The sequence below is a fragment of the Lontra canadensis genome, unplaced genomic scaffold (genome assembly GCF_010015895.1).
Source record: "Lontra canadensis isolate GAN:19392208 unplaced genomic scaffold, GSC_riverotter_1.0 scaffold60, whole genome shotgun sequence".
Classification (NCBI taxonomy): Eukaryota; Metazoa; Chordata; class Mammalia; order Carnivora; family Mustelidae; genus Lontra; species Lontra canadensis.
Window position 1 is genome coordinate 6,055,571 of NW_022631054.1, and position 70,270 is coordinate 6,125,840.

At 44.6% G+C, this 70,270-nt stretch overlaps 4 protein-coding genes across 28 annotated transcripts in view; 3 read left to right on the forward strand and 1 right to left on the reverse strand.

Annotated features, from left to right (window-relative positions):
• Positions 1–1,178: 1,178 nt before the first annotated feature.
• AKIRIN1 (akirin 1) lies at positions 1,179–11,676 on the forward strand. The gene is made up of 5 exons (XM_032877329.1): positions 1,179–1,528; positions 6,169–6,309; positions 9,396–9,530; positions 10,803–10,874; positions 11,470–11,676. Exons 1-5 carry the CDS (start codon positions 1,309–1,311, stop codon positions 11,478–11,480), a joined length of 579 nt encoding a protein of 192 aa, XP_032733220.1. The 5' UTR covers positions 1,179–1,308; the 3' UTR covers positions 11,481–11,676.
• Positions 11,677–22,708: 11,032 nt separating this feature from the next.
• On the forward strand, positions 22,709–27,989 carry NDUFS5 (NADH:ubiquinone oxidoreductase subunit S5). Of its 2 annotated transcripts, none has more exons than XM_032877330.1 (3): positions 22,709–22,829; positions 24,304–24,521; positions 27,758–27,989. In XM_032877330.1, the coding sequence occupies exons 2-3, from the start codon at positions 24,306–24,308 to the stop codon at positions 27,860–27,862; spliced, it is 321 nt and encodes a 106-aa protein (XP_032733221.1). In that variant the 5' UTR covers positions 22,709–22,829; positions 24,304–24,305; the 3' UTR covers positions 27,863–27,989. The 2 variants fall into 2 exon arrangements, with proteins under 2 accessions (XP_032733221.1, XP_032733222.1); XM_032877331.1 differs by having other exon boundaries at positions 22,770–22,821.
• A 34,558-nt stretch (positions 27,990–62,547) lies between these two features.
• Positions 62,548–63,546, reverse strand: LOC116879340 (basic proline-rich protein-like). The gene has a single exon (XM_032877523.1). It carries the CDS (start codon positions 63,544–63,546, stop codon positions 62,548–62,550), a length of 999 nt encoding a protein of 332 aa, XP_032733414.1.
• Positions 63,547–65,980: 2,434 nt separating this feature from the next.
• MACF1 (microtubule actin crosslinking factor 1) overlaps positions 65,981–70,270 on the forward strand; it is a 337,353-nt gene continuing 333,063 nt past the window's right edge. For all 24 annotated transcript variants that reach the window (XM_032877332.1, XM_032877340.1, XM_032877337.1 and 21 more), the window contains exon 1: positions 65,981–66,215. In XM_032877332.1, coding sequence (XP_032733223.1) covers positions 65,996–66,215 — 220 coding nt within the window. In that variant the 5' untranslated portion in view covers positions 65,981–65,995. The remainder of the gene's footprint in view (positions 66,216–70,270) is intronic.

Below are 70,270 nucleotides of genomic sequence, written 5' to 3' on the forward strand. Positions count from 1 at the left end.
AAAATAAAATAAACTTAAAAAAAAAAGTTGACCTGTGCTTGGATCATTGTAAAATCCGGAGAAACTGGGGAAGATACAGAAAAAAGCAATAGAAAAGGGACGAAAAGAATAGGATTAAGGTAGTATGACCATTATTTTCCAACTCAACTGTTGGGGCACATTGATCTGGCAAATGGCCTATTAGAAAAGAGTATCTGAAACTTTCACTGTACTGGAAACCTCCAGAGCTTTGCCGAAGCAGTCAGATCCCAGGAGGAATGGCCATTATTCAACATATATGCATAGTTATAGAAAGGTTTTAACTTTTTTGGGTCACAGATGCTTGGGTGATCAGTTGAAAGCATTTGACTTGCTTCCCAGTAATTCGTAAGCACATACAATTTCTGAAAGTGGAACCCTCCTGTAATCTATGTATCTTTCCAGAATTTATCAAAAGTATTTTACCGCTGTCACTGCTGTAAAGAATTCTCACAGACCCAAGGAAGCACTGAGCTGCTAGTCAGATGTGGAGACTGGCAAACCAGCTTAGGTTCTTAACACCTGACACCATTCCAGGATGATTTAAGCCAGTGGGTTTTGTTTTTAACTACCGTTGAGTAGCAGACCGCTTTAATGAGCTTCTGAAGATATGGGTCATCTATCCTAAGATACATACACAATTTCATGGGGTTGGTGAACTTCCTAAAGCCCATACTCAGATCTAAGGTTATGCTTAAGTGAAGACTTCCCTGGACTCAGGAGTGCCCTTGAAGACCTTTTAGAATGCCCCTCTCTTCCATCCAGGGAACTACAGCGGCCTAGATGGAAGGAGGTTTACCGGACCGGAGACACCCGACCCCCGCGCCCTCTCGACCAGCCTCTCTGAGCTCACCCCTCCCCCACGCCCCTGCAGCGCAGGTGCGAAAACCTAAGGGGCCAGCCCGGCGCGACGGCTCGAAAAACTGGGGGACTGGGGTGGGGTGGGGGCAGGGGGATAATGGGACCCCGGGAGGGGAGGAGCGGGGGTGGGGGCCTTCCCGAGGTTGCCTGGCGACCGAGCTCTCCGCCCAGACCGTGCCATTTCCTCAGTGGGGGGCGCGGCGGGCCAGAGTGTAGCTGACGGGCCTCCCAGAGCGGCCTTCTTCCGGCTTCTCCCCCTCTGCCGGGCGGTGGCCAGGGCCCGTGACGTCACAGGAGGCGGGGCCAGCGTCGCTGCCGGGTGCTGGAGGCGCCATTGGAGCCGGCTTGGCTTGCGAGCTCCGCTGAGGAGCCGGAGGTTGGGCCGCAGTTACCTCCGCGTCGGCTCCTGGTTCTTGGCCCGTCAGCGGCATGGCGTGCGGGGCGACGTTGAAGCGGCCCATGGAGTTCGAGGCGGCGCTGCTGAGCCCTGGTTCCCCGAAGCGGCGGCGCTGCGCCCCTCTGCCTGGCCCCACTCCGGGCCTCAGGCCCCCGGACGCTGAGCCGCCGCCGCTTCTCCAGACGCAGACCCCACAGCCGACTCTGCAGCAGCCCGCCCCACCCGGCAGCGAGCGGCGCCTTCCAACACCGGGTAACCTATGCTGCGGGCTTGGCAGGAAGCCAGGCCCAGGCATTTTGGGGGGGGTGGGGGTGGGGCGGCTATGGGCGCTAGGCTGATTCACCCACAGACCCCTTCTTTGCCCTGAGAAATGGGAACTGGGGTGCTGCTGGGCCGTGTCGCTTCCGGGGATGGGAGACATCCGGGAGGGATGGTGGGGCTCCAGTGTCCGTTTTCGATTTTCCTGGAGCTGGAGAGACCGGAGGGGTGGGCAGCAAGAGGAAGATGGGAATATCCCTGGCCGCTCGGGGCCCTTCCCGTGCGTGAAGCCCCTCCTGCCTCCGCTGCCCGGGCCTGCACAGAGCCGCCCAGCAGATCCAGTGGGCCATGGAAAATGGGATTCTACTCACGAACCCGGCCTTGAGGGTGGGGGTTGGGGGCGGGTTCTTGGGAAGGGACCTGAGTGCGTGCTGTTCACTGTACTGTAGCTTGGAGGGGGACCTGCTTTTCAGAAGTCTTTAGGGACCAGAGGCCGTCGCAGAAGTCATAGAATCCGATTTCGACCTATTTCTAAGGGACTGGCCATGTTCTTTTATTGATACTGAATCTTAATATGGTTATTGTCTTGTACCATATATGGCTCGATATCGGTAGCTCGTTAGCTAGAATTTCAGAATCCTTAAACAGACAGAGGTTCCGGAAGCAGGACTTCAACTACCCGTAAGACTCTTTCAGTAAGGATTACATGTTGATCAAGGAAAGGGGAGAGCTAGTGTGACTGTAAAGTTAGGACAAACCGCCCCCCCAACCATTGTGCAGGAATTGAGGGGAAAGTGCATCAGAATTAGTATGTAGCAGTTTTAAAGGGCTCCTGAAGATGGGGGAGGGTCCTCAAAACTGGACTTCGTCAAGTTATTTCTTTGTGTGCGTTTTCCTCTTCCTCAAGTGTAAGTGAAACTTTAGGACTGCCTTAAAATGATTCTTTTCCTCATCCCTTTTCAGTTACCAGTGTCTTTGGGCTTTATTTCCTCTTTCCTCTGCATATCCATAATACAGATTTCAGGCCCTATACTCTCACACCGAAATTCCTGCAGTTGCCAGCCAAGCCCTCACAGACACTCTCCTGTTCACCTCTCTTTATTCTTTTAGTAAAAGGATTTATCAGCTGTAACCATATGACTTACTTAGCCTTTTACACATTTTTTCCCCCAAACAATGCTTTTGCTGCTTTCTCCATACCCACCCGGGTGTGCCTGTTATCCTTGCTTTCCATCATGATGTTTTCCCCTTGTATTTGCTAATCCAAAAACAATCATTTTTGCGAACCTACCATCCATTATGTGACTAACCCTACCCCATAAGGAACTCTGTTCTACTTGAAATTCCCTGACCACTTAATGTTGCAAAGCCTTATGTACTGAATGAGATAATGTTTGCAAAAATTTTTTGTAAAGAGCCCTTCAAAAGCAGGGGACAGCGCCTGGATGGCCCAGTCAGTTAAGCATCAGGGTCTTGATCCCAGGGTCCTGAGTTCAAGTCGCACATTGAGCTCCATATTGGGCATGGAGCCTACTTAGAAAAGAAAAGCGGGGAACAAAATGCCCACTTGAAGTGATATTTTTTTCTTTTGCTGTTACTACAGATAGCAAGGATAGTCATATAATCTTTCCGGATCTCTGTTATGCAAAATAGAATTAATACTTGACTTATCCATCTTGATGGATTTTATGCACGTTTTATTTCTTCCAGTATACCCTGTAGACTAATTCTGTTGTAGTTCACATTACAGCACATGTTTAATAAATGTGTGTTGAATGTATTTGGAAGCCTCAGTATTGCGGAGTGCAATAATGGGAGTCACTGTTTTTTTATTTTAAATTTTTAATTTTCACATAGATCATGCAAACTACCTTCTTGGTCGTTTATATTAAAATATTTTATTTAAAATACTCATTTGTAAAGACTGATCAGTTAACCTCCTTAATGCTTGTTGGAATATGGTTCAAGAAAGAAACAAAGTATGAATGATTGATTATAAAATGCTTTGGCTTAAGTCAAAGATGTCTTCTGGGTTAAAAAGGAAGAATGGGAGAGGAAATGTTAATTGCTTTACAAATAGAAAGAATAAAGCTAACTAATAGAAAAGTGAATTTAAAAATCTGTGACTTCATTTTATAACAATTGTTATCTCAAAGGTTATAAAGGTTTCTCAGAAATGGTCAAGAAACTATGTTTTTACTTTACTTTAAAAAAAAGATAGGTGTCATAGCACTTTTGGGGGGAAAGGCATATAAAATTAAGCCTTTTATTTATTTTTTAAAAAAAGATTTTTTTTTTTTAATTTAATTGACACAGATCACAAGTATGCAGAGGTGGGGCGGGGGGGGGGGGCGTGGGGCTCAATCCCAGGACCCTGAGATCATGACCTGAGCTGAAGGCAGAGGCTTAACCCACTGAGCCACCCAGGTGCCCCAAAATTAAGCCTTTTATTGCTTAAATGAGCTAAGTTGATACCAGGCATAAGAGGGTGTTGCTGACTGAGGAAGATGTTTGTAAACATGTTTTGAGTCCAGGTGCAAAGCAATTAATTGATCATGACTTGAGGCTTGAGGATTAACATCCATATTGAGGTAGCATTTTAGCTAGGTCTTGAATGACGGTGAAGGAATAAAGACAGCCACATTTCAAGCGAAGGAAAACTGTTATGAGCAAAGCCATGAAAATGCCAAGTTAAGGAAAGGATAATGTAATGTATCTGGGCTATAATGGGAGATGGAACTGGAAATAATTTGGGCCAAGCCTTGGAAGGCATGGGATGCCATGTTGAAGAGTTTAAATTTTTTTAAGATTTTATTTATTTATTTGAGAGCGCACAAGCCCAGGAGAGAGGAGAGGGAGAAGCAGATTCCCTGCTGAGCATGCAGCCCAATGCGGGGGCTCAGTCCCAGGACCCTGGAATCATGACTTGAGCAGAAGGCAGACGCTTAACTGACTGAGTCACTGAGGCACCCAGGCCCCCCAAAGAGTTTGAATTTTGGAAGAAAAGAAAAAGTTTGAATTTTGGTCTGTAACAGCTAGGAACCATCATAGAATTTTGAGGACAGGCTTAGTCTGATATAACCCAGAAGCACAGTGTCAAATAAAAATGAGATGCAAAGACTAAAGTTATTATCCACTGTTAAAAAGAAATGTACATTTTTGGTTTTTTGGGTTGTTTTGTTTTATTTTGTTTTTTAAGTGGCCTTCTTGGAGAGAAAATCACATCTACTTCCTTATTTTTCTACTGTGCATGCCATATTTAGATTCTTGGACTTGCTTGTCCTTTAACCAGCCTAAAAGTTGTATCTTTCCATTTGTTCACTTTGCCATACAGGAGGCAGAGGTTTATCAAAGACCTTCTGTTCTCATGAGCGTTGTCCTCATACTTGTCCTTTCTTGTTTAAAATCTTTGCAGTTCTGTACATCCTTATATTGAATCTGGCAAGTATGTCCTTGGAGAATAATACATTTTAAAGATGAAGTGAAGACTTCATAAGTTCAGGGGTCTTAAAATATGAACTTCATAGCATTTTTAAGGGAAAGCTTTGCTAATCCTACATTGTTTGTGTATTTGGGCTGAGTGTTAGAAAATTTAGTTATGTGTGGAGATACTGTGAGTTTGTCATTTCCTAGGCTCTCCTGTCATTTGTTTTCAAAGCTTCATTGGGTAGGCAGTTAACATTTATATTGAAGAAGTAGGCTGAAGATCCTGAATGACTTTCCAAGGTCATAGTCACACAGCTAGGAAGAAGCAAAATGGTATTATTGACACTCAACCCCATAAAAAATTACAATTATAACACAGTATACATTAGAATAATATGAGTGGGGTGGTGATATGGTTTTCTGGGTTTTATTTTTGATAAGGAGGCTTTATCATCTGGAAAGTGGATGCATATTCTCCCACAAAAATGAAAAACTTGAAAACCACATCCTTTCAGACAGTGTTGGCTCTAGGAATGTACTTCAAAGTGAATTTGTGTGTCCTGGACTCCCTTCAATAGCATTAGTAAATTTGGTTTATGACTACTTTGACTCAGAATAGTAATCCGAGTCCTATCAAGTATTGCCTCTCGGTAGGATCAGAAAGTTCTTTTCTAAGCCCTGATCATCGGGTCCAAGCAATAAATCTCAGGTTTTCCCATGGTCCATGTCTAGGAGACGACCATATAGTGGTTTCCTACTGTCCTCTCCCCCAAAGATCTTGAGTCCCAAATGGGACACGAGCTTCATTTTTAGAAGGCCTTGGGTGGTAAGAGAATCACCCCAATACACTAGTTTGCAAAATTGTGCAGCTTAACACAAATCAAAAATAGCTCTTGATTAGGTGAAGGATGGGCTTTTTTGTTTTGCTGTAAATCATACTCATTAATCCTAAAACAGACTGCAGATCTGGTCTTCATTGTCACAGGAAAACAAGCAAAGGGAACTGTCGGAAGGGCTTATGCTAGAACAGCTGTTCTTCCATGTCTTGTTGAAATAGCAATAAGAGAACACTTTGGAGTTACAGGAGGAATGCTTTATTCAGTATGAACATTTTTCTTGCTAATACTAATAATATGGGGGAAGGGACAAGAAGTTTGAAGAAATGGCACAATAAAATGAATGTTCAAATGTGTTTCTTTTTTTATTAGAACAAATTTTTCAGAACATAAAACAAGAATATAGTCGTTATCAGAGGTGGAGACATTTAGAAGTAGTTCTTAACCAGAGTGAAGCTTGTACTTCGGAAAGTCAGCCTCATTCCTCAGCACTCACGGCACCTAGTTCTCCAGGTAAGCAAACATTAGTGTGGACAGACCACCCATTTAAAGTTTGTAAATGGTACACTTGTTGTGATGAACCTTGGCCGTTATATGTAAGTGATTAATCACTAAATTCTACACCTGAAACTAATATTAAAGTGTATGTTAACTAACTGGAATTTAGATAAAAAATTGAAAAAGGAAAAAAGTTTGTAAATGGTTCTTAAAATGATAGTTTCCTAATCCAGAATTGATTTCATCTAAAATGATAAAATTGGTAAAATGTATGCATTGTATTACTACTAATACTTTTTTTTTTTTTTTAAGATTTTTTGTTTGTCTGACAGATCACAAGTAGGCAGAGAGGCAGGCAGAGGCGGGGGGGGGGGGGCAGGCTTCCTGCTGAGCGGAGATTCTCAATGCAGGGCTTGATCCCAGGACCCAGAGACCATGACCTGAGCCAAAGGCAGAGGCTTAACCCACTGAGCCACCCAGACGCCCCTTATAAATACTTTTGAAACCACAGAGTCATGAAATTGGGGGGATGGGGGGACTTAGATTTTTTTTTTTTTTTTTAAGATTTTATTTTTTTGACACAGAGCACAAGTAGGCAGAGGGGGAGGGGAAGCAGGCTCCCTGTTGAGCAGAGAACCCGATGCAGGGTTTGATCCCAGGACCCTGGGATCATGACCTGAGCGGAAGGCAGAGGCTTAACCCACTGAGCCACCTAGACACCTCAGAAAAAGAACCTTAGATTGATTTGATTTGGCTTCCATCCACCCAGTGCAGAAGTACCCTCTGTAACTACAGTGTCTAATATCTTAGCCATTAGATTAGCTACATGTAGCTATTAAAGTTAATTAAAATTTAATGAAATTTTAACATTTTGTTTCTTGGATGCAGTAGCCACATTTCAAGTGCTTAGTAGTCACATGTAGTTCTTATATTAGCATAACTCTAGGACATTTCCATCATTGCATACATTTGTGTGACAGCAGCTCTATAACATTGACAGGTGGTCAGAGGGATGTGCTCAAAAATAGAATCTCAGGGTTGGAGGGAATCTTCATGGTCACATAGTTTAGCCACCAGTCTTGCTTGCGATATCCCTGCAAATAGTCAAGAGTGCAAGTGTGCAAGAGTCAAGTGCGCAAATATCTCCATTGGAGGTGAACTCTGTCCTTTAACAGTAGTTTATTTCCTTACAAACTATTCTACTTTTTAATAGTTCTGAGAGTTAAAAATTACCTTGATTAAAAATTGTCTCCTTACAGAATACAGATTGCGTTGGCAAGGAGCTAAGGAGAAGGGAATGGGGAAAACCGCTTAATAGTAAGGGTGTTAATTTGAAGCGGTGGAAATATTTTGAAATTAGATAAATGTGGTTGTACAACATTGTGGATATACTAAAAGACACTGAGTTGTTCACTTTAAAATGATGCATTTTATGTGAATTTCACCTCATGTTTTTTTTTTTTAAGATTTTATTTATTTATTTGACAGACAGAGATCACAAGTATGCAGAGAGGCAGGCAGAGGGGCGGGGGGCAGCAGGCTCCCCGCTGAGCAGAGAGCCCGATGTGGGGCTCGATCCCAGGACCCTGGGATCATGACCTGAGCTGAAGGCAGAGGCTTTAACCCACTGAGCCACCCAGGCGCCCCCAAGTGATATTTTTTTTAAGACTTTATTTATTTACGTGAGAAGGTGAGTGAGAAAAAGCATAAGCTGGTCTTTCCTTAATATTCTTTTGAGATTTTAGTATTAGAATTTTGAAGAATATGTTATGGATGCAGAGAAACAATACAGTGATTACTGGGTAGAACTTTTGGTTAGGTTAGATTGTAAAGAAGAAATCTAGGTTTAAGTTAAGAATGACTTGTTTCAGAGTGCTAAATGGTTTACAGATTAATCGGGCTGAAGAAACGGAGTCTAGGCTGAGCTTCGAGGAACAGGCTCAGCTTTGAGGAACGACTGGGCTACCGAAGGAGCTGCTGCTATTTTTCTCATGATCAGGAAGCAGATTTCCATGTTTTCTGGCATTCCAGTGAATATTTTGGTTTCTAACTACTATCTTACAAACATTTTACTCTTCTCTTCGTGGATTTGAAAAGGATCAAGGATGAGATATGTAGGGGCACCTGGGTAGCTTAGTCCTTAAGCATCTGCCTTTGGCTCAGGTCATGGTCCCGGGGTCCTGGGATCAAGCCCTGCATTGGGCTCCCTGCTCAGCGGGAGGCCTGTTTCTCTCCCTCTCCCCCTGTTTATATCTCCTCTCTCTATGTCAAATAAATAAATAAACAAAATCTTAAAAAAAAGAGGATGAGATATGTAGGGCCTAATTGTCTCCTTCATTTGTACTTCGGTGACATTATTATTATTATATTATTATTATTATATTATTGCTTATTATTGCTTATTTGTTATATAGGGCGAGTTACTTGATCTCCTAAGCATCAGACTTCTAACCATTTCTTATCAGAATCATCTGTGGAAGTTAAAAGATGGCCAGGCCCTAACCTAGAATTAAATCAGAATGTGTGTCATGTTTTGTGACTTCTACGGATAATTATGACGCATCTCAGTTAAACATAGGGCTAGATAATCACCAAGGATTTGGGTAGCTCTGAATTATTTTCTCTAATCCAGACTAGAGGCTTTATATCAACTTACTTTTTGTTCTTGTTCTTTACCAAATGAGCATTGAGTATGGGTTCACATTGTTATGGCATCAGAACTGTTTTTCTGTATGCGGATCAGCTAGCACACCTGGATACACATTGTTCCTCCTACTTCTCAATTTACCTTTTGCCTGACTTTGTAAAACTAGTGGCAGAAGCTCAGCAATTTTGTGAATAACTCCATGTAGAGTTGTGAAGAATACCATTTTTCTGAACAGTTTTTGTATCCTAGGACTGTTAACATAAAGTTATTAATTCTGAACCTTAGAACTATAATATATTATTTAAACTGGGTTTGTTTTGGGGTTCCTGGCTGGCTCATCAGGTAGAAACATGTGACTTTTAATCTTGGGGCTGTGAGTTTGAGCCTCACATTGGATGTAGAGATAACTTAAAATCTTTTAACAAAAACAAAACTAGATTTGTCTTTTGACTAGGTTCCTCCTGGATGAAGAAGGACCAGCCCACCTTTACCCTCCGACAAGTTGGAATAATATGTGAGCGTCTCTTAAAAGACTATGAAGATAAAATTCGGGAGGAGTATGAGCAAATCCTCAATACCAAACTAGCAGGTAGGTTGAGGCAGTGGTTGTACCATTGTTTGTTCATGAGGTTCAGTAAATAATAAGGTTCAGTCAGATGGTAACTTAGAAAAAGAGCAAGACTTCATGTAGGAAAAGTTTAATGAGTTGTGAATAGTCAAGTTACTCTGTGATTTATATATGGAAAGACATTTCATATACATTTCTGAAACAAGATAAACCAAGCTTTTCTTTTGACATTTTTCCATATGAATAAAGGCAGTGAGTAGTTTATTTGGGCTAACCTCCCAACCCCTGGTTGGGAGTGGGGTGTAGTCAACATGACCAGACTTCCTGGTGGCAGTCACTTTGTAGATGCGGGAAATCTGGCATTCTGTGATTTGAAGGTACATTAGTTTGGAAAGCACAGTTAAGGTTTGAACAAAGGGAGTTGACAGTGATGTCAACAAGTAGAGCCTTTTGTGAAAGGAAGAGATCTGAATCAGGAATAGAAAGTAGTACCCATTTAGTGAAAGGGGACCATGTTGGGATCAGAAAGGTTTTAGATAACAACTTCTTCCCGTAACTGTTATTTCCTAATCTGGTGACCCATACCACATGGCTCCGCAGAAAGTAGGAAAGTCTGCTTTAAATTGAGAACTCTGTGTTTCATAGTAGTTACATGTGTTTCTTTATAGTCGAACTTCTTTCGTCCTTTAATATACTTAATAATGTGTATTAAAACAAGAAGCTCCAGTATATCATTTCCCCTCTCCTAACTCCATTCCCAGAATTGTTCAGTTAGCTCTAAGTCACGTCTCTGTTCATGGATGTCAGACTACCTTCTTTTTTACTGAGTTTCCCTGTGGAAGGTAATTCTCTGGGACTGTTTGCAGTTAGGTAGTATGAAACTTTTTCTTCTTTCTAGCTATCCCACTTCTTTCATTCAACATGTTGAGATTTATAGCAAGGATAGAATGCAGAAAAGAGCTTCAAGCTTTCATGTCTTACAGAGTTCCTGAAGTTTGTTGACTTTGTAGTACTGAGCCAGTCTGTCTGTCTTGAATCCTTTAGGGGATGGAGTTATAGCAGGGGCAGGATTAGGAAAATGTGATATTATAGATGATCAGTGACCAAATCTAGGAGCTAGGGATTTGGCTCTAGGATCTAAAAGGAAGTAACAGATCTCAGAGCAGCTGTTAACAAGGAGAGTCTGAGAGCGGATAATTTAAACAGGGGAGCTAGATGTGATCCTGACACTTGATTCTTGAAAAACTGAGGGAGAGTTCTAGGGATGGTATATACTGTCTTTACCCCTTACAGAACAATATGAATCTTTTGTGAAATTCACACATGATCAGATTATGCGACGATATGGGACAAGGCCAACAAGCTGTAAGTATTGCCAAGTTTTTTTTTTTGAATTTTCCAACTTCCAAGAGCAAGGTGTTGACACTGTCTCCTGAGAGCAAAAAACCCCTGTGAAGTAAAATAATAGCTAACATTTTTTAAAAAAGCATGCCCAGCATTGTGCTAAGCCCATTAAATCCTCATGAAGTTTATTTAATCTACAGTAACCCTATGAGGGAGGAACTGTTGTTAGCCCCATTTTATAGGTAAGGATGGTACTTAAAGAAGTTATATAATTTGTCCAAGCTCATAAAGCTAGGAGTTCAGTCAGGACTGAAACCTAGGTAGTCTGACTGCAATACCAATTTTCTTACCCGGCTTTTCCTCCAGAAAGGTAGTTTCAATTATTAATTTATGAAAGCTGCTTTCTTAAGCTAGCTTATCAAATGTGTGGTCAGAATTTCTTAATTCTGGACATCTTAGAACTACTACTCAAAACATAAAGTAATAACTAGCTGTATATCTAAACTGAAACTGAAAACTTAAGTGTTGAGTTACATTCTCTGTGTTGTTTTACACATATCCCATTGGTTAATATTTTTAGTATTCTTAAACTCTTTTTTTCCCCCCTAATTTATAGATGTGTCCTGAAGCTTTCTTGCATATCTGGTACCAGGTTTGACCTCAAGAGATGGCTGCTGTACACTTTTTGCAACTGGTTTGATATCACATTTCAGCTCCAACTTTGCATCCTGAGAACACTTAAACGTTTCTGCAGGTCCATTTTATACAACTTGAAAGACCTTAAAACTTTCTGGTTGCCACAAGCATATCTTTCTTTTCTGCTCATCCAATAAACAGCTGTGCCCTACTGTGATAGATTTTCCAAACAAAAGTACCTGGAGCAGCAGTTTAGCAAAATATGCCCTCAGTGGCACTCAACAAATGGAGTTTCCCCAAGCACAGTTCTGTAAGAAGTGTGTGTGAGTGTGTGTGTATATGTGTGTGTGTATTTTAAGTTATTATTTGTATTGTGCAAATTTTTTTGATCTTGGGGATTCTGGCTGTGAATTTGATGCACGACAATTATGGTTAAAAACATTTGCTTGATCTACAGAAGATCATTAATGTTTTGTGACCATATAAGTTGTAACGGTGGATTGTTTTATGTTGTAGGTATTATTGTTAAATACAGGGACTGTTTCCAGGCACAGAATATGAATCATAAGTTAGGATGGACATTAGATGTGATTATGATGATATAGCAAAGGTCTGTGGTCCTAGGTCTACAAATGCTTGGTGAGGAATTAGGACAAACTGGAGATGGGCCGTTTGACACATGGACTCTGCCTAGCCGTGTTGAAAAATACTTTGACTCCAAGCCTTAAAATACCCACGTGGAGTCTGCTCACCTCATTCACACAGAGAGCTCCCAGGACACTGAACCTCTAGAAAGAAAAAGTCTCCCCGGAGCAGGAGCATCAGGGTTTGCTCGGGAGCACAACACAGGTGAGCGTGGGGCTGGGCCAGCCCCTGGTGGCACTGCTACTTGGGAGGAGCCACTTCGCCTTTTTTCGGTTATTAAAAACAGAATTTGGATCCTTTGGTCAGGCTCCCCCAAATTCTTTTTAAGAAATGACCATGTTCAACTGCTTGAGCTTTGTTTTGGCAACCCCCTGCCCAAAGTTGCTTACAGACTGTTCTTCACCTTGTTCCAAGGCTGTGGAACAGAAAGTAGCCTCTGTTTTGAGGAGGTGGAAGTTAAGTATACATTTATTTTTTACTGTGACTTGTTCAGGACCACATTTTACAAAATGCCTTGTTTCCTTTATTATTGTTTCTGGAAAGGAAAGTTCTATTAAAATTGTTTTAGTTTGAATATAGAATAGTTTTATTAATTAGGGCTTATTTTGAAAAATTCTGAATTTAATTCAAGTGTATGCCAGTACCTTCCAAAGTAAGGTAATATTCAGAGACAGTTGTTCTGATCAGATGGCTTAGAGAAATTCTGGAATATTCATATTCGAAGATTCCTTATTAATGAATGTCTTTGACTTAAATCTAACCAAAAACTGCAACATTATTCTTTGTACATTTTCATTATATAGTGTTAACAAGCTTAGTTGCAAACAAATAAAATACTTAAGCTATTTGTTTACCTTGCCTTCTTAATACTGTGATAATGTTTATTAATTCAAATAATATATGTGAGGCTGCTATAACCATTTCCCTGGTAAAACATTACATTTAAGATTTATAGACTTTTTAAAAAGCCCATCAGTGATCTTTAAATATTAAAGAATTATTTCACTTCATATTTGAAGGGTAGTTTGTTTCATCTCTCCCTTCTCCAGGGTAGTCACTTGTTCCTGTAAGAGAATCTAGCCGTGGATGTCATGGGAGTGGCCTTAACAATGGGATAGTCACACCAAAACAGGAAGGACTGCTGTGGGGGCTATCAGAAGTCCTGAAGGATGGATCAGGAATGGGGACTGCTGCTGCACTGATGTCTTGTTACAGAATCAGTGTGACGTGGGGCAGGTGTCAGCCCCATTCCTACTAAATGGCTTCTGGCTGGGAGGTAGAGTAGGTTTCTGTAAGGGAAATGATAGACACACTGTTACTGTACCTGGTGTTGTTAGGCTGTTACGATATAGTTGCCCTTTGGGGCCATAGGGTAAATAAGACCACACACACACCACACGGCTAGGTTTTGGAATCTTCCTCAAAAGGGACTAGACATGTTTAGTGTTTTATCTGGAGAAGAGACAGTTCATAGGACAGAAAATGGGGACCTATAATGTAGGCCTTAGACTAACAAAAGGAGTTTTCCCTTAATTTCTAGAGCTTGAACTTAGGGGCATTCCCAGGTTGGGAATTGTCTTTGTTCCATGGAGGTAGGTCAAAACCCAGAGAAGAAGTCAACCTACAGAAACCCATAAGGATAGGCCAGGACCTGTGGTCTTAGAACAGCTATATCTACCATCTTAGTTTTAATTTTTTGTTTTAGTAATATTTGTTATCCTCTTTTGGTAAAATCTTAAGGGGAGTGAAAGGAGTAGGTATTCATGCTTAGGTCAGAGGAGTATAGGGGAGATCAAAGTTCCTGAGGCAGATAATTGTTAAGAGCTCCACAAGAAGAACATCAAGGAATATAAGTATTTGGCCAGCCTCTCACACATGGTCAATCTTCTCTGCCCGCCAGGGAGGATGGGTTGGCGGTGTAGTAGTTAAAGGAATGGCCTTTGGATGTGTGTAGCCCCAGAGTTTAGTTTGCTACGTGAGCCTTGCCAAGCTACTGAAATTTGTGAGCCATAATTTTCTTGTCTGTAAAATGAGGGTTAATTGTATGTACATCACTGGGTTTTGTTTTCAAATGCAAGATTAAGTTAAATAGCCCACATAAAGAAAGTAGCACAGCCTGAGACATAAAGTGTGCATTTGACACTGTTCCATAGCAGGTTTTTTCCGCAGTGGTCTTCATTAGATCTGAAGACCAAAGCGTTCCTTTCTGTAGCAGCATTTCTCAACTTTCCAGTATGAATACCCCTTTGTTAACATCAAAATCTCACGTTCTCTAATTAGAATTTGTACTTTTAAGTGTTCGACTAAGAAAATAATAAAAGATGAATAACCAATGAATTCAGTAATGCCTTTCAGTGAACCTGTATTTTGTTATTCACCTTAGTGGGGGGTCAGCAAATTAAGGCCTGGTTTTGTAAATAAAGTTATATTGAAACACTGCCACAGCTCTTTGTTTGCGTCTGTGGCTGCTTCACAGTTGGCAACTCCAGAAACAGGTAGTATGGGCCACTGAGTTGAAAATACTCTGGCCCTTCCCACAAAAGTTTGTGCGCCCTGGCCCTGTAGCATTGATAAACATACAAAAACTCACAGGCAAACTCAGTACATTGTGGACTGGTGGACAAGAATGTTAATTTGTCATTTCTAGGGGAGTTACACGTTGGGTAACACATGATTAAAAAAAAATGCTTACAAATGAAAACCAATTGATTGTCAAAGAGTGTTTTACAGAAAAAGCCAATGAAGTTTTCAGAGCAATGATTCTCAAGGAGAGGGACAGGGAACATGCTATTGGGAGATGGGTGGTTAGAATGACTTTTATTTTTGGTACATTTAATTTTGAAAATTTAAATACAAAAGTGGGTGTAAGGATTTTATGTTTATCAGAAAAACGTTAAGTATTGTTCTTAAGGAACAGTGATCTGACTGCTTCCTGGGTGATTGTTTTCCTTAAAAATGGCTTTAGAGAGTGGTATAGTCCACAGCTACAGTTTAATTTGAATAATGTTGATACTTTCAGGAAGAAAAAAGCAAGTTTAGGGGAAAATCTAGCTACTCAACCCCAAATGATACTATAAGATAATTAACACTTCATTGTGAAGATTTGTTTAAAATTTAAGCACCTTAAGTCTTCATGGGTCTCTTGATTTTACTGATTGTTGCTTATAGTCTGTTGTCTCTTTATGTGCCAGGGTATCTGTGAGCTGGATACTACATTTGAACAATTAATTGTAGGAATAAACAGGACAGGGATGAAGCATCTACCTCTAGAAGGATTTCTGGTTGCCTGTGCTGGGGATATTACTAACCCGTAATTCATATTAAAGGCTGGAGTTTGCCTAGATCTTCCAGATGGCACACAACCAGGTCTCAAGTCTGTGTGAAGACTGGCTTAATTGTGTTTCACCCGTATCTTAAAAGTGTAATACTTAGGAATCCCAGTTTAAGGAGCCCAGTTTAAAAGTTCCCACCTTTAGCTGGCCTTAGGTTTTGATTTTTGTCCTCTTCAGTCCATGAGGCTTCTGAAACCTTCGCTGCAGGTATCCAGGGGCTTCCAAACTGGCAAATGCCTTAACAGCACAGCTTTGAGTTCTAGGCGTCTGGATTCTCAGATTTTATCTCAGTAATTCCTTATTACCCAGTTAGCCTTTTTATTAAGAAAGTAATTTTATATTTCAACTACTTTTTAGTTGACTTTAGCAACAGGGTGATCCAAACCTCCTCATGCTCAATTTTTAAGAGGTGCACATTCCAGTGTGTTTTTGGTCTCATCAGCTTCAGTGAAAGTGCTTTACCTGGTGGTGTACCCAACATACCTTCATGTTAGTAGGAGATAAGTAGAGAAAGTCCTGTTTATGTTGGATTTGAATGTTTTTCCAATTATTTGGCAAGCTTTTTACTGGTGTCTTCTGAGTTCTTTATTTGTGGAGGGCAGATATTTGAGTTTATAAAGCCTGACAAGCTTTTTTTAAACATTATTTTAGAGTGAGTGGGAGGAGTGGCAGGGGCGAGAAGCTCTAGCAGACTCCGCACTGAGCTGGAGCTTGACACAAGGTTGGATCACGACCTGAGCTAAAATCAAGAGTCAGAGACTTAACCAACCCAGGCACCCCTAGCCTGATAAGTTTTGTAAGTAGCCCTAGTCCGTCTTACATCCCCAGTACCTACCTGACTTGGAATTAACATACATAAATATATTTGGGCATTTGGATCTTTAGCCCTGAAAAGGAGGCTCAGTCTAGCAAGGAACATGAGCAGGTCAGGTCAAAGTTGCTGAGTTACGTGAATGGTACAGATAATGGCCTAAGGAAAAGAAGAAATGGCTCTTAGTAGCAGTGACCAGGAAGTTTTCGTTTGGGGAGACAGAGTTGGAGCAAGGTTTCAAAGAATAAGTAAGATTCAGGCAACAGTAGGAATTGGTGGGGCACCTTGGTGGCTTAGTTGCTTAAGTGTCTGCCTTTGGCTCAGGTCCTGATTCCAGCCAGGGTTCTGGGATTGAGCTCTGTGACCCGAGCTCTCTTTCAAATAAAATCTTCAAAAAAAAAAAAAAAAAAAGAATTGGAGCTTGAAATGACCAAAGGCTGGGTGGTGGAAAATCACGATGGTATGTAGTGAGGACATTCTTGTTTAGCCAGAGTATGAAATCTTGTAGATCCTGGGAGAAGCTTGAAGTTAGGTGGTAGGAGCTAGATAATGAAGGTTTTGACTATTACACATGTAGCTATTAATCTGTGGAAATCTGGGGAATTGGGGGGAAACTAATTCAGGGTAAGTACCAGACAGAAGGGCTAATACCAAACTAGACAACAGGTTGACCAGTTAAGGAGTCTCCTTTTGGTCCCATCAGAGATAACAAAGGCCTGTACATTGATTGGGAAGGATGACTAAACCTGGCTCTGGCTTTGCCTGGCTAAGAAGATCCTTGAGGATCTCTCTGGGTTCATCTTCCCTCTTTATATAGACACACTTGAAAAAGACCCTTTTTCTTTTGGTTTGGTTTGTCTTTGCCCTTCACTTAACTAACCTAGCCCAGTTCCACAGCTGCTGCTGCTCTGAGTTTTGTTTGCATAGATTCTCTAAAGTCTACCTAATCTTAGCACTGGTTAGTTCTTGTATGAATTATTGAGAAATTGTCCTCAAACTGTCCTCACCACCAACTCAGTCTGTCATTTTTAATGGTGCTCCTGTTGTTGTTTGGCCTGGAATTAAAGCTCTTTGTTGTCTGCTCAAGTGGCAGTGATCTTTCTGCTCCTTTGCCCCCTCCCTGCTCTCTAACAGGCAGGGTTACCTGTCCATTTGATACATGTATTTTTTTAAAGACTTACTTATTTGAGAAAGAAAGCGAGCATGAGCAGAGGGAAAAGGCAGAGGGAGTAGCAGACTCCCCGATGAGCAGGGAGCCCGATGCGGGACTTGATCCCAGTATCCCAGGATCATGACCCGAACCAAAGGCAGACACTTAAGCGACCGAGCCACCCAGGCACCCCTCATTTGATAAATATTAATTGAGCACCTATATATTTGCTAAGCACTGTTCTGGGCACCAGAATGTATCACTGAGTTGGACAGAAAAGAACCCTGCTCTTACGCTTCCTTTCTTAGGAGGCAAGACAGGTAAACTAGTAAACAAGTTAAATCCAAGATTTAAAGGTGTTTAAAGAAAAAAAAATGGAAGAGTAACTAGATGCCTTAATTGGACTGTGAGAAAGACCTAAGGAGGCATACTCTTACACAGTACTTCATTTTATCTAATGCGTTTATGTGTTACATGACTCTTCCATTATACTGAGCAATTAGTAGCACCTTGGCTTTTTTTTTCTCTTTTTTTTAGGTTTTTAAAAATTTTTATGTAATTTTCACCTAACGTGGGTCTTGAACTCACAATCCCGAGATCATGCTCTGTCCACTGAGCCAGTCAGGTCTCTCTCTATTCTAGCCTCTTAAATGATGAATGACTAAATGAATTATGTGGCTACTCCTTCCCTTTTCCAGTCAGTGCACTACCTGAAACTCTCCCTTAACTTCTAGATAAAATAATTTTAAGCTTTCCACAGGTTGTCTCTCTGTAGCTAGGGTTAAGGGAAATGTGGTCCTTACCCTAGAAAAGCTCACAGTCTATGGGCAGAAATGGATAAAACTTCCTTTGGTAAGTGTTCTGTGCATCTGAATAGGGAGACCAGGGTGTTTACTGGGAAAGGCTACTCAGCTGCCCTGGCAGTTTCCCCCCAGGTAGTTTAATCACCCTGATCTGTACAAAGGCTGATTCACTAATACAGCTAAAATGGTCTATAAAACCAGACTCCAGTGCGTTATTTTTCCTCATTTCTAAGTAGGCTCTATGCCCAGGAGAGGCTTGAACTCATGACCCTGAGATTAAGAGTCCTATGCTCTCCTGAACCAGCCAGGCACCCCTCCAGTGCATAAATTTACAATGAGAAATATGTCAAGTGCGTTAGTCTACCCCATTGGCCTTAACTGTTTTCTCTTCATATAATCATACATACCACTTCATAGGCCTAATTAAAGTCAGAATGGGGGGAGTTAATTCTAGGGATGGAATGTTTACCAGCACCAAGTTAACCCCTACCACCATGAACCTGGCACAGGTTCCCACTTGAGTTATGCTGCTTTAGTTCCTGGTTCTGTTGCATCTTAAACTTGGTATCTTCACCCCAGTCGGCATTCTTTCCTAGTTTAAGTGATCATCCCGACTTCCAATATATTCCAGGCGTTTGCACCCATTTTTTTTTTTAATTTTATAGTAATCTCTACATTCAACATGGGGCTCAAACTCAGGACCCCCATCAACAGTCACATGCTCTATCGACTGAGCCCACCAGGTGCCTTGGCCTTGGGCCCCATTACTATCTCTTTAAGATTACTTTGCTTATTGGCTTTTTTTTTTTTTTTTTTTTGTATGTATCCTGTATCTGGGGGCTTGGGTGTGAGGGCGGGGTAAGTTTCCAAACTGTCTTCCCAAAATATGCTAGGACCCTCAGGCTACCCAGTTGTTTGCTCAACTTTGTAGCCTTGGTAGGATACAGGGCTGCAAAGTCCCCCATGTGTTAAACTATACAGACAGCCTATCTGCTGAAGGGTAGTGTTAAAGCTTTACCTCGGGTTATAACTGAGTAAGGTCTGTAAACATGAGGGGACCTTCAGGTCAAGGACAGAAGTCCCGTGAAGGGAGACCGAGGGTGTTTCTAGAAGGCCGGACACCGTCCACAGCCTTTGCTCACACAGAAAGTCTGAGGCTAGTTTCCAGGGGGTAGGAATGTGGGGCTTAAATTAAGTCATCAGGCCATCCTCACACGCTGAAGCTGGGAGCAAGGCTCTGCTTGCTTAGAACAAATCGCGGCGAACGCATCGTCGACTTCCACTCGGTCTCGGCGCCTCGCATTCCCGCATACAAAATGGAGAACACGGCAGCTCGGGCTTGCTTCTGCGCGTAAAGTCCTCCGAGGTCGTAAAATCATACGTCCCCGAAGCAGAGAATCTGCAGAGCAAGGTAAACGGAAGGTAAACTAAGGGCGTTTAATGGAGCAGGGTAACACACCCTTAAGATCTGGAACCAGTCACTTGTAAGTAAACTGCAAGAATCCAAGAGGGCGCGCCTGCTCACTATGGCAACGGCGCAGACTCAGGTCTGGCGTGGGAATTCTGGGAGTTGTAGTTTTCCAATAGTTGCAGTACTGGAAGACGGGTCACCGACATTCCTTCATACCATGAGGACACAGGGTTGTCTGCACCTTCCGGTGGAGGGGACCGGTGTGTCAACAGTGAACACAATTTACAATAGAAGTCTACAAGGCTGGCTGGGATTTCAAGAAAGGCGTAGTAAATGCCTAAGGAATTTGGGAAGCTTTCACCAGAAAACAGTCCATATATGTTCTGGACGGATTAGGCATTCGCTTGGGAGACAGTAGGAAGGTGGCGGCAAGCAGGTTGGGACATGATAGGGAAAAGAAACTATTCCTCCAAAGTTTGGAAGAGCAATTCTACATGGCCGAGAACACGAGGAGGCTCAGTAAGCAATTATATCCGAGGATTTAGAAATAGGAAGAAATCAGATCATGAGGGGTCTTGAATGCCAAACCCGAAAATTTAACCTTTTCGTGAATACACTGACACCTGAAACACAACCGAAGCAGTTATGAATAACCTTGTCCTTTGTGTTCTCCCTTGTTTTTTTCATATTTCTGCTATCACTTGCTATACAGCATTCTGTTTCCTAGTCCAAAGGGCTCAACAAGGGCCATGACATATGGTAAGAGCTCAGGAAGTATTTTGGTGTTTTTTTTTTAATTTTTTTTTTTAGTTAAGTATTTTTTGAATGATCAGTTTTGAGTTTTAGAAAAGCAACAGGCAGCAGTGAGAAGAGTGGGTAAGAAGGGAGCAACGCTGGACGTAAAAAGCCATCAGAGTACATTCCTTTCCCTACCTTCAGATTTCCCTCTATCCAAGGGTTGAAATCTGGCACATCAAAATACATTTCCAATGTGGGTTTTGTTGGGCCAGCACTTGGGAAAAAAAAAAAATTAGTCACCCTGCATTTTAAAAAGTGGCAGGTTTCACATTTAAACAGTAACAAAAGATTTCTGGCTTCTCTTGAAAAACTTAGGTGATTTGACAATTTGAGGGCCCTGATTTTCTCAACAACTACAGGATGCAGCCGAGTAGCTGCCGCTGCCTTCAGACAGGACATATTCTCTCCTGTTTGTCACATTCCACATGACTCCTTCCGTCAGTCAAACTGAGGCCAAATACCAGCTGCCATTTATTATGCTGCACGTTTTCATTTCCTTATAGTGAACTCTTGATTGGCTTTTGAGTCACCTGTCTTTGTACTAATCTATCCTGCTTGGTATCTGAGGAGTGATACAATGAAATTAGTATTTTAGAAACATTATTCAGTGAAAAACAGAATAAAGTGAGGAGCTTGTGAGGCAGAGTGGAAGAAATGAATTAGAAACCTGTTTAAATAATATTTGAGAGAACATGGCCAGAAATTAAAGAATGGATGAAAGATGAGGAAAAGGCAAAACACAACATCAGAGTTTCCTGCCTGAATGACTGGGTAGATGATATCACCAATTTAAACAGGAAAGTAGAAGAAGTCAGAAAGGAGTTGGCATTCAATACCTTGCTACCTCTACTATTTTGTGGGCAAGACCCATGAATTACCAATTCCATAAACTTCCAGTACTCTGCTGAACATGCATTAGGTGTTCAGGAAATTCTAGCGGAATTGAAACTCTGATTCCAGTCGGGAGTTATAGATCTGATGGGCTGGGGGGAGCAGAGGAAGAATTGGAATGCTTAAAAGAAACCAGTTAAGCTGTGGGACCTTAGGAATTCTCTCCAGAATTGGTGATCCTAGGGCTTGGATGCCTCCAAGCATCCAAGGGAAAAACTTATACAAAAGTCCTGCAGCAGAGCAAGAATCTGACAAATAGAAATGGAGATAGGGTGGAAATGGTGTCTTTCTAGGGGAAAGGGGAAAAAAAAAATCAGAGACTGGCTGGCAGGACTTTTCCAAGAATAAAACGGAACAGCAAGCTCTTGGATGGTGAAGATGTAGGCAGAGAATTTTGGACAATGAGGCTGGGAAGGCTAGAAGACTTGACTTCTATAAACGTTTCTGAGAGCACATCATTTAAAAGAATAATTTTTAAGCCCAAACCTCACATATTTTTAATAAATTACTTATATGTACAATTGCAATAACATTACATATTTCATAAACATTCACACCAAAAGATAGAAATTAAAGGGGCATCTGGGTGCCTCAGTAACTGCAGCATTGCAACTCTTGATCTCACGGTCGTGAGTTTGAATCCTATGTTGGGTGCAAAGTTTACTAAATAAAAAGGATATTTAAAAATAGAAATTTTAAAAAAGATTAGATTTAAAAATATAAGTATTTGAGTATTTTCTTCCCTCACTCCCCGTGTATATCACAGATGCCACGTCGGAGGCCCTGCTGTGGTCTCTTAAAGAGAGCCCGTGGATGTTCTGAAACAGGAGCGGCATGGTCTCTGTTGACTTTCTCGAATCTGAAAAGTTTAGAAGTTGAAGCATCAACGAACTGTGGTTGCCTTGGGGAGCTTTCCACGTGCCAGGAACCGCCTCGGTGTTTTACACTTACCTCATTTAATCCCCAAAGCAACCCTACACTGCAGGTACTTAAGACGAGAAAACTGAGGCATAGTGAGGTTAAAACACATTCTCAGGGTCACACCGAAGTGGCGGAGCCAGAATTTGAACCCACCCAGCGTTAGGTCCACAGCCCATGAACTCAACTACTATTGGCAGGGGTGGAGATGGGGAAGGCACTACTTTTTCTCTCTTGTGGCCTGGCTCAAGTCCCTCACCAATTCGAACTGTGGTGAGAGTGGTAGGCACCAAGCGAGCAGATAGTAGGAACTACCCCCGGGCCCCGTCTAACCGAGTCACCTAAAAATCAGTTTATTTACAAGCCCGTACCGTAAGTAGCCGCCGCTGACGACTGCGCAGGCGCAGACCAAAGGGCTTGGTTTCTATGGTTTCCGGGCGCGACCGCGGAGGGAAGGTCTGGACTCGACGTCGCGCTGCAAGCGTCGCGCTGCGGGCGTCCTTTGCGGCAGGCCTCTGCGTCGCTCGCAGATCATCCGGTAGCGGCAGCCAGCGAAGAGACAAGGGCACACCGGTGCGACGGTAGGGGCTGCGTTTGTCTGCGGGCAGTCTAGCTTAAGAAGCTTCCTTCCAAGATTTCTTTAACGAATTTTCTCTTGTTTTCCTGGGTGTCCGAATTTCCAGGCCCGAACTCTGGGCATGTTTTCTGCATTCCCAGGCCTTGTGCGCTACAGCCAGTGCCACTGAAGCCTGTAGACCGCGCCTCTCTCGGCTCTCTGTCCAGATTAATTTAGCTTTCTGCCGGAGTAATGCTTTGGCCGTCTGTTTCTTAATCTGAGGTCCACCCACCTGATCCATCAAGGCGCTGAGTGATTGCGGCGCCGCCAACCTCCAGCTCCTTTCGTTCTTCTTCACGACATGCGCTGTACGCTCCAGCCCCAGTACCGCCGGTTGTAATTTGTGCTGTGCTTTAGTGGAGTACTCTTCTCACTGACCTTAACATGGCAAACTCAACCCATCTTAAAGGCATTTTCAAGTCTCCTGGGGAGAGTTGGTGCTTACTTCTTCGAGCCATACCCTCTTGTCCTTTGGGTTCCCGTTTCCTTGCGTGTGTGTGTCCCCATTCTAGTGCTTACGTTGCAGCTGCTGCTTTCCTCTCATTCCATTGCCTGGAACGTTATTACTCAGTAAAAGAAAGAATGGATAGAAAATATAAAAATTAAGTTCACCTGTAAATCTACGGCTCATACATGACTTTATTGACATTTTTTGTGCTTCCTTCCAGTCTCTTCTTTGACACTGTGGGCCCCCTTTTTTTCCGTTTAACATTAAAATGCACGTACTATATATATTATTTGTTTTTCCTAATGTCTGTCGTATTCTACTAGGCGGGTACCTAAAGTATCCATTTCCTTATTGTTGCACACTTAAGTTGTTTGAAATTTTTTTTCTCCTAACAATTACTGAGCCCCTACCTGCCGTGCCCCCACTGCAGTCATTGTTTAATAAGGGAGACATTCAGGTTAATAATCCATGCAGAGTACTTCTGTGAGAAGTTCAGATGCTGTGGGAACACAGAGGAGGGACACCAGATTCAGGATAGTTTCACAGCAGAAATGTCATCTGAATTGATACAAATAGAAAAATGTAAAGAAATGTTTTTGTGCTTGTGCTTTTTTGTTCTTTTCAATTATTTCTTCAGATCTATCTCAAAGAATTGGGATTATTGAGTCAAAACATAAAGACTGACTTTTGATTAAAATGACCTTATTAAAAAAAATGACCTTATTAATACAGAGATGTTTTTTACGCATTGTTTTTTAGTTCTCATGGGTTCTCCCCCCCCCCCCGCCCCCGGGGTTGTGAAAACACAGATATTGCTAATCTACCAGAAACTGGAGGAACCTGTCAAATGAAAAAATGAGAATATATTGGGAGAATAGCATAAAATATCTTTTTAGAGGGATACTTAAAATTAACTATCTCATTTTTCTTAGAAGTTTCTCATTTGATTGCACTTTTATGGCATTATTTCTTTTTTTATTTTCCATTTCAGCCATGCCTTTCTTTGATGTGCAGAAAAGGCTGGGCGTTGACTTAGATCCGTGGATGACCATCCAGAGTGCTGAGCAGCCTCACAAGATTCCAGCTCGATGCCATGCTTTTGAAAAAGAATGGATAGAGTGTGCGCATGGAATCGGTGCTACCCGTGCCGCGAAAGAGTGCAAGATAGAATTGGATGATTTCGTAGAATGTCTGCTTCGGCAGAAAACGGTGAGGAGTGATGGAGACTGGAGCCAAATAATTTTCTTGTTTCTTTAGGGCTGCTTTTAAGTATTTTTAATTGGTTATTGGCAGAGGCTTGCCAAATGCAAATTGGCAAAATTTTTGTGGTGAAACATTTTCTCTACATAGGTAGCAAGCATGCCGAGGAAGTTAAATGCCTTCAGAACTGAGGAGGGTCTATTGTTCCTCAGTGTTCTTTCTCATCTTCTGACATATTTTCCTTAGCATTGTACACTGCTCTAGCCACCAAATTAGAAATCGCATGTGTGTGTATTCCCTTTTTAGCAGTAGGCTGTAAAGCAGAAGTTACCAACCAGCTTTGGATGTTGGTCTTGAACATCTCTGCATGAAAATGTTCCAAATTCCTTGAACCCTTAGTGGAAAAGAGGTTAAAACCCTGCAGATATATTACATTGAACCTGGTATAACAATCTCTGGATTAATTTCTACTCTGGGAAAGATGGAGGTATTAATGAGATTGCTTTAGGTGAGCCTGACCAAAGTGGCAGGGGGAGAAAGGATATTAAGGGGGTGATGTCTCTCCTCAAGAGTTGAATGAGTTGTATAACATGTGGGCTGTATTCTCCCTTAGAGAAGAAACCTTTGGGTGTGGGCTGTTATTTTGCCTATTTCTCTGCTCCAGGTATAACAAATAGAAATGTTTTTATTACTCCCAACTCCTTGAAGTTCAGGAAGGCAATTTAGATTTTTAGTTAAATTTATCACAGTTCTTTGTATCAAAAATTTTTAATTTCCTGGGGTACCTGGGTGGCTCAGTGAGTTAAGCCTCTGCCTTTGGCTCAGGTCATGATCTCAGGGTCCTGGGATCGAGCCCCACTTCAGGCTCTCTGCTCAGCAAGGAGCCTGCTTCCCCCTCTTTCTCTGCCTGCCTCTCTGCCTACTTGTGATCTCTCTTAATAAATAAATAAAATCTTAAAAAAATTTTTTTTGTAAATTTCCTATCTTTTAACATTTGCTATTGGCATTTGGGTAAAGTGAAACCAAACTTGGAAGAAGTTAGAGGGTATCAGGTGATAATTTTGTATTGATCTCTGCAGGAACATTGATCTTTAAGTGAGTAATATTGAAGTATTACTGAGGGACAGTAAGTGGGTAATAGTTAGCCACCTACCAGTTATTTAGTTTACAGTATGTCTTAATTTGTCTTCTTGAGGGCCCCGGTTACTTATTACTCAGATTAAGACTACTCTTCCTGGAAAATTTACACCAAAAGGAGGCAGTGTGGAGAGGTAGAAAGAACATTGGATTGGGAGTTAGGAGGGCTGGTTTTGTTGTTGGGTGGGTTTGTTTGTTTGTTTGTTTGTTTGTTTTTAATTTTTTTAAGATTTTATTTTTAAGTAATTTCTACCCAATATGGGGCTCGAACCCACAACCTGGAGATAAAGAGCCACACGCTCCATCTACTGAGCCAGCCAGGTGCTCTCAGAGAGCTGGGTTTTGTTGCTGGTTCTGCCACCACTGGTTTTGTGACTTTGGGGAAGTCACTTCCCTTTTTTGGTCTCAGTTTCCTTATCTGGAGATATCCAAGAGTTGCTCTCAAGTCACTTTCTCATCTTGTGAATTTGTAAATAGGTCTGTTTCTGTTTTGGCCATCACACTGAATGACTAGCTAGCTAGTGAATCAGGGAATTAGAATCAAGCACTGTTCTAAGTTCTTAGCTTGTAATAGTGGAATTATTTCACACAATCCTGGGAGATGCTTTCCTAGAATTTTTCCACTAAACAATTAAAAACTTGGGGCAAGACTAGAACATGGGATATTTTACTGAATATACTAACTTTTCATGCCTCTGTGGAAACTTATTCATTTAAAAAAATGTATTTATTGAAGCACCTGTTATGTCAGGAGCTATTGTAGGTGCTAGGAATATACAGTAAGAAAACAGCAAAATGTCTCTACCCTAATGGAGCTTATATTTGGGTAAGGGGTGTCAGAATTAACAAACAAGTTAAAATAGTGTGTTAGGTGTTGGTAAGTGCAGCAGAGAAGATAAAGATAGAAAGCACTGCATGTGGGAGCTAAGTGGGTGCTCTTTTTCTCTCTCTTTTAAATAGAGTGGTCAGAGAAGAGCTCAGCACTAGAAGGTGTTTGAGCAGAGACTTAAAGTGTGCCATGTGGATGTGAGGGAAGAATGTTCTGGTTAGAGGAAAGAGCAAGTGCAAAGGTCCCCAAGCTAGAAGAGAGAAAATGAGGGAAAGTATTAAGATGGAAGGCCAGAGTGCAGGCGGGGTGGGTGGGGGGACAAGATGTAAAGTCAGAGGTAGGACTAGTAAGTTGTTACAAAGAGGGATTCAGCTTTTTCTCAGTAAGATGGGAAGCCATTGGGTGTGCGGCAGAGGAAGGATGCAGTCAGAATTAAGGGGTATATTATCTGTGTCGCAGAATCCATGGGAATTACAGCTTTCCTACAATCTCATACAGCATGGCTTTCATTGGTTGGGAGAGGGGAAGAGGCAGAACTCAGGGCTCCGTAGTGGCTAGTAGCTGACCACATACCAGGTCTTTATTTCGGTGTGATAAAGGGAAACCTCATATTGGTTATTTCTGCCTGCTTCATACCCAGTGAACAGTCACCAACAGCAGTGCCAGTTACACATAGAGAGGTCAGGATTGTATCAGCTGTGAGACCATCTCAATATTGTATAAAGATTTTAAGTATGCACAACTATGCCTCTTAAATGTTTTTGATCTGTGTTTTGTTACTGTTTTTGTAAATACCTATATATAACAGGTATATTCCTATATAACAAATATTCCTATATATAACAGGAACATTTTAGTTACTATTTTTAAAGGAGGTATTATTATGCATACCAGAAATTTGTTAAGAAGTGTGGGAAGTGATTTCAAGTTACTTCTTTAAAGAAAGATTTCATCTCAGAGAACCTCTAGGATGACAAGCTTCCATAGTTTAAAAATGAAACCAATTTTCTTTTTTTTTTTAAGATTTTATTTATTTATTTGACAGACAGAGATCACAAGTAGGCAGAGAAAGAGGAGGAAGCAGGCTCTCCGCTGAGCAGAGAGCCCGATGCGGGGCTCGATCCCAGGACCCTGGGATCATGACCTGAGCCGAAGGCAGAGGCTTTAACCCATTGAGCCACCCAGGTGCCCCATGAAACCAATTTTCATTCTGTTTCTCTAGGCCTCAACTTTATGATACATATTTCCCCCTAGTTTAAATACTTCTTTCCTTTGACAGATGAAACGTCTGAGTGAGATCAGAAGGCAGCGGAATAAACTAATAAAGGAAGGGAAGTACACACCTCCACCTCACCACTTGGGCAAGGAGGACCCTAGGCCCTGAGCAGAGCTGCTGCTGATGGCTGGAGGCTGATTTTCATGTTCTCTCTTCTCCACTGGAAGTTCATTTACTGAAAACCTCTTTGTGAAAGTGTCTAAAAATAAAGGATTGCTCTGTCCTATTTATTCTATTTTCTCTTGGATCATACTTTTCTATAATGAGATTGCAACCTTTTTTTAAAATTTGGAAAAATGCCTTTACCTGTGTCTTAAAAATTAGCATGTAGGTAATAGTAAGCCGCATGTAATGACACTTAGTATATATAGGTACTTTAAGTATGTTAACTTGTTTAAGAAGTTGCAGGATTCTTTACTGCTTTCATTCTGGTTTATCTTCCATAAAACATCGACTCAGGCTGGGATAGGGGAGGCAGTAGAGAGAATGGTTGTGCATGCTCAGATAACTTAATTTTGTTTTTATTTCATTTAATTAATAAATTCCCCAGATAATTTTGAAGAAGCAATCCCATAGTTTCAGTTTGCTATTTTATATCAGTGGCATATTAGTACTTCTAATGGACATATTCAGGAATTTTGCTTGTTTGTTTTTTAAGATTTTATTCATTTGTCAGAGAGAGAGAGAACACAAACAGGGGGAGTGGCAGGCAGAGGGAGAAGCAGGCTCCCCACTGAGCAAGGAGCCCTATGTGGGACTCGATCCCAGGACCCTGGGATTATGACCTGAGCTGAAGGCAGATGCTTCACTGACTGAGCCACCTAGGTGTCCCTAGGAACTTTTTGTTGTTGTTGTTTTTAAGATTTTATTTATTTATTTGAAACAGAGAGAACATAAGTAGTGGGGCAGAGGGGAGGGATAAGCAGACTCCCTGCTGAGCAGGGAGCTCAATGCGGAACCCAATCCCAGGTGCCCCTTTTAAAAGAAAAGTCCAGTTGTAGAAGGGAGGTATGAACCTTAAAAAATTAACATAAGTTTTGAGAATACAATTAAGACCTCAGATATCTTTTAGAATTTTTTTTTCTTTTTTCTTTTTTTCAAAGACTCCACCCATCCATCTGACAGAGATCACAAGTAGGCAGAGAGGCAGGCAGAGAGAGAGGAGGAAGCAGGCTCCCTGCTGAGCAGAGAGCCCGATGTGGGGCTCGATCCCAGGACCACCTGAGCCGAAGGCAGAGGCTTTAATCCACTGAGCCACCCAGGCGCCCCTAGAATTTTATTTTTTTAAGATTTTATTTATTCATTTGACAGAGATCACAAGTAGGCAGAGGCAGGCAGAGAGAGAGGAGGAAGCAGACTCCCCAGGGAGCAGAGAGCCTGATGCGGGGCTCAATCCCAGCACCCTGGGATCATGACCTGAGCCGAAGGCAGAGGCTTTAACCCACTGAGCCACCCAGGCGCCCCATCTTTTAGAATTTTTGCCAGTGCTTTTTTGTGCTTGTGGTAAAATACACATAACACAAGGTTTACCATTTTAACTACTTTTTTCCCTGTATTAACTCCTTTTAAGTATACAGTTACTGATACTAAGTATATTCACATTGTTGTACAACCATCACCATCATCCATCTTGAGAACACTTCTCATCTTGCAAAACAGAAGCTCTTAATTCCCCCTACAGAAACTCTCTAATCCTCCTTCCCCACAGCCCCTGGAAACCACTATTCTACTTTCTATGATTTAATTATTCCACTTCACCTAAGTGGAATAATACAGTATTTTGTCTTTTTGTGACTGGTTTATTTCACTTAGCATACTATTCTCAGGTTCTTATTGCATATTGCAGAATTTCTTTCCTTTTTAAGGCTGAATAATATTCCATTGTGTGTACACCAATTTTGCTTATTTATCTATTGGTGAACATGCCAGTTGCTTCCATGTTTTAGCTTTTGTGAATAATACTGCTATGAATATGGGTATACAGATAATTTATTTAAGAACCTGTTTTCAGTTTCTTTGAGTATATACCCAGAAATGGAATAGCTTTTATTTTAATATAAAATTGGAACTGCCATGCCATTTTCCACAGTGGCTGCATCATTTTTTACATTCCCACCAACAGCACACAAGTGTTCCAGTCTCCATATCCTCACCAACACTTGTTATTTTCTGGGTTTTTTGTTGTTGTGTTGTTAGTAGCTATCTAATAGATACGAGGTGGTATCTCACTGTAGTTTTTTTTTTTTTTTTTTAAGATTATATTTATTTGAGAGAGAGCACGAGTGGGGGTTGGGAGGGAGAGGGAGAAGCAAACTCCCCACAGAGCAAGTTACCCAACTCGGGTCTAGATCCCAAGTCCCTTGGATCATGACCTTAGCCAAAGGCAGACACTTTACCAGCTAAGCCACCCAGGTGCCCCTCATTGTAGTTTTGATTTTGCATTTTGTAATGATTAGCGATATTGAATCTTTTCATGTGCTTATTGGTCATTTGTGTATCTTCTTTGGATAAATGTCTATTCAAGTCCTTTGCCCACTTTTTAATTGAGTTTTTGTTGTTGAGTTTTAGGAGTTCTCTATATATTTGGGATATTGATTCCTTATCAGATAGGTAATTTGCAAATATTTTCATTTTGTAAGTTTACTCTGCTGATAATGCTTTCTGATGCACCAAGTTTTAAATTTTTCATGAAGTCGAATTTGTTTTTCTATGTTGCTCTTGATGTTGTATCCAAGTAATCATTTCAGATACAGTGTTGGGAAGCTTTTGTCCTGTTTTCTTTTCAATTTTGTAGTTTTAGGTCTTACACTTAGGGCCTGGATCCACTTCGAGTTAATTTTTGTATATGGTGTTACATAAGTGTCCAACTTCGTTCTTTTTTATGTAGATATCCAACTTTTCCAGCATTTGTTGGAGATTCTTTTCCCTAGTGAATGGTCCTGATACCTTTCTCGGAATTCATTTGGTTATACATGCAAGGGTTTATTTCTAGATTCTGCTCAATTCTGTCTGTGTGTTTGTCTTTCTCCCACTACCACACTGTTTTGATTGCTGTAGCGTTTTAGTAAGTTTTAAGTAAGGAGGAGTGAGTCTTCCAGCTTTGTTCTTGTTTTTCAGGATTATTTTGGCTCTTCAGGGTCTTTTGAGATTCTGTGTGAATTTTAGGATGGGTTTTTCTCTTTTGCAAACAATACTGGGATTTTGATAGGGATTGTATTAAATCCATAGCTTGCTTTGGGTAATATTGACAATGACACTAAATCTTTTAATCCATGAACACAGGATATCTTTTTGTGTTTATGTCTTCTTTAGTTTCTTTTAGCAATATTTTGTAATTTTCACTGTACAAGTCTTTCACCTCCTTGGTTAATTCCCAAGTTGGTGGTTTTTGTTTTTTAATACATGCAGCTGTCTGTTTCTAATTTTTTTTTAAAAAGTTTATTTATTTATTATTTTTTAGTATTCTCTACACCCAGTGTGGGTTTTGAACTAACAACCCCAAGATGAAGAGACACATGCTCTACCATGTGAGCTAGCCAGTGCCCCTGGGTTTTTTTTTTTAAATGCTACTTTAAGTAGAATTGGTATTGTAATCTCCTTTTTGTATTGTGCACTATTAGTCTTGCAGCATTTTGAGTTAAAAATACCAGCTGTAGGGCTCGAATATAAGATTCTCCTCAAAAGAGAAAGTACATTGGCTTGTACCCTCAAAATTGGAAGGAAGGGATTTGGCATTTGAGCAAGATCCTTCTTATTCTTTGTGTTAAAGGGCAAATCTTTATCCAAGCAGCATTTTCTTAAACTACTTACTCACCAGTCACAATGGAAAAACAACCTGGAGTCCTTCCAGCAAGATCCCATGCTGTGCGTGTCCTGTGTCAGGTTGTTTCATTGTGCACACAAGCTTTTCTGAGTTTAAGTCCAAAACGGAATTCCTTGCATATATATTTTTTTGAGAATCAGAGAGGGCAATTGGAAATGCCAGAGAAGAAAACAGATTACTAATCAAGGCTTAAAGTAGGTACATGCCCTTTCATTCAAAGATCTTTTATTTGAATGAAAACATTCAAAGATGTTTTATTTCTGAGCTTTTGGTTGTAGGATGATAGGAAACCAAATTCCATTAGATTGTATTTACCTGAAGGTAAAAAATGAGTGGCAGAGAATACTTAATTGTGTTTGTTGGAAAACATTAACTTCACATCCTTACAGAATATCAAAAGCCTTCATTTCTATCAAATACCCGTAAATAGCTTTGGGGCAAGCAACCTTGCCTTTTGCCTTTGTCTGCTTGGTCAATATTCTCCCTGTATTGCTTTTTAGAGAATTTTTTTTTTTTTTTAAATGAACTGTTGAAAGCAAGGAGCCAGCTCCAAGACCCCTGTTCTTTAAGCAGTTCGAATAAGCACAAATAGGACTGTATCTTTTTTTTATTATTATTTTTAAGATTTTATTTATTTGAGAGACAGACCGAGCATGAGGAGGGGATCAAGGGAGAGGGACAAGCAGACTCCCTGCTGAGTGGGGAGCCAGGTGGGCACAGGGCTTGATCCCAGGACTCTGAGATCATGATCTGAGTCAAATCAGACGCTTAACCAGTTGAACCATCCGGGCGCCCCAGGACTGCATCTTTTGGGCCAACTAGGTTGGTGCAGAACTGAGTTTGGGAGGCAGGAGGGACAAAGCTGTGAGGTTCTTTGCGGCTGATGATTAAACAGAGGGCAAGTTACTTGCTTCCTCAAAACAGCATTATTTGTTCCCCTTGCCCCTTCCTTTCCTATACTCTAGTAAGTGGGGCTACTAACCCCTTTGCCTGTGCTTCTTGACCCTGAGTGCTTAACTCAGCACAAAAGGGAAACCACTGAGTGCTTTGGCAGCTGCGTTTTTCATTTAATGTTTTTGAATAGGTAATTGCTGTTGTTCAGAATTCAAAAGGTATGAAAGATACATAATGAAAAATCTTCCCCAGTCATATAGTACCCCTACCCAAAGGCAACCAGTATTTTGAATATCCTAGAGATAACTCTGTACCCATTCACACATTTTCTTTGTGCTTTTTAAAAAAAAAATTTTAAATTTTATTTATTTATTTATTTGACAGAGAGAGAGCACAAGTAGGGGGAGTAGGAGGCAGAGGGAGAGGGAGAAGCAGGCTCCCTGCTAAGCAAGGAGCTGGATTTGGATCTCCATCCCAGGATCCTGGGATCATGACCTGAGCTGAAGGCAGATGCTTAACCACCTGAGCCACCCAGGTGCCCCTTGTCCTTTTTTAAACAAATGGTAGCAAGTTATGCACATAATTTCTGCATTTTGCTTTCTTCACTTAACTGTATTTTCAGGAATGTTCCAAATCAAGCACATGACCCAGCTGGAGCCAATGAGTGAGACTTAGAATCCTAGAAGAGAGGGATGATGTTTCCTCTGGTTTTAAGGCAAAGGAGGTTTAAGTTCTATAGGTACTAAAAAAGTGTTTTATTCATTTGATTAAGCAACCATGTTACTAACGTAATATAAAGGTATATATTCAGTAGATGAAAAGGAACAGTCGTTTAGAAAAACTGCTCTCTGGTAACCTGAGCTTCCACATCAACTTTTATAAAACTAGTCCTGTTCTTTGACTTTGAAGTTGTATAAGCCAATAAATTCCCTTTTCCCTAAACCAGTGCCAGTTGGATTTTTGTCACTTCCAATAAAAAGAGGCCCCCCTGAATAGCAAGTACATCAAAGTAGTGTCATTTTACATCTTAGGAAACAAGCTTCGAAGAGTGAAGTAACCTACCTAGGATCAAACATCTAAGTATTAGCAACAGAACTTTTTAAAAAGAGTTTTTATTTATTTATTTGAGAGAGAGTGAGTGAGTGAGAAAGAGATCACAGGCAAGGGGAGGTGCAGAGGGAGTGGAAGAAGCTTAACCACCTGAGTCACCCAGGCACCTCTGGGTCATATTTTCTCAGTTTTTTGCATGTCTTAGAGTTTGATAGTGTATTTCAAATACTGTTTATATAAAAGAATAGTTTCATATTAAAGAAACAATAAAAAGGAAATAAACATAGTAAGAACAAATAAAATATAATACTTGTTTTATAGAAACCCTTTTCTCTAACCATCAGAGGGATACATCATTCAGATTCGTCTTAGAGTAGGGTTAGAGCTGAATTGTGGCTTTAAATTGATTTCACCTGTGATTAACCCAACTCCCAACCTTCCTAGATGTTGTCTTTTTGATCTTGTCAGAATTTGAGCTGGGAAGAATTTGGGTTGGTTGCATTTCTAGATATTCTTGGTTCACCTTTGGCATCAACTCTGACAGAGTCCCAGAATGTAATCGCCCCCAAGAATGTGCACAGCTACATTATTTATATGTAGGGGAAGGCAGCAGCTGACTTCCCTTTAACCCTGCAATATCTCCTTACCAATGGCAGGCCTACCCTACCCACACTAGGAGCCCTGCACCTGCTCCCCAGACTACAAGCTGACCAGTTCTGTTACCTATATATTCTTTTGGAGTTCAGTTCAAGGCTTCCTTGTATATACCATTTTTTAATTAGCACTATGGAAAACCTTGAATTTTTGTCTGCGTTTTTCTTATCACATTAGCAAAAGGTCAACTAGAAGTGGAAACCTAGACTTAGATTCAAATTCTACTTCCAGAGCACCTGGGTGACTCAGTTGGTTAAGTATCTGCCTTCAACTCAGGTCATGATCCCAGGGTCCCAGGATCTAGCCCCACATCAGGCTCCGTATTCCCTGAAAAAAATAAGACACTTAGGAATAAATTTAGCAAAAGTATAAAACTTAACTCTTAAAACATGGGTGAAAGAAATTAAAATCTGTAAAATGGAGAGACAGGTTCATGGATCAGAAGATACTATTGTGAAGATGGCATTACTTCCCGAATTGATCCACAGATGTTAACATAATCCCTATCAGAATCCCAGCTAGCTTCTTTGTAGAAATTGACAAACTGGATCTTAAAATTCTTATGGAATTATAAGGGACCCAGAATAGCCAGAGCAATCTTGAAAATGAAGAACAAAGAGGAGGGCTCTCACTTCCTAATTTCAAAAATACTACAAAGCATTAGTAATGAAGATAGTGTGATACTGACATAAGTGTAAACATACATGGATCAGTGGAACAGAATTGAGAGTCCAGAAGTAAATCCATATATTTATTGGTCAATTGATTTTTGACATTGGATAAAATTAAATTTCCACAGGTCCAAAGAGATCAGCCAGTAATATGGCTACCTGACAGAATAAAATCAACACGGGGTGCCTGGGTGACTCAGTGGGTTAAGCCTCTGCCTTCGGCTCAGGTTGTGATCCCAGGGTCCTGGGATTGAGCCCCACATTGGGCTCTCTGCTCAGCCGGGAGCCTGCTTCCCCTCCTCTCTCTGCCTGCCTCTCTGCCTACTTGTGATCTGTCATCCTCTGTCAAATAAATAAATAAATAAATAAATAAATAAATAAATAAATATCTTAAAAAAAAAAAAAAAGAATAAAATCAACACTCTTGAGAAGATAATAATAGAAGCCAGAGTCTCTACTACTTTTATCACTCACAATATTCAGTATATAGTGGACATGTATACTGTAAACAGGAAATGTGACCCATAGTAAGGGGAAAAAGCAGTCAACAGAAATAGACCCCAAGATGATTCAGGAATTCAGTTAGCAGACAAGGACTTAAAAGCATCTGTTAAAAATATGTTCATGGGGTCCCTGGGTGCTCAGTCAGTTAAGTGATTGACTCTTGATTTCAGTTCAGATCATGATCTCAGGGTCGTGAGATGGAGCTTTGTGTTGGGCTCCACACTCAGCAGGGTCTGCTTGAGATTCTCTCTCCATCTCCTTTAGCCCCTTCCCTTCTTGCTCTCTCTGTCTCTCTCAAGTAAATCTTTAAAAAAAAAAAAAAAGTTCATGTACGTGAAGAAGTATGTGAAGAAATAGGGTATCTTAGAAGAGAAATGAAAACATGGGAAAGCAAATGAAATTTTAGAACAAAACTACCATATCTAAAATGGAAAAATTCATTAGGGGTGCCTGAGTGGCTTAGTCGGTTGAGCCACTGACTTGATTTTGGCTCAGGTCATGATCTCAGGATCATGAGTTCGAGCCCCGCATCAAGCTCTTTGCTCAGGGTGGAGTCTTCTTGAGATTGTCTCCCTCTTCCTCTGCCCCTCCCCTTCCTCCCCCTCCTCACTCTCAATGGATGAGTTTTAAAAATCTTAAAATGAAAAATTTACTAGATGGGCTTAACAACAAATCAGAGACAGAATAAGGTTCAGTGACACTGAAGATCAATCAAAGAGGTTTAATTACAAAGAAAGAGAGCATAAAAGCCAATAGAAGGAATCTCAAAAGCAAGTGTCTGAAGGAAGTCAGACACAAGAGACTGCATATACTGTATGATTCCATTCACAGGAATTTTAAGACCAAAGTAATCGCCGGTAATAGATAACAAAGCAATAAGTGCTTATGAGGGACAATTGGACAGGAATTGAACAGGAGAGAACATGAGGACTTTTGAGGGTGACGGAAAGGTTCTTTTTCTTGATTGTAGTGGTGATTACGTGGATTCATACAGTCATCAGAACTCAGGAAACTGCACTTAAGAGCTGTGTGTTTCATTGTATGTGTAAGATTAACCTACCAGAAGGCAAGAAAAGAGGAACAGGAACAAAAACAGGTAAATTGATAGACAAGTGGCAAAGTGGTATACTTAAACCCAGCCAGATTGATACTTAACAAAATGGTAAATACATGAGTAAATGTAAAAGGTAGCTTTTTTGCTTCTCTGAATGTCTCTGAAAACTGCAAAATGATGATAAAAATTAAAGACAACTGTGGTAGGCTGCTTCTAAAATAATTCCCAGTGATCTCCATCCCCCGATATTCATGTTCTCTGTAATCCCCTTTTATGGTGTTAAGCCTGACTTTGTGACTTGTTTCTAACAGATAGAGTATGTCAAAGGGGACAGGATGCATAGGACTGTTATTTCCACTTTGCTGGCTCGCTCTCTCCCTCCCTCACTCTGCTCACTTGCTCACTTTGAAGAAGCAAGATGCCTTGGACTTTGACAGCTACCCCCACCACCCATCCAACAGCAGTGAAGTAACCCTCATCCATGCAGAGGAGGGTTTTAGAGATGAGGAAACTGATGAAAGAGGTTCTTTTTTTTTTTTTTAAGATTTTATTTATTTATTTGACAGAGACACAATGAGAGAGGGAACACAAGCAGGGGGGTGGGAGAGGGAGAAGCAGGCTTCCCACCGAGCAGAGAGCCTGATGTGGGGCACGATCCCAGGACTCTGGGATCATGACCTGAGCTGAAGGCAGATGCCCAACCGACTGAGGCACCCAGGGGGCCTGAAAGAGTTTCTTTAAAACCTATGTGTGTGGGGCACCTGGGTGGCTCAGTTGGTTAAGCAACTGCCTTTGGCTCAGGTCATGATCCTGGAGTCTGGGGATCAAGCCCCACATCAGGCTCCCTGCTGGGCAGGGAGTCTGGTTCTCCCTCTGACCTCTCCCCTCTCATGCTCTCTCTCTCATTTTCTCTCTCTCTCAAATAAATAAATGAAATCTTTAAAAAAAAAAAAACAAAAAACACCGACCTATATGTGAGGAGCACTTGGGTGGCTCTGTCAGTTGGGTGTTTGCCTTCAGCTCAGGTCATGGTCCCAGGGTCCTGGGATCAAGCCCCACATCAGGCTCCTTGTTCAGTGGGGAACCTGCTTCTCCCTCTTCCTCTGCCACTCCTCCTGCTTGTGTACATGCTCTCTCAAATAAATAAAAATTTTTAAAAACCTATATATGAAGTTCTAGGCAGACCCCAGAATAACCCACAGGTCAAAATGAATATAATTTGTATGGCAAATATTTGGGAACTGACTACAGTGCAAGTTTTCAGATTGGTCTCTGGTAGCACACACAAGAAGCAGACCAGAATAGCACTGCAGGCACTCTGGAAACTAAATCGTCTTGGGAATGACAGCTCTCAAAATTAAACCAGGACCTGGGCACCAAACTAGTGTGACTTCCAGCCAAAATAGATTTAGGTAGGATCCAGAGTCTCATAACCTAATACACAAAATGTCCAGGTTTCAATAAATAATCACTCATCATGCCAAGAACTAGGAACTTGAATGATCTGATGCCAACACAAAGATAATTCAGATGTTGGAATTATCTGACAAAGATTTTAAAGCAGTCATCATAAAAATACTTCAGTGAGCAATTACAAACTCTTGAAATAAAATAAAAATATCAGCAAATAGAAAAACATGGGAACCAATCAGAAATTACTGAGCTGAAAAGTAGAACTCACTGGATGGGCTCAGTATCCAAATGACAGAAGACTCAGTGAATTTACTAGTAGTACAGTTCTAGAAAATGTAAGAGAGTATATATATATGATCTTAGGTTGACAAAGGTATCTTACAAAGAACACAGAAGCCATTGACCATTAAGAGAAATTGATAAATTGGATTTTATTAAATTACAACTTCCGTTCATGAGAAGACAGTATTAAAAATGAATAGGCAGGGCGCCTGGATGGCTCAGTGGGTTAAGCCTCTGACCTGTTGGCTCAGGTCGTGGTCCTGGGGTCCTGGGATCGAGCCCTGCATCGGGCTCTCTGCTCAGTGGGGAGCCTGCCTCCCCTTCTCTCTCTGCCTGCCTCTCTGCCTACGTGTGATCTCTGTCTAATAAATAAATAAAATCTTAAAAAAAAAATAAAAATGAATAGGCAAGCCGGGGCACCTGGGTGGCTCAGTCGGTTAAGAGTCTGCCGTCAGCTTGGGTCATGATTCTGGGGTCCGGGGCTTGAGTCCTGCTTCGGGCTCCCTGCTCAACCAGGAGCCTGCTTCTCCCTCTCCCTCTGCTGCTCCCCCTGCTTGCGCTCGCTCTCACGCTCTCTCTCTCTCTGTGTCAAATAAATAAAATCTTAAAAAAAAAAAATGAAGCGGCAAGCCAAGATTGGGATAAATCTCTAAAATACATAAGTATGATAAAAGTCTTATATCTAGAATATGTGTGTGTGTACACATTTTTGCATCTATAACTTGCATTTCTGCAAATCTGTAGTAAAAAGGCTAACAACCCAATTAAAAATAATTTTTTTTTTTTAATTTGACAGACCAAGATCACAAGTAGGCAGAGAGGCAGGCAGAGGGGAGGGGTGGGGGAAGTAGGCTCCCTGCCAAGCAGAGAGCCAGATGTGGGACTCGATCCCATGACCCTGAGATCATGACCTGAGCTGAAGGCAGAGGCTTAACCCACCAAGCCACCCAGGCACCCCCCACCCAATTTTTTTTTTTAATGGCAAAAGACCTGAATGCATATTTCCACAAATGAAGATACACAAGTGGTCAATGAGCACATAAAAAGATGCTCAAAAAAAGTGCTTGATAATTAGTAATGAGGAAAATGGAAATTTAAAACATAATGAGATACCTCATTATGGCCAACAAGAATGGCCAAAATTTTTTATTTATTATTTATTTTTTTAAAGATTTTATTTATTTATTTGAGAGAGAGAGCATAAACAGGGGCAGTGGGAGAGGGAGAAGCAGGCTTCCTACTGAGCAGGAAGCCCACTGTGGGGCTTGATCCCAGGACCCTGAGATCATGACCTGAGCCAGAGGCAGACACTTAACTGACTGAGCCACCTGGGCACCCCAAGAATGGCCAAAAATTTTTAAAAACTAACAATACCAAATGTTTGTGAGAATGTGGAACATCTGGAACTCTCTTCCACTGCTGATGGGAGTATAAAATGGTATTACCACTTTGGAAAATTATTTTAGTTTCTTTTTATTTTAGAGAGCATGTGCAGGCATGGGGGGAGGGGCAGAGGGAGAGACTCTTCAAGCAGACTCCCCAGTGAGCATGAAGTCCGACATGGGGCTCAGTCCTACAGCCCATGAGATCATGACCTGAGCTGAAACCAAGAGTCACATGCTCACTGGCTGAGCCACCCAGGTGCCCTCCTATTTTGGAATTTCTTAAAGTTAAATATACATTGACCCCATGACCAAGAAGTTTCACTGTGAGATGTTTTCTCAAGATAAGTGAAAATGCACATTTAATCAAAGTTGTATTGAATGTTCATAACAGCTTTATTCATAACAGCAAAAAACCCAGATGATCATCAGTATGATCAATTGTGGTATATCCATATAATGAAATTCTTCCCAGCAAAACAATGAGTAAACTGCAGGAACATGCAAGCACTTGGGTAAATCTTAAAGTCTTTATGTTGAGTGAAAGAAGCCAGACACAGTGTACATTGTATGATTCCATTTATACAACATTCCGATAAAGACAGATGGAACCCATATACAGAGGGCAGCTCAGTGGTTAGGGAAGGGGGCTGACTGGGAAGCAGCACAAGAAAATCTTTTGGGGTAATGGAAACTTCCATATTTTTATTACGGTGGTGGTCACATGAATGTTTCAAAACTTCTAGAATTATACACTTTAAAATGTGTGCATTTTACGTATAAACTGTACCTACATTAAAAAAAAAAATTCTGGTTTATTGAACTCCAAAGCTAACACTCTTGAAAAATATTGAATCTACATCCATCTCTCTGTATCCTCTGGTCAGAGCATTATGATTTATCAATGGCAAGAAAAAGTAAATTCCTCTGAGGGACTCAACAATTTAACCATAATTCAGTGCCCAATACAATAATGCACGATACGATAAATACAACTGGGGGGCGGGATTTAAAAAACCAAAGAGGAACTTGTGTTCTAGATTATCCTCTGCTGAGCTCTATCACCTAAGTCACTTAAGCCTCTCTGAATCACTGTTTCCTGAAGTGGAGGGTTTGGATTAGAGCAATTCTAAGTTTTCTTCCAGCACTCAAGTTCACTCAGCTGTGAACTTCCAGCTAGCTAATCCAGTAGAGGTTGTGTTGAGACCTTGAAAGGTCGGGCAGGGTTCCCACTGGCAAACCTGTGAGCAGGGTGGTTTAGGTAGAGTGCCTCATCAGCAGAGGTGTGGTAGTTGGAAAGCACTGCTCTGCTCAGGGAGGAGCAAGAGCCCGATCTCCACAGTGAAGGTTAAGGATGTATTGGGGAGTCGTGGGGAGAAAACCTAAAAAGGTAGGTGAGGCTAGACTGACTGCCAGACTAGGAATCTCATCTAAGAGTACAGGATTCCAGAAGCATCTGGGAGAAAGGGGACAGCAGAAGGAAGGTGAACAGGTTCTAAATCTAGTCCTTCCCCACATGTATGTCTCTTTTCTTGGTGCTTACATGCAGTAAAAATAGGTCCCAGATCTGAAAGATGTTGCAGTCTTACTCAAGGTCGCTGCCGTATTTGACCTAAAGCAGGTCCTCCTAAATGTTACGCTAGGTCATGTGAGGGAGGACACCAGATTCAAGCTTTCAAAAGGAATTTAGGACAGCATTCCTAGTGTGTGCTGTGCTGTACTTTTATGAGATGGCAGTGTGTATTCTTTGGGGCTGTTGGAAAAGGTTAAATATAATTCGGTAAAGCTGAGTAAACCAAGTTGTTATTTTTAACTGCAGAACTTAGAACTTCTACTATGCTAATAGAGTTTGTGAATCTCCAGAAGAGGACAGACTATACAATGTTACCCAACTGTGTTTCTGTGTTTGGTGCAAGAACCCACTTTTGATGAAGCATGTCATGGGTATGGTGTCCTAGTACTGGACACAAAAGGACCCGGTACCCAGTTTGGAAAATGAAGGATTAGAAGTTTCTTTCTTCCTTTTTTTAGATTTTATTTATTTATTTGACAGAGAAAGAGATTACAAGTAGGCAGAGAGGCAGATGGGGTGGGGGGGAGCAGGCTCCTTGCTGAGCAGAGTCCAAAGTGGGGCTCGGTCCCAGGACCCTGAGATCATGACCTGAGCCAAAGGCAGAGGCTTAACCCACTGAGCCACCCAGGTGCCCTGGATTAGAAGTTTCTTATCTATAAGAATAAAGAAGAAACTGGCCAACCTACTTTCATTTACCTATAACATGGTTTTTATTCAAGCCATGGCATTCGACATGAAACCAAGTACAAGAGGGACACCTGCGTGGCTCAGTTGGTTCAGCATCTGCTTTCAGCTCAGGTGGCCCCACATCGGGCTCCCTGCTCAGTGTGGAGTCTGCTTCCCCCGCTTCCTCTGCCTCCAGTGCCCCCTGATTATGTTCTCTCTCTGTCAAATAAATGAATAAAATCTTTAAAAAAAATAAAAATAAAAGAAACCATGTACAAGATACTCTGTTGGGCCTTGTGGAAGAGTCAAGGGTGATAGAACATGGTCCCTACCCTCATGGAGGTCACAGTACAGTGAGAGACGAAATATGGACACAAATGATCAGTTCATGGTAGAAAGTACTCGCCCTAGGGCGCCTGGGTGGCTCAGTGGTTTAAGCCTCTGCCTTCGGCTCAGGTCATGATCTCAGCGTCCTGGAATCGAGGCCCATATCAGGCTCTTTGCTCAGTGGGGAGTCTGCTTCCCCCTCTCTCTCTCTGCCTGCCTCTCTGCCTACTTGTGAATTCTCTCTCTGTCAAATAAATAAATAAAATCTTTAAAAAAAAAAAAAAAGAAAGTACTCGCCCTATTCCATGAGGCAAACCTCTGTGAATCTGTGTGAACCTGGGGAAGGGAGAAACCCTTGCTCGTATGAGAGTGGATGTTGCGGGCTAGGGGACAGGCAGGGGCTGGAGGCTCTGTGGCACTCTTGTTGAACCTCAAAGGGCAGACAGGATTTGGACATGGAGATGTGCTGCACATTCCAGACAGAGGTTACGTGAGCAAAAGCCTAGAGGTGTTATAGAGCAACTGTGCTCAGAATCACTTGGTTCAAGCACTGGTTTTCTTTCTTTCTTTCTTTCTTTCTTTCTTTCTTTCTTTCTTTCTTTCTTTCTTTCTTTCTTTCTTTTTTTTTTTTTAAGATTTTATCTATTTGTTTGAGACAGAAACAGAGAGAGAGAGGGAGTGCAGGAGCTGGGGAGGAGCAGAGGGAGAGGGAGAAGCAGACACCCTGCTGAGCAGGGAGCCCAGTGTGGGGCTCGATCCCAGGGACCTGGGATCGTGACCTGAGCCGAAGGCAGGTGCTTAACTGACTGAGCCACCCAGGCATCCCCAAGCAATGGTTTTCAAGCAGAAGGGGAGAAGGGATTATTAGTGGGTCCTTCAGTTCCTCCTCAGAGGTCCTCATTAGGAAATGGCTTATGTGTAGCGTTCTGGTGCGACCAAAGAATGTTCAAGAGCCATGGGGCCCAAATGTGGAGTAGCCAAGGGGGAGCAAAGAGAGAGACCTGACTGAAATGATGAGATTGATGTGGAAGAGAAAGGCAGAAGGAAAATTATTAAATTTCCTTACTATCTACAGCTCACTGACAAGTCCTTGGAACAGGCAAAGTGACATTCCTCTAGGGACTCAGCTGCCTCCGATGTTGACACTTTGCTGAGGGCAAAAGGCAATCTTAGCTCAACCCCCAGGATCCTATAAGTCTACTTGAACAAATAAAAATATTTTGGAAACTTACTTCATCTTTATCCCCCAAGATACATGTTGGCAATCATCCCCCAAGCATATGAGCCACCGATATACACCTGAAGGGTCTCATAACTCAGGTTTTATTGGACAGTAATAAATGACCCTTTCCCAACAATAACTCCCTCAAGGTCCTAGAAACCTTGCTTCCAAATTCCTTAGAGACACGCTATCCCTAACCCCTCCCAACTTGAAAGTATATAATGAGCCACTCTCATGACCCTGGTGCAGCTCTTTCTGCCCACAGGTCCTGTCCCTGTGCTTTCATACAATTACCTTTTCGCACCAAAGACGTCTCAAGAATTCTTTCTTTTTTTTTCATATTTTTATTTATTTATTTGACAGAGATCACAAGTAGAGGCAGACACAGAGAGAGGAGGAAGCAGGCTCCCTGCTGAGCAGAAAGCCCGATGCGGGGCTCGATCCCAGGACCCTGGGATCATGACCTGAGCCGAAGGCAGAGGCTTTAACCCACTGAGCCACCCAGGCGCCCCTCAAGAATTCTTTCTTGACCATCAGCTTCGAACCCTAAAGTCTTTCCTACATCAAGATGAACCATGAATGTAAGTGCAGGAGTTTACTGACAGCACTGGGGAGCCCCTATAGGTTTAGGAACAAAGGAGTAACCTGAGCAGAGCTTCGAAAGATTGACCAAGTGCCTCTGAGAGGGCCAGGTGGTGAGGGCGAGGAAGGCTCGATCTGTGTTTTTAGGAGGCACGAGCTGGTCTGCCGTCTCTGTTTGGAGGAAGCAGGGAGAGTGGTGGGGACTGATGCAAGAGCATGGACTCGGCCTAGAGTAGTGGTGGTACGAGAGCATAGGAGGGCATGGAAGGGAGGCAGGCCTGGAGGTAAGGGCCCTACCCTCCTGAGAGGGCAGCCCTGAGGTCCCTGCCTAGAGTCGGTCAGAATGGTGTCCTCTCTCCTGCCCGACTCTCCAGCCTCAGCACCTGGAGGACTCATTTGGTTCCAGTGACAATTCAAAGTGACAGTGGCCCCTGTCTTTTGCACACCATAGAGGTCCCAGCAGAAATGACCCAGGCCACAGGGACTTACTGTTATTAATCTGCGTATCATTTAGAGGCGCTTACCTGTCAGCCCTGGCTGGAGACCACAGCAGCTCTGGACAGCCTGGACATTTTCCTCCTCCTCCTCTTGCTCAATACTTTCACTATTACATTATCTGTGCCCAGCCCTCTCGAGGGGTCTCTGGGGGGTGAGTTTCCTCCTGGTGGGCACCAGTGCTTCTGTTTCCTTATGGCACAGAGGGCCCAGCATATGGCTCTGGCCACAGAGAATGGGAATGTCCCAGGCCAAACACACCCTCAGGATGTACCAAGCTGGCGCCCTTGCTGGCGGCCCAGATTGTTTTGTGTTTGATCTCCCGAAGACTGAGCACATAAGGGAACCCAGGGTCGCTCAGGAAGTTTCTGTCCTCTGTCAGTGGTTGGGCTTTGCTTTATCTCCACAGAGCAGACAGGTTTCTCCTCCTTTCTCTGCTCTGGCTAGAAGCAGCGGGGACTGGACCTGCACACAGGAGGCCAGAGGTGATGCTCTGGGGACAAGAAGTGGGGAGGACTCAGGCACGAAAGACTGGTGGCTTCCTCTTGATAGTTCCCTCGCGGGAAGGAGCTGAAGCACTCTGGAGTGAAGCAACTAGGCCGATCACGAGGCCTCAAGTCTCCGAAAGGAGTCAGTGAACTCAACAACTTGAAAACATCTTCCCCAAGCATGACTCTGCCCCGCAAGCCCCCCAGTTTGTGCATGGAAGTGACCACTGACCAGGCTAACAGAACCACTTGTTTGAACCTGTGATGAGAAAAGGACCACGGTTAGGCCTTTCCGTGGTTCCACGAACACTCCTGCGTGGCCAGGTCAGGCTGGCCGGAGCTTCCAACACAACATCCTTGGCTGTTCGGAACACAAAGCTGCCTCCCCTTGGGGCTTCGCTTTGCAGCCACCAAGAATCCAAGGCTTTGCTGACATAGGTGTTTTTCTGGGCCAGCTGGCTCACTGTGTCATGCTTCCACAAGAGTGGGCTGGGAGCTTAACTCTGGGTCATGTCATGATTAGGGGTTCTCGAGAGGAGGGATGAGTGAGCGGTTTCCTGACATGAGGAGTTTTGGGTTTTTTTGTTTGTTTGTTTGTTTTTTTACTGTAACTGCTTAGAACAGTCTGTGCTAGAGCAGAGTTTTGTTTTGTGCTGGGAGAGAGAGAACATTTCCACAATGATATAGCAGAATCCTGTAAAGATCCCGCCAGTGGCTCCTTTTCTGGTGTCACATTCCATCTTTGTTGTGGCCAGCACTTGCTGGAGACCAAATACAAGTTCATCCATGGGGACAGTGGACGTCCCGCTCCGGCCAAGTATTACCAAGCAGAAGTGCAGGCCAGGATGACTTCTCCTCCAGTGGCTCATGAGAAACCAGAAGTCTACATTTTCATGAGAAATATGTGATGTTTAAATGGGGGTCTTTTTTTTTTTTTTTGAAGATTTTTATTTATTATTTGACAGAGAGAGACACAGCGAGAGAGGGAACACAAGCAGGGGGAGTGGGAGAGGGAGAAGCAGGCTTCCCGCTGAGCAAGGATCCCAATGTGGGACTCAATCCCAGGAACCTGCGATCGTGACCTGAGCCGAAGGCAGAAGCATTAACCCACTGAGCCACCCAGGCGCCCCTTAAATGGGGGTCTTAATGTTTTGTTGTTGTTGTTGTTGTTGTTTTTTAAGATTTTATTTGTTTATTTATTTGTCAGAGAGAGAACACGCACAAGCGGACAGAGTGGCAGGCAGAGGCCGAGAGAGAAGCAGACTCCCTGTCAAGAAAGGAGCCGTATGTGGGACTCGATCCCAGGACTCTGGGATCATGACCCGAGCTGAAGGCAGCGGCTAAACGGACTGAGCCACCCAGGCATCCCGTGGGGATCTTAATGTTTTTAAAGAATGTAGATCAATGTCCACTTCTAGAAAGACGGAACAGACGTGCTTTTCCCTATTCCTCCTGCTAAGTATGGCTAAAAACCCTGGCTGAAGTTAAGAATCTTGAGAGAAGATCATCCTGGATTTTCTCAGTGGGACTTAAATCCAACGACAGGTGTCCTAAGTAAGAGATAGAAGGCAAGACACAGACATTTTGGTGAAGGCCATGTTCAGATAGAGATGGACACTGGATGTATGCAGCCACAAGCCAAGGAATGGGGGGAACCCAAAGAAGCTGGAGGAGACAAGGGAAGAACCTCCTTTCAAGTCTTTGGAGGGAGCACAGCCCTATTGACACCTGGTTTAGGACTTACAGCCTCCAGAGAGGCAAGGACAAATTTCTGTTGGTATAAGCCACCAAGTGTGTGCTAATTTAAATATACTCTGGAATACCACTCCTTCCTGACAAGGACTGAACTCAATTTGGCAACAACTTAGATGGTTCTCAAGGGCTGAGTGAAAAAAGCCATCTCGGGACACCTGGGTAGCTCAGTCGTTAGGGATCTGCCTTCGGCTCAGGTCATGGTCCTGGGGTCCTGGGATCCCTCTCTGGGGTCCCTCTCTAGATGTCTGTCTCCTTAATTAAATAAATAAAATCTTAAAGAAAAAAACCATCTCAAAAGGTCACACACTGTATAACTCCATTATGTAGCATTCCTGAAGAAACAAGGGACCCCACTAGGGGATCTCTGGGATGATGGAACACTTCTGTATCTTGCAGTGGTGGTCACATGAATCTAAAAAGTGACAGAAAGAAACAGAGGCTATTGGGGGTGGCTGAGAAGCTCAGTCCGTTAAGCATCTGACTCATGATTTTGGCTCAGGTCATGAGATCGAGACCTGCATCGAGCCCCCCATCGGGCTCCATACTGAGCAGGGAGCCTGCTAGAGATTCTTTCCTCCTCCCTCTGTTCCTCTTCCACTCACATGTACACACACACTCTCTCTCTCAAATAAATAAATCTTTTTAAAAAATGACAAAGAACTATTTATTCATGTTAACTATTCACATTGTATAGTGTACATTTCTGATCCTGATATTGTACTACAATTCTGTAAGACGTAACCACTGGGGGGCGGGGGCGCTGTGTGGCTCAGTGGGTTAAAGCCTCTGCCTTCGGCTCAGGTCATGATCCCAGGGTCTTGGGATCGAGCCCCACATCGGGGTCTCTGCTCAGCAGGGAACCTGCTTCCCCCTTCTCTCTGCCTGTCTCTCTGCCTACTTGTGATCTCTGTCTGTCAAATAAATAAATAAATAATCTAAAAAAAAAAAGAAAGAAAGAAAAGTAACCACTTCCCGGAAACTGAGTGAAGGGTGCTTGGCACTCTTCGGCCCTATCTTTGCAACTTCCTGTCAGTCTATAATTATTTCTTTTTTTAAAAAAGATTTTATTTATTTAAGTGAGAGAGTGAGAGAGAGCATGAGTGGGAGAGAGAGCCAGATGGAGAAGGAGAGGCAGACTTCCCCACTGAACGGGGAGCCTGATGCAGGGCTCGATTCCAGGACTCTGTGATCATGACCTGAGCTGAAGGTAGGCGCTTAACTAACTGAGCCACCCAGGAGTCCTTATGATTCTTTTCTTTTCTTTTTTTTTTTTTTTAAGATTTTATTTATTTATTTGACAGAGAGACAGCAAGAGAGGGAAAACAAGCAGGAGGAGTGGGAGAAGGAGAAGCAGGCCTCCCGTTGAGCAAGGACCCCTCCAATGCAGGACTCGATCCCAGGACCCTGGGACCACGACCCAAGCCGAAGGCAGACGCTCAACAACTGAGCCACCCAGGCACCCCAATTATTTCAAAATAAAAGGTTTTGGAGTGCCTGGCTGGCTCAGTCAGAGTGGTGAGCAACTCTTGATGTCAGGATCATGAGTTCAAGGCCCATGTTAGGTATACAGATTACTGAAATAAATGAATAAACTTAAAAACAAAATAAAAGTATAATTTCTTTTTTTAAGTTAAATAGCATGAGGGAACTTTGGGGGTGGGAGGAGGGACATCTTCTGTAGGCTTTGTTTGTGGTAGTGGTTACATCAGTGAGGACAGTTCGCAAAACTTACCTAACCATTCTCTTAAAATGTGTGCCTGATGTTGCCTATAAACTTTAGCGCAATAAAGTATTTTAAGTTCAACAACAACAGAATATGGAGTAAACAAAAATACACCAGCTTTCAGCCTGAGTTTTTCTAGTCCAAACATTGGACTACTTTATCTCTTGTCACCCAGTACCTTCCCAATCAACACGTATCCCTAAGAACTTGAGTGCCGGGGTTCCACTGCCCCTCCAGCATCGGACAAGGAATCGAGACAGGTCAATGTTTACCAGATGAAGGTGTGTTGGAAAGGAGATAGAGACCCTGGGACTTCCAGCCTAATGGAATAACTTAGATTCTCTCCTGCTTGCATATCTGGAGCCACTCTCGCCTCATCGTCCAAGGAGCAAGCACCTAAAGCCGGCCCGCCATAGGTTACAGACGGTAAATGCTTCAGGACGTGGAGAAGCAAGTCTGGAAGGGGGCGATTACTCTTTGTATCATTTGGATTGTTATTTCTCTTTCTATATCCCGCTTCTCTGTTAAACTGAGTTGGAAGGCAGAGAACTTTCCATGTTGTTCTAACACTCTCATTCCTTACATTCAACGCAGCAGCCACTCAAGAATCCTTTGCCGTTGATGAACTGTGGTACCATTTGTTCAGGGAAGTCCCCAGCTGTTTATGATATGAATGGGAACAAATTGGAAAGTGGACCTGTTCTCTGTGCTGAAGACAGCAGGTGAAATACTTACATGAAAGCCTTTCCCATCCCAAATCAACCTACTTAGCTTCCAGTTTGTCATCGAAAGCAGCCCAAGACCACTTTGAGGAATAAAGCCTAAAGAAATAACCGCACGTGTAAATAAAAATGCACGCAGAAGAATATTTGTTGCAGTATGATTGGGATTTAACAAATTTGAAAATCAAAATGTCTAAGAAGAAATAGATTATCGTATGCTCCAAATGTCATACTAAGTAGCCTTGAAGAAATGGGAAGCAGACCTTGAAAAAGTTCCATATTAAAACTAAAATGCAGGGGCGCCGGGCTGGCTCAGTCAGTTAAGCCACCAACTCTTGGTTTTGGCTCAGGTCATGATCTCAGGGTTATGAGATTGAGCTGCAAGTTGGGCTCCACGCTCAGCACAGAGTCTGCTTGTAATTCCCTTTCTCCCTCTCCCTCTACCCCTCCCCTCGGAGTCTGTCTGTCTCTCTCTTTCAAAAATAAATCAATCTTTGGGGGCACCTGGGTGTCTCTGTTGGTTGAGCATCTGATTCCTGGTTTCAGCTCAGGTCATGATCTTGGGGTCCTGATATCAAGCCTGGAGTTGGGCTCAGCAGAGTTGGCTTGGGAGGTCTCTCCCTCCATCCCACCCTGTACTCGCTCATGCATGCGCTCTCTCTCCCTTTCTCTGAAATGATTAAATATATCTTTAAAAATAAAATGCAAGGCATCTGGGGTGCCTGGCCACCCCTGTCAGTGGAGCAAGCAACTCTTGATCTCAGGGTAGTGAGTTGGGCGTACAGGTTGCTTAAAAATAAAAATCTTTTAAAATATTAAAATAGGGGTGCCTGGTGGCTTAGTTATTAAGCGTCTGCCTTTAGCTCAGGTCATGATCCCAGGGTCCTGGGATGGAGCCCCACATCGTGTTCTGTGCTCAGAGGGAAGCCTGCTTCTCCCTCTCCCACCCCGCTGCTTATGTTCCCTCTCTCGCTGTGTCTCTGTCAAACAAATAAACAAAATCTTTAAAATTAAATTAAATTAAAATTAAAATTAAATTAAATATTAAAATAAATGGGGCACCTGGCTGGCTCAGTGGAGAATGTGACTCGATCTCAAGGTCATGAGTTCAAGCTCCACGTTGGGCAAGGAGACCACTTAAAATAAATAAATAAAATTAAAATAATAAAGTGAAATGCAAAGCAACTAAAATGAAAACATAATTGGCAAAAGATAAAAAAAAGTAAGAAAATGCAGGTTTCAGAGTCAGGTGTATTACACATGTATGTGTTTACATATATGTAATACATATACACATTTTTACTTTTAAAGTGAAATTATATAAATACATATGAATTTAAGGAAAAGTCCAGAAGTACATAATAACAGTTGAACACTAACTGTTTTTGGAATCTGGGGTTAGAGACAAATTTTTACTTCTTTTTTTTTTTTTAAAGATTTTATTTATTTATTTGATAGAGATCACAAGCAGGCAGAGAGGCAGACAGAGAGAGAGGAGGAAGCAGGCTTCCTGCCGAGCAAAGAGCCCGATGTGGGACTCGATCCCAGGACCCTGAGATCATGACCTGAGCCGAAGGCAGAGGCTTTAACCCACTGAGCCACCCAGGCGTCCCAATTTTTACTTCTTTATTTAATTTTTTTAAGTAGTAGGATTTTTTAAAAAGATTGTATTTATTTAAATTCTTAAAAAGGATTTTATTTTTTTTTATTTGACAGAGAAAGCACAAGCAGGGGAAGCAGAAGAGGGAGAGGGCTGAGCCACCCAGGTGCCCCTATTTATTTATTTTAGAGAGAGCAAGAATGGGAAGGAGCAGAGGGAAAGAATCTCAAGCAGACTCCACATTGAGCGCAGAGCAGGATGTGGGGCTTGATCTCATGACATTGATGAGATCAGGACCTGAGCCAAAACCAAGCCCAAACCAACTGACCCACTAGGGTGCCCCATAGTAGGATTTATTTTTTTTTTTAAGATTTTGTTTGTTTATTTGACAGACAGAGATCACAAGTAGGCAAAGAGGCAGGCAGAGAGAGAGGAGGAAGCAGGCTCCCTGCTAAGCAGAGAGGCTCATGTGGGGCTCGATCCCAGGACCCTGGGACCATGACCTGAGCTGAAGGCAGAGGCTTAACCCACTGAGCCACCCAGGCACCCCCCCATAGTAGGATTTTTTAAAAAACCGTCTTAGATCCATGAAACATCCTGACTGTCATTGATATTAAGAGTAGTGTGAGGGGTGCCTGGGTGTCTCAGTTGTTAAGAGTCTGCCTTCGGCTCAGATCATGATCCCAGGGTCCTGGGATCGAGCCCCACATCGGGCTCCCTGCTCAATGGGAAGCCTGCTTCTCCCTCTCTCACTCCCCCTGCTTGTGTTCCCTCTCCTGCTGTGTCTCTCTCTCTGTCAAATAAATAAAATAAAATAAAATAAAATAAAATAAAATAAAATAAAATAAAATAAAAAGAGTAGTGTGAGTAAGGAGGGCACGTGATGTGATGAGCACTGGATGTTACAGGCAACTGATGAATTACTCAACTCTACATCTGAAACTAATGATGTACTGTACGTTGGCTAATTGAATTTAAATTTAAAAAAAAGAGAGAGAGCAGTGCGAGCTGACATTGTACTAGCATTTCATTTTTTACCTGTCAGACTATCAAGGATAAAACATTTTGGGTGGAATACGGCAAGCAGATCTTCTCCCACATTTCAGGAGGGAGTTTTCATGGGTACAACCTCAGTGGTGGGTAATTTGCAGTATCTATGAAAAGTATAAATGCATACACGTTTCAGCTCAGAGATTTCACTTCTAGAAATTCGTATTTCAGATATGATGTATCTGTGAGAATTGACATTTATATACAGTTCTTCCTGGCAACATTATTTGTATTAGCAAAAGATGAGAAATTGCCTAAAAGCCCATCATCAGGGTACCAGTGAAATTAATTATGAAAATCCATAAAATGAAATTATACACAATTATTTATAAAGATTAAAGCAACTCTTTATGTGTTTTTCTCTGAATTGATTATTGTGGCCAAGAAATGCAATGTCCTGATTGGTTTAGGCTGAATTTATAAGATCCCTCCACGTGGGTTGGGAAAGAAGCCTTGAGGTTGAATCCTCCTGGACCTTTGTCTTTTTCCTGTAACCGAGCTGTACCTTGGCCAATTCCGGGCACTTGCTCCCTGCTTTGTACTGCTTTGTACTCCTGCCTAATTTTGTCTCTGGTTGGGTTTTGACCAGACCTCTCAGCTGCTAGAGCTCATTCATTCATTTACTCATTCATTCATTCAGTAAATATTTATTGCATATAATTTTGTGCCAGATACTCTTCTGGGGACAGGGTTGGGCTGGAGGTGGGGGAGGTACAGCAGTGATCAAACAGGCACAAATCCTTGCCTTCGTAGAACTTATATTCCAAGGCTCTCCCTGGGAACCAGTCTCCCCAGAGCTGAGCCCCACTTTCTTTCTTTCTCTTCTTCTTCTTCTTCTTTTTTTTTTTTTAGGTTTTATTTATTTATTTGACAGCAAGAGAGGGAACACAAGCAGCGGGAGTGGGAAAGGGAGAAGCAGGCTTTCCGCCGAGCAGGGAGCCTGATGCGGGGCTCAATCCCAGGACTCCGGGATCACAACCTGAGCCTAAGGCAGACGCTTAACCAACAGAGAAACCCAGGCACCCCTGAGCCCTACTTTCTGCTGCTTATGCCCATAGCCCATTGCCCAGATGAGATAAGATCTGCAAAGTATCAGCTCCGTTTCTGACACTTGAAAGACAATGTGGCATCACAGAAAGAGGTCAGTTTTTAGAGCTCACAGACACGGGATGGGATCTTCTCTTGCATACTTCCTGGCTATGAGCCCTTGCTGAAGACACTTCTCCATTCTGAGCCCTGATTTCCTCATCTGTAAAATGGGATGCTGACAGCACATACCTTGTAGTGTCGTCGTAAGGACTGAATATAATACACTGTTAATTGTGAAGCAGGGAGCATCATGCCTAAACAGTGAGGGGGTTGCACATGGTAGATGGGTGGGTTTGGGATGTCAGAACCAGGAGACTTGTGCTCAGCTTGGAAGGTAGAGTGAGTCAGCCTCCAGGAACTGGGACAAGAGAATGGAAGAGAGTAAAGGAGAAGCAGGCTCTAGGAGTCCCTAGCCAGAGCACAGGAGCTCAGAATGGAAGGAGGGGCAGATGGTGGGTGTCAGCCCTGCTGAGATCATCTCTGGTCTGGGGGTCTGAGAGTGACTAGCAAAGAGAAGAGTGGGCAGCAGAACGGAGATGGCATGCAGGTCCCTGGAACCCGGATGGCAAGGGGATGGGCACCATGGAAGTCTGGAACAGAGCCTGCCATCACCAAGTCCCCAGGCCTACCTTCCTCACCTCTTAGCCTTCCTCTACTCCCTCAGTCAGTCCCTGCCACCTTTCCGTCCGCCCCCCAGCCCCACTATCTATAACCTATTCTCCCCAGCCTCTCCCTCTCTACTCCTCCTCCTTTCAGATCAATTTTCAATCATGCTCAAATCTTTCCTGCTTCAAAACAAACACGCAAACAAACTTCACATCCCTCCAATCACTACCCTATCATTTCTCCTTTCCTTCCCTGCCAGACTTCTCCATCTCGTTCTCAACGCAGGCCGGCCTGGCTGATACCCTCCAAAGTCCCCTGAGCCCAATCCCCGTTCTTGCCCAATCACCATAACACAGAAAGTCGTGCTGTGCCTCCTGGTGTAGGCGCTCTTCATCTCTGGGCCTGGAGTCTGCAAGGGTGAAAGTGGAGAGAGGGCTGGTTTCCCTGTGCCGCAGAAGAGGGATCCAAGGCCCCCGTGCTGCCTCCCCTATAATTAGAAACAGCATAATGATAAGGAACATGTGTGCTGCATTGCATGTCACAAAGGGACCTCACATGTTCCCTGCTCAGAGGGCTTCAGTGCTTTCCTGATCACATACACAATAATTCTAGACCGCTGTGACCAGGGCCCCCTCCGGGGTCTAGCTCCTGCCCTTTGCTGCAACCAGCCTCATCCAGAATTCCACCCACTCACCCCGCCCCTCCCACGCCTGCTGGCGCTCCCTAAACACACAAAACTTATTCTCGCCTCAGCTCTCTCGCGTTTACTGTTTCCTTTGCCTGAAACATTCCTCCTCTACATTGCCCGATTTGGAAACTTCCAGCCACATGCGCCTGCTCCAAATTGAGACGTGCTGTGAGTGTCAAAGACACACGGGATTTTTGAGGACCTAGTTCACAAGAAAAAGATGTTTAAATATCTAATTTTAGGGGTGCCTGGGTGGCTCAGTGGGTTGGGGCCTCTGCCTTCCACTGGAGTCATGATCCCAGGGTCCTGGGATCGAGCCCCGCATTGGGCTCCCTGCTCAGCGGGGAGCCTGCTTCCTCCTCTTTCTGCCTGCCTCTCCACCTGCTTGTGATACCTGTCTGTCAAATAAATAAATGAAAAAAAAATCTTTAAAAGATATATCTAATTAATTTTTAATGTCAGTTACATTTCAAAATGACAGTATTTTGGATATGTGGGATGCAGAGGATGGTTGGGAGGACTGAAGTATGCTGATATTTGAGATGTATCACCCAAATTAATTTCACCTGTTGCTCTTTACTTTTTTTAAATAGACTTTGTTTTTTCAACTGGATTTAGGTTCACAGCCAAACTGAATGGCAAGCCCAGAGAGTTTCCATATACCTCCTGCCCCATAGACACACAGACACGCCTGTCACCATTGCCCTCCATTATAGTGGTACGTACCCGTGGTGGTACCAGACACAGTGGTTACCATCGATAAACTTCCATGAGCCCGACACATCACCATTGGAAGTCCACAGTTTATATCAAGGTTCACTTTTAATGTTGTACATTCTGTGAGTTTTGACAAATGTGTAATGACATTTATCCACCATTCAGAGTACAGCCCTAAAAACACTCCATGCTCTGCCTATCCATCCCTCCCTCCCTCCCCCATAAACCCTGGCCACCAGTGATGTGTGCTTTTTTATTTTCCTTCTTGTGGCTTCTAGAAAATTTAACATAATTTAGCTTGCACCCCGTTTCCATCAGACAGCACCCTCTAGAAGTTGACAGGTCGGTCTGCTTCTCTTCGGGTCTCTGCTCCAAGATCACCTCCTCAGTGATGCTCTCCCTGACCAGCCCACTCTATCTAAAATAGCAGTCCCACAGCCATATTTTCCTTTCTACTTTATTCTTCTTCCTGTCAGTTTAATTAAAAACTGTATCACACCAAAATGTAGTTATATATTTAATGTCTGTCTTCCCTACTAGGCTTCAAGTTCTGTGGACACAGATACTTCCTCTGTCTTGTTTTTCACTGTGTCCCCAGCTCCTCTAACAGTAGCTGGCACACAATAGGTTCCCAATAAGTACTCGCTTAATTAATTACTTAATTTCAGTATTACTAAAACCAAAAGTGTCTTGAGCCAAGTAACCGAAATGACCATGATGACAACAATGAGAAGAGACAGAAGTCTCCCCTGGCGACTCTCTTGAGAGTAAAGAATCTTCTATACTGATCTTCTGTGTGTGTCTGGTTTGAAGTGGTCCAGGTCCATGCCAAAACCAGTCTCCGGGGCCAGGGGGAAAGCCTATCACCTACTGCCTTAGGCGCTGCCATTTTCATTCCTTTCCATGCTCAACTTTTTTTTTTTTTTTAAGATTTTATTTATTTATTTGACATAGAGAGAGATCACAAGTAGGCAGAGAGGCAGGCAGAGAAAAAGGGAGAAGCAGGCTCCCCACTGAGCAGAGAGCCCCATGTGGGGCTCGAACGCAGGATCCTGAGATCATGACCCCAGCCGAAGGCAGAGGCCTAACCCACTGAGCCACCCAGGCGCCCCACCACACTCAACTTTTCAGCCACTCTCTTCTGACTGAAAACCTCCTTCCCGTTGTCCCATGACACTCTCCTACTTTTCCTCCTACCTCCTGGGGTCCGATGTTGATGCACTCAGGGCTCTGTCCTCCTCCCTCCTCACTCTTCACTTGCCCTCGGTGAGCTCAACATGGATGCTTAACTTTCTGTCCTTGTCCTCATGCAGACACCCACCCCCCTTCACTTGCCAAATCTACTTCTGGCCTTGACCTTTCTTCTGAGCTCCAGGTCTGGATATCTCCACTGAGCAGCGCTAGGGTACTTTGAAGGTAGCATGTCTAAAAATGAACACAGTATCTTTCTCCCCAAACCTCTACCTCCTTCTATATAAACTTAGAAAATGACACTTAACCTGTCTGGTACAGAAATCAGAAAGTTATGTTTGGCTCCTCTTCTCCCTCACCCTCCACATCTAGTTCATCCTTAAGTCCAGCTGATGTCCCTTTTTTAAAGTAAACTCTTAAACTCTGCCCTCAATGTGGGGCTCAAAGTCATGACCCCAAGATCAAGAGCCATATGCTTTATTGAAAGAGCCAGGCACACACCCCTGTTGATGTCCTTTTATTATTTATTTTTTATTTTTTAAAGATTTTACTTTTAAGTAATCTCTGTGCCCAATGTGGGATTCAGACTCACAACCCTGGGATCAAGAGTCATACACTCTACTCACTGAATCACCAGGCACCCCTTTTAAAGGTCTTTGATTCCTTACAATTCTCCCCATCTTCACTATTATCATTCTTGCCCAGTCTTGTCAGGACAAGTTGAAATGTCTTTTCACTGGCACCCATCAGTAGCTTTCTCACACTCAATTTAGCCTCCCTGAAGTCTATTCTGGTCCCAGCACCCAGAGTGATTTTTTTTTCTAGAACGCCTATTGGATTAAGTCCCTGCCCTGTTTGAAATGTCTGAATGGCCATCATCAAAAAGACAAGAGATAACAAGTGTTGGTGAGGATTTGGAGAAAAGGAAACCCTCGTGCACTGTTGGGGATTATGTAAACTGGTGCATGCACTGTGGCAAAAAGTATAGAGGTTTCTCCAAAAATTAAAAGTAGAGCTACCATACGATCTAACAATCCCACTTCTGGGTATTTACCCAATAGAAATGAAAACAGAGGGATGCCTGGGTGGCTCAGTTTGTTAAGCAGCTGCCTTCAGCTCAGGTCATGATCCCAGGGTCCTAGGATAGAGTCCCACATCGGGCTCCTTGCTCAGCAGGGAGTCTACTTCTCCCTCCGTCTGCCTCTCCCCCTCCTTGTGCTCTCTCTCTCTGTCTCGCTCTCTCTGACAAATAAATTAAAATCTGAAAAAAAAAAAGAAATGAAAACAGAATCTCAAAGAGATCTCTGCACTCCTGTGTTCACTGTACATTATTCACAACAGCCAAGATATGGAAACAACCTAAGTGTGCATCAATAGACAAATGGATAAAGAAGATGTGGTGTATGTGTGCAACAGAATATGATTCAGCCATGAGAAAGCAGGAAGTCCTGCCATTTGGACAACATGGATGACTTTGAGGGCATTATGCTAAGTGGAAGAAACCAGACAGAGAAAGACGAAGACCACGTTATATCACTTATATGTGGAGTTGAAAAAAAAAAAAAAGTCAAAGTTATAAAAACAGAGAGAGTAGAAAAGTGGTTACCAGGGGCTGGGAAATAGGGAAATAAGTTGGTTAAAAGTATACACACTTTAAGCTATAAGATGAATAAAGTCTGAAAATCTAATGTAAAAGATGGTGGCTATAGTTGATAAATTGTATTATATAATTGAAATTTGCTAAGAGTAGAACTTAAATGTTCTCACCCCCCCACACAAAATTGTGTGTGTGTGTGTCTGTGTGTGTGTGATGTGTTAGTTCACTAGGTGGAGGGAATGCTTCCATGTGTATTTGTATACCAAATCATCATTGTGTATACTTTAAATGCCTTGTCAGTTGTATCTTAATAAAGCTGAAAAGAAAAAAAAAAAAGGAAGAAAACCCCAACAATCCAACCCTCCAGTGGCTTCACATGGAACTTGGAAGAGAATCTAAAACCCAACATTCTCCATAATTTCCCCTAACTACTTCTCAAGCCTTATTTTGGACAACCCACACCCCCAGAGCTCTTCAAGCCAGTTATTCTGAACTCCTTTCAATTTCTCAAAGATTAGACATTCCCTCTCAACTTTAGGTCGTTGTACATACTGATCTCTCTGCTGGTAAGTCTCTTGCTCTGCTATTCTCACTTCACTGATTCACTCATTCAAGCTCATCCATTCAACAAGTGTCTCTGCGAGCCTCCGGTGTGCCAGCCACTGCAGGGATACAGCAGTAAACATCACAGACAGCTTCCTCACTCTCCTGGAGCATGGTGGTGGTGGTGGGGGGGAGACAGAAAAGAAGCAAGCAAACAAATCAGCAAGATAATGACAGAGTGATAACTGTTACAAGGAAAATAACGATGTTTAACAAATGCGGTTATGTAGATGAGTGGTCAAAAAAGGCCTTTTATAAGGGGTGATTTTTAAGCTGAGTCCTGGATAATGAAAATGACACCAATTATACAATATTTTAGTTTTTTTAAAAAAGATTTTATTTATTCGACAGAGAGGGAGCACACACAAGGGGAACAACAAGCAGAGGGAGAGGGAGAGGGAGAAGCAGGCTCCCCGCTGAGCAAGGAGCCTGATGCGGGGCTTGATCCCAGGACCCTGGGGTCATGACCTGAGCCAAAGGCAGATGCTTAACCGGCTGAGCTGCCCAGGTGCCCCTTAATTTTTTTCTTTTAATTTTAAGTAGGCTCCATGCCCAACATGGGGCTTGAACTCATGACACCGAGAGTAAGAGTCCCATGCTCTGCCCAGCTAGTGCCCCAATTATGCAACACTTTAGAGAAGGGAATTCCAGGCAGTTAAGACACTTTGCAAAGCCCTAAAATGGGAATGAGATTAGCTTGTGAGAGGAACAGAAAGAAGGTCTGATGTGTTGGAATCCAGCGAGCAAGGGAGTCTTGAGATTCGGTCTAAGCAAGGGCCAGCTCATTATTATGGACCATTATAGGGAGTTTATATTTTATTCTAAGTGTAACTTGGAACTGTGTGGGGGGTGACATGACATGATTTAGGTTTTAAAAGGTCTGCTCTTGGCTGCTTTATGGATTGAAGTGGGTGGGAGCAAAAGGGGAAACAGGAAGGCCATTCAGAAGGCTAGTGCAGTTGTCCAGGTAAATGATGGATTAAGGCAGTCATAAAAAGACAGAAGAAGTTGATGAGTTCAGGATACATTATGGAGGTAGTTTGTCAGCCCTCACTGATGTGGAAGAGAATGAGAGAAAGAAAAATCAAGAGTAAATCCTGGATCTTTGACTTGAGTATATGGGTAGGTAGTGGGGCCATTTTTTCTGAGATGGCAGAGATGGGGAAGAACAGGTTTGTGGGTGGTAGGGGCAGACACCAAGAGCGCTGTGGGGGACGTTGTGAGTTTGAGATGCTTATCAGATATCTGGGTGGGGACGGGGATGTCAAGGAGGCAGTTGGATCTGAATCTGGAGCTGGGATGAGACACAGATGAGATACATATCTGGACATCACCAGTGTCTGGATGTGAGGAATCGCTCAGTGAAAGGTGGGCAGGAAATGTTCTAGGCAGAGCTTAGAAATCTTCCAAGTCCCTCCGAGTTTGGGGATCCTGTGCTCTTTCCTCTGGATAGTATTACTTCACGCTCCAGTCTCCACTCAGGTTCATGTTTACTTCCACCTTCCATTGGACACCTGTCTGATTCCAAAGGGTCCAGAGGAATAGGTTGGAATACAGGATAAAGTGGAAGGAAAAGCCAGTATGGAAGACTACATAGGCCACTGGAAGAGTCTTCCTTTATGCAAAGACCAAGAAAGACAAGGATGAAAGTCCTGGTAAAATTATCTGGCCTCTGTGCCGTGCTCCCTCCCAGGGTGTCCTATACTACTCCCCCCGCCATCTCTGCACTGTCGTTCAAGTATAATTGCCCTTTTGCTTGTCTTTCTCCCCACTGAGACTGTGAGCAGCATGAGAACAGGGGCCATGCCTGTGTGATTTGGTTTTGAACCAGCCGCACAACACAAAGCTGGGTGCTTGGCACTGATTCCATGCTTAATTAGTGTTTGCTGAATGGGTGGATTCGAGAGTGAGTGTCATTTTCCTGATGTGGCTGGAAACCTAGGGGCCCAAGCCACAGTCTGGGGCCAAGTTCAGGACTCCAAATAGTTCTGGGTAAGAGGTTGTTTTGGGGCCCCTCCAAGGCAAGAACCTTGCTCAGGTGCTTGGGGTGTGAGGTTCCCTAGTTCCAAGGCCACGGACTTCTGGAGGGAATTAGCAGAGGACTTCAGTTGGTGAAATGGGGGACAGTGAAGGGGAACACTTACCAGACGCAGGGGACATGGTAGAAGGGAATAATTTTTAAGTGTCTGCCCCCTCCACTAGGCCACAAATCCTCAAGGACAAAGACCTGAACAGATTCACTCCCGTGTTCTTGACAGGACACAGAACTGTCCCCGGCACATGGTATTCCTCAATAAAAGATTGGCTGAAATGAATCAAAGCCCAGTAGCCCAAGGTTACTGGCCAGCAGCCAGCTGCAGAAAGCTTGGCAGATCTTACCAGCAGCTCAATTCCAGGGCAGCAGTGCTGGAGCTAAAGTCCTGGGGAGACAAAGCTGAATGTCCTAGGTTCTGAGTCCCGAAACCTCTGGAAGCTCCACCTTCTCTCAGCCCACAGCATGAATAATTCAGGACAGGACTGGTGGTCAGATTTGGGAAGGACAATGAGGTTGAGAAGAGGCAAAACATTCTATGCTCTCCAGTCAGAGAGGCTGGGGTTGCAGGCTTCCTAAGGAATGAGACAGCCCTGCCCCAGGAGATCTCCTCAGCTGGTCCTGTCTCCAGAGCTTGGGGCCACAGGTCCCAGCCCCTGAAGACACTCAGTCTCATACCCAGCCACTGGCACCCTTGTTATGTCTTCCCCTTGGCACCCATGTGACCCTCTCACCAGAGAAGGGTTTTTGCATTTCTGCTTCTGCCTCACGTTTTCTAAGCACATCCCCACGGGAACTTTCGAACCGGTCTGTTGAATTCTCCTGGGCTGAGGCCTCTGCAGGCTTCTGGGGAGAAATGTCCCTATGCTACCAGCCCAGCTACATTTGTGGACCCCTGACCTTTCTCTGGAAGTCCAAAAGGTACCTGTGGCCCACAGTGAAGAACCCTTGGCTGGATCAAAGGACTTGGGTTCTTTGCCTTGGCTTCAGACAGTGAAGAGCAATGGTTATAGCACAAGATTTGCACTTTAACCTGGGCTTTAACCCAAGCCCCAACACTAGCTTGCTTTGTGGGCATCAGCAAGTCATTTAACCTCTCAAAGTCACTGTCTCTTTACTCTAAAATGAGAATCCTAAAGATACCTACTGCACAGGGTTATGAGGAGGATTTAACAAGATAATGTACATAAATGCCTGGAGCATTGCCTAGCACTTACTGAAATTTAATAGTGGTGGTTCCTTTCCTTTATTTAACATGGGAAGATACATGCAGACAGAAACCTAGAAGGTGTCAGTGGGTGGAAATCCCCCCTTCCCGCCTCCACTGCCCCTTCTTGGGATCAGAGCCTCATTACCTTTTGCTGGGACTATTGCAATAGTCTTCTGGCATAGCCATCCACACTCATCTTGTGCCTGTCTTTGGATTGCGTTCACTCTTCTGCTTTCCTTCCTTCCTTGGCTGCTCATAACCACATAATTTAGACCAGATTTCTTAGCTTGAAGTTCAAGGGCCTTTAAGTTGATCCCACCCACTTTTTCCTAACCTTTACAGAGAAAAAGGACCCAGGATATGGAGTCTGAGGACATGGATCCTAGTTCTGAATTGGCTACTTTCTTCCTAGATGACTGAGTAAATTATCTAGTCACAGTTTCTACACCCAGAAATTGATGATCATAATATGGCTTTAAGGGATCCACTGAGGTTTATATCCTGCCTTTACTGCTGAGTCCAGTGGAGCCAGTGGGCAGGACCAGATGCATCTTGCTCACTCTTATATTCTTAGCACAGAGCCCAGGGCCTGGCACATGGTAGATGCTCAGTACATAGATTTGTTGAAAGAATGAATGAACAGGATTGTGAGGATCAGATACAGCACGACCCAGGTAAAGCACCTCGCATGGTTCTTGCATGGTCCCCCAGGAGGCACACCCAAACAGCAGCTGTTGCTATGCAGGTCACTCGAGGAGTGACTTGAGGCAAATACCCTCCCTTCTCTGAAGATACTCCCTTATCTGTACTATGAAAGCACTGAAAGCATTTCTGGCTCTTATTTTCTGTATTACTAGGCGGAGCATGCAGAAACCGCTCAATAAATGTTTTCTCAGGAGATGCAGCACAAGAGTGAGTTGCCTCATGGGGCCTGGTTCCGCTCTGCCCTTTACCCTGTGGGGAAGATGGGGCCTCCTTCTGATCCCTCCTACGTTCAGCTCCAGAAGCCCAGCGGGTATGTGGACCGGCTCGGGCGCTCTCCCGAGCGGAAGCAGAAGCCCCAGGAGCAGGGAAAGAATGTGGGTTTGGGGAAAGCCGGCAATGGAGGGGCAGGCCGGGGAATGGGCCGTTTAAGAACCAGGTCCGGGCTGAGAGACGGCCCGGCAGCCTGGGACAGCGACTCGGGGACCGGCGGTGAGGAGCTTCAAAGGGGCGGGCGGATGAGGCAGGCCCGGGTCAGTGAGTGGCCGCGGGGCCCGGGCGGAGAGGGCGCGGGAGCACAGGGCGGGGAATGTGGGGGTGTGAATTGGCCTGGGAACCCCGCGGCCGCACGGGAGGAGTTGCGGGGGGGGAGGGACCCAGAAGGAGGGCGCTGGGGGCAGTGCGGGGGGGGGGGCGCCGGGCTGCGGCCCGGCAGGGGCGCGCGGGGAGCGAGGCAGCGGCCGCGGGTGGGGTGCGGGGCGGGGGGAGCGCGCATCGAGGGGCGGGGGGCGGCGTCGGCGCCGGGGGTGGGGGAGCGGGTTGGGCGGCTGCGCCGGCTCCGCTTCAGCCGCTGCCGCTAGGGCGCGGGGGGCGGGGGGCTCGGCGCCGCGAGCTCGGCCATTGTGGGAGCCGCTCCCCTCGGCTCCTCTGCGCACCAGCCCGGGGCGCGCCCCGCCGCCGCCGCCGCCTTTGCTGCTGCCGCCGGCCGGTCTCCCCTGCTCCGGCTCCCAAGGTAAGGCGCGGGGCGCGGGGCTGGCTGCAGGCTCCCTGCCTGTCCACCGGGTGCGCGGCGGCGGCGGGGCGCGGTGCTGGATGGCGCGGGGCGGCCGCGCCCGAGCCCGGGCGGCCGGCGGCAGCGGGGAGGCGGCTTGACAGGCGCGGGCATCGCGGCCGCCCGGGCCTCGCACCTGCAGCCCCAGCGGCCCGGGCGGGCGAGCGCCAAGCGCGCGGGGCGGGGGTCTCCCCGCGGCGGGCGCTGCCCGGGCCAGAGGGAGGCGTGTTCTCCGGGAAGATGGTACGCCGAGCCCTCTCGGGACGGGCGAGACAGCTGCGGAGCGGCCAGGGCCCGGCCGGGGAAGGCGCTTCCCGGCCCCAGGTCTCCGCCGCGGGCCTGGGCGCCCGCTCGGCTCCCGGTCGCGCGTCCGCATGGCGCGGCCCCGCTCTTTGTCAGCCGCGCGCGGCAGGCACGCGGACCCACCCGCGGGGCCCCGGGTTCGCGGGCGCGCCCCTCCCCCACTGCGGGGCAGGGGTAGGGGGCCGGGGGCGGGAGGGCCTCAGCGGGCGAGAGCCGGGTGAGGTGCCTGTCGCGCACCGGGCCTACGGCCTTGGGAGTGGGCTGGGGGCGTGGGCGCGCTCTCCGGCGACTCGGGGGCTGATGGAGTGACTCAGGTGAGCGAGGGGTGGGGCGAGAGCCCCGAGGTCAAACAGGTGTTTGCGAGGGGAGGCTGACTGACCCGGGTAGAGCTGGGGAGAGACGGTCTCCCTGGGACGAGGCTGGGGATGTGCCGGCCTTTGTAGTAAATGGGCGTCTTGGGGAGGAATGGGCGGTTCTGGCTTGAAGCAGGTGGTCTGAGAGGAGGGGCGTTTTCCTGGCCGCTGCTGACGCTGGGGAGGGAAGCCTGGCCTGAATTTCCCCCGAGGCGGGGGCAGTCGCTTGGGCACCGGACCTGGCTGTGGGAGGCGGGCACCAGAAGTAATTGCGGGAAGGGGGGAATGCTAGGATAAAAGGCAGAGCTGTGCCAGATCCTGGGTCCTTTCCTTTCTGTGGCTAGATTCCTTCTTGATGTTCCATGGGAAAAGGGCCCGAATGCTTCCCGCACAGGAGGGGCCCTGGAAGGGCTGTTCTATCTGCCCGTGGCTGCTTGGAGGCCTCCTGCAAACGTTTGATGTTTCTTTTGTTATCTTTTCACATTCTGTGCTTCTGGTGGGGATCTACCAATGACCCAGGAGCCCGCCCCTGCCCCTTGCTCCCTCCAGGCTGAGATTCCCAGAATCTGGGAGGAGCTGTACCCAGAGACCTAGGTGCAGGTATTCCCCATAAGGGAAAGCTGACCGTCTCCCCCCAACCTGGACCCTAGAGCCAAAGTGAGAGCTGCTTAGTTGAGCTGGATTTGGGGCCTGCAGGGAGGCTGGTAGCTGAAGGCATGCACCATCCACGCTCTGATGAGGCCGCTGAGGTGGTGGGCCATGTGTAGCAGATGGTTCTGGGAAAGGAGCTTGGCTTGGCTGAGGGACGGCTGCCCAGTCTGGCTGGTGGAGCCCAGCTGGCCCCAGAGTGGTTGTGTTTCCATTCAGATCTCTCCACTAGCTAAAATGACCAGAAAAACTTTCTGTACCACCTCCCCCACCCCCATGCTGTGCCACTTATTCCCACAACAGTCCTTGGAATAAGCAAATGAACATTTTATCTAACACCCATTGTGTGCCCTGTGTGGTTCCAGCCAGTTTTAGATTTGCATTTCACTATGTTCTTAAAACATCCTCTAAGGTGAAATAGTGCCCCCATTTTGCTGATGAGGAAACTGAGTCCCAGAGAGGTGAAGTGACTTGCCCCAGACCACACCAGTTGTAAAGTGGCCAGACCAGAGTTGACACGTAGGTTGGTCTTACTTCAAGTTCAATACTTTTCTCAATAGACTTGGCCAAAGATGGAATGAGACAGATGTAGAATTTCTGTCTTTTCTAGCTCAAGCTTTGTTTCAGGCCTGCCAGTGAGATCGTGCTTTAGCTTTTTGAAAATACTTCCCATCTGCTGCCCCATTTTATCCTTACAACATTCCTGGGAGGTAGGTCGAACAGGAATGGAACAGTAGATGCCGTCCATTAAGTGCTTACTAGACACCGTGCCCTGTTCCGCGCTTTACCTGCAGGATCTCATTTGTGCCTTGCAAACAGCCCTGGGAGGTGTAGGTGCTATCATCATCCCCACTTTACAGATGAGGATGCTGAGGCTCAGAGGTCAAATAGCTTCCTCAGGGCAGAACCTGAATCCACGTCTTATGATCTGTGGGACTTGAAAGGTCCAAATGACCAACTAACAATAGTAGCGCTTATTAGGAATAGGAGCTTAACTTTTACAGAGTATTTTCAGGTTTATTTATTTATTTATCTATTTATTTTAAAGGTTTTATTTATTTCTTTTGAGAGAGAGAGAGTAGGGGGAGGCACGGAGGGAGAGGGAGAGAGAGAATCTCCAGCAGGCTCCCCACTGAGCGCAGAGCCTGATGAGGGACTGGTCCCCACGACCCTGAGATTATGACCTGAGGCGAAACCAACAGTCGGACGTTCAACTAACTGAGCCACCCAGGCTCCCTGAGTACTTTCATATTTATGAACATCTTTACATATTACGTCCTGGGATTTCTGTCAACCCCTGTGAATTCATTTGGCCCTGCATTATCATCACCCCATTTTCCAGATGAAGAAACTGAGATTCAGAGGTCAAGTCAATGGCAGAACTAGGACTAGCACCTGCTTCCCAAGTCCCAGTGTGCCTTATATGACCGACCCCCTCACCTGCTCATGTGCTCTCCTCTCTCCCACAGACCACCTGTCCCTGGGCTCCCAGACCCTCCCACGGCAACCCCTGCCTGGGCGATGTCTTCCTCAGACGAAGAGACGCTCAGTGAGCGGTCCTGCCGGAGTGAGCGGTCCTGCCGGAGTGAGAGATCGTACAGGAGCGAGAGGTCAGGGAGCCTCTCCCCATGTCCCCCCGGGGACACCTTACCCTGGAACCTTCCACTGCATGAGCAGAAGAAGCGGAAGAGCCAGGACTCGGTGCTGGACCCTGCGGAGCGGGCCGTGGTCAGAGTCGCTGGTAAGAGAGGCCCTAGTGAGCAGGGTGGCAGGAGGCAAGGTGACACTGGGCCTGTGTGCACCGGCTGGGGGCAGGTCATGCAGGGGGCCTCCTGGGGCGCTCTGACAAGCCAGCTGGAGTCCAACTTGGCATTGTTACTGTTGGAAAGATGATGGAATAACGTTAAAGAAAAACCCAAGATGGTAGACTCTGCCATTCCTCACCCCTGTGAGCTGGCCAGAGGCCTGGATGCAGTTTTGCACCTTCTCCATCTTTGTCCCCACGCAGTTGCCTTCGTGGTCTACGCACCATTCTGGATCTGACTTTTTTCACTTACTCTTATAACCAAATGATTTTCCATATTACACCTTAGGCTTTAGAGTTACCATTTATAAAGGCTATGTAACATTTCATGATTTTAAAAATCCTACTCATTTTCTAATTTTTTTTTTTTTTTGCCACAATAGACAGTGATGCAAAGAACATCTTTATGAATAATAGCACTTGACTTCTGTTGAGTTATTTCCTTGGAGTAAGTCCTTGGAGAGGGCAGTTTCATTCACACTGCTTTCTGCTGCTTAGCCTCCCTGCTGCTCGAGGGCTGGGGATGCCTGCTGCTGTGGGATATGCCCGCTTCTCTGCTAGCAGGTGAACTGAGCCGGCAGGGCCTCCCTCAGGGCCACAGTCAGGAGTGCAGGCCCCGCAGTCAGGGAGGGGAAGTGCTGGCCAGTGATCCTGCCACCAGCCAGCTGTGTGGCTCTAGGCAAGTCTCCTGTCCTCTCTGAGCCTCACTTTCCTCAGCTTGAGACTGCTTCCTGTGCCGAGCTGCCTTGAGGATGAGATGAGATAATGTATGGAAAGCTCTCAGCACTGTTTCTGGGTCAGGAAAGTGGGGGGGAGTGTTGTGGAGTGCTCCCTCTGCTGCTTCCTCTAGGGTATCCAAGCCTCCTCCGGGAGCTATGCTTAGCGTCCCCCGCTGCCAGCGGGCCCAGAGTACAGAGGCCAAGCTAGACTAAGCCGGGCAGCAGCTAGTTCAGTGACATCATCCACTTTCATTCCTTCACCAAGGCCTGTCCTGCTCCCTCTTTGGTGTCTCTCAACAAATGCCCCGGCCAGCCTCTGCTTTGTCCCCTCCCACCTGGGTCTTCCAACCTGCACCTCTCAGTTCTCGTGGTCTTGACCCTCTTCCATGTGACTCACAAGAGTATTTCATTCTAAAATGTGAACCTGATCTTGTTTGTCACTCAGCTGCTTCTGAGCCTTCTTTGGCTCTTCCTTGCCTGGGGAATAGAGGCCGCTGAAATCAGGGCCCTCCTGAGCTTCACCTTCTGCTGTCTCGGCCTCTAAGCACCTTGTCACACTGAGATGTACCTTGACCCCTAGAGCTGTGCGCCTTGCGGGCTCAGACCTCCCATGATGTAGCTTTCTGCTCTGTAAGGCACTGGGAAAGTGCGACCTCGTCTGTCACCAGTACCCCCAGCGGCATCCAGAGCTCCCTCCTCCGCTCTTGTATTCATATTTTTCCCTCCCCTGTTCTCCCTTGTACAGCTCAGCAGTTATTCCCCAGGGAACCTGTCACTCCCTCAGGACTGTTAGCAATGCCAGACCATGTCTTGCTTCTGTGTTTGCCCCCAGCTGCTTGCACAGGGCCTTGTGCGTGTTGGAGATCAACGAGCCCCGAATGATGGAAGGAGTGCAAGGAGCGTTTTGGGGAGAATGTGTGACCAATTGTGAGTGATCCAGGAGCAGGCAGTGAGCTGTAAAGGGATGCTAGGTAGGGAGAGGGTTCTGTGGGCTCAAGTCCTGAAGGGAGGGTTTTAGCAGAAGGTGATCTTCCAAGGAGGAGACCTGGCAGGCAAGCTGGAGAGTTTACACTGCTTTTGTGGGCAGCAGGAAGCCCTTGGAGAAGGGTCTTCCATCCTCCTCAAGACGTCTGGACCTGTGGCATCAGCCAGTCCGGAGAGTTTCCCAGCTGTCTCTAGGACGCCGGGAGGGCTTTACTTGTCTCCAACCTTGAGGGGCCCCAACCAAGGAGTCTCAGGACCCACAAAGCTCTCATTTTCCTGAAGGTGGCCTCCTCCATCCGTATGCTCTCTAGCCCCATCCTCCACCACGTAGACATACTTCTAGGTCCCTTTGGGGTGAGTTCCCCTTCCAGGCTGCTCTGAGGGGCCCCACGGGATGATTTGCCTGTTGTTCAATATTGCAAGTCTAGCACAGGAGTGGGGCGGGCTTGAGAGGGCTTGGGCCCCAGGCAACGTCTCTAAAGGTGCTGCTGGGTCCACTAAGCAGAGGGGCAGCGGGCACTGTGTTGTGTTTCCGGCATCGATGCTGATCTTCTGTACCTCCTGATGCTGCCAAATGACAATCCTGGGGAGGGGGCTGGGCCAGGGAGGCTGAAAATGTGGAGACTGTCATGGTTAAAAATAACTCGTGTGCTGCAGTTGGGCGTGTTTCGTTAGCAGCAGAGAAGAGGCGGGCCGGCTGCTGCAGGGCCTGGCTGCAATCTTACTGTGATTTCGGAGCATTGGTGGGGGTTCGACCAGTGTTATTGAAAAGGCAGCCTGGAAAAAAAATAAAAAATAAAAAAATAAAAGGCAGCCTGGCTTCTTCGGGGGCTGCTTCCTGTGAGGTGCCAGAAGGGCATGCCTGGGAGATCCTGGGTGCTCCGAGTCTCTCTGAAGTCACAACCTTCATTCTGGGAGGAAATGAAGTCAGTCTGGCCCTGGGAGCCAGCTGTGGCCCATACAGTTTTCTCCTCCCCATGGGTCTGGGTGTGAAGCCAAGTGGGGGTGTCTGAATCAGTCTTACCAAATGCAGAGACCTCCCTCCTTCCCTGGCCCCATTCAGCATCCTGCGCTTGAGAGGCCTGATTGGGGGCGGGGGAGGAGGGGCCCTGCTGGTCACACATGTCGGACCAGAGAGGCGTGTCAGGACGAGAAACCTGCTGATCTCAGTCTACAAAGCCCACACAGGTTCTGGGGCCTGCATGCGTGCTGTAACCCGATTCTTCCCATCCTCATCCTTTCCCGCCAGTTTCTCTCTCTCTTGGCCAGCCCTGTTCTCAACTCCTTAAGTCTCTCCCCATTACAACGGAACAATAGTCCATTACCAAGAAAGCCGGTTTCTGTCCATCTGTGTTTTGGTTTGCATAGAGATTTCACAATAACTGCGAGTTAGGTAGGACTTGTGTTAGGATCTGAGGCCCAGAGGATTTAAACAACTTGCCTGTAGTCACACCCTGGCAGAGACAGGGCCTCTGACTCTGGGTACACTGTTATTTCCATTTCCTCAGGCAACGTGTGGCAACCGGGCCAGGCTGAATCTTGTGCAGGTGACAATCTAAAAAGCTGAGCCGGTCTCCAGACTCACCTGAGAGCCCTCCTGCTCACTTCTGGTGGAGATCTCAAGATCCTGGCCTATAAAAAGGCAGAGAAAAAGATCTCTGAAACTTTGCCTCTTTGAAGACCTCTGGCTCTCTGTTACTGCCCAACCAGCTTTAGTGATAGCCTTAACTCATTGGCAGGAGGCAACAAGGAATGGGAGGGACTGAAGAAGGTAGTCTTCCAAGGACCACAACCCCACAGGAGAGGAAAGAAGGTTGTATATCTTGGGGCTTGTGGGGCGCTCCCCACTCCCCAGAGAAAAGCTGGGTGTAGGACAGAGTGTCACACAGTTGCACGCTGTACAGTTCTAAGGGGGCGCCATTCCTCCTTTCTGTCATTGTGGCTTTGTATATTTATTATGACAAATTTCCTGCAGATGGCAGTAAAGTGTCTGGAAGAAGAGATCCCCTTTGGGCCGGGACTGGGCTGGGTGCAGGAAGAATTCCCCATCCACCTATCAATCCGGTATTCATCCACTTAACCTCACATCTTCAGGACCCTCCCTATTCTCAGCATTGATATTCAAAGATGGCTGAAGATGTGGTCCCTTCTTCACAAAGCTCAGTCTGGTTGAGAGGACGACAAGGAAAAAATAATTACATTCATGTGTGCACTGTGAAACAGGGGAGCAGAGGGACTCAGGGCTAAGGACTGGCCTCCTAGTTAACCAGCAGAAAGCAATCCACCCCT

Bases quoted from the DNA above. Each gene is read 5' to 3' on its own strand.
- AKIRIN1 (XM_032877329.1), top strand. From the start codon at position 1,309: ATGGCGTGCGGGGCGACGTTGAAGCGGCCCATGGAGTTCGAGGCGGCG. The intron at 6,310-9,395 runs GTAAGCAAACAT...TCTTTTGACTAG, and splicing joins CACGGCACCTAGTTCTCCAG to GTTCCTCCTGGATGAAGAAG. The intron at 9,531-10,802 runs GTAGGTTGAGGC...TACCCCTTACAG, and splicing joins CCTCAATACCAAACTAGCAG to AACAATATGAATCTTTTGTG.
- NDUFS5 (XM_032877330.1), top strand. From the start codon at position 24,306: ATGCCTTTCTTTGATGTGCAGAAAAGGCTGGGCGTTGACTTAGATCCG. The intron at 24,522-27,757 runs GTGAGGAGTGAT...TTCCTTTGACAG, and splicing joins GTCTGCTTCGGCAGAAAACG to ATGAAACGTCTGAGTGAGAT.
- LOC116879340 (XM_032877523.1), bottom strand. From the start codon at position 63,546: ATGCGGACGCGCGACCGGGAGCCGAGCGGGCGCCCAGGCCCGCGGCGG.